Genomic DNA, 72,089 nt, shown 5'->3' on the forward strand with positions numbered 1-72,089 from the left:
TCTCAGTCACCTTCAAGCACCTCTTAACAGCTCATCAAGGGTGGAAGGTGTGAGGGTTGCCATCCCGCTGTGCCTCTCCAATGCTGCTGGGTATCTGAGCTTTGGTACTGCATCGGAGTCTGTTACACCCGACCTCAACAGCATCGGAGTCAAGCAGGGAGGTGGGTGGAAGCTGTGCCGGCTTTAGGGTGGTGCGATCGGTGCCTGGTTAAAATTATGGACAAATGGTGTCCGTTAAAGAATCCTTCACGGACAACGGACAGACGGCCGAAATTACGGACTGTCCGTGAAATTTACGGACGGTTGGTCACCCTAGTTCTATCCATGGTGTGACCCCAGCAGGCCCAGCTTCCAAAGCCCCTACCTTGAAGGTGGGACAGAACGGATTGCTCTTTCGCATTGGCCCTGGTGCAGGCCGCACACACTGGGAAGACCAGAGGATGTCCGCCAGAGAGTAGAAATGTGGTGACTTGGCGGAGGACTTACCAGCTGCTCTCTCATACGCAACAGTGGGTCCCGCAATGCCAACACCCTTCACTCCGCCATCTTCATCGGATTCCTGCTTCACAGACCAGGTCTCCTGTTCTATTTTATCCACCCACCAGGTTACACCACAGATAAGGCAGCACAGAACAAGCACAACACACTCTTATAGTGTGTAAAAGATTGCTTTAATGAGAATTGGCCGCAACCCTATACACTAACCTGGCATAATGCCTCACACATCAATGAACCAAGTCTTGCTAATACAATCACTACCCCCCCACCCTTAAACCTCCCTTTTTCCCACACGTCATGCCACTGTCCAACCTACGTTGTCTCTGCCTGCCGCTAAGCTTTCCATATAACCTTTGCCTTTTTTTTGTTATTGGAGATTTATATAGCGCGAACTCGAGCCGAAGGTATTGGAGCGCTTTACATGAGCACCAGCTACCTTACGCAAGGACACATTCATTTTTTGGTAGGCAAGGGGAGATTAAGTGATCTGTCCAGAATCACAGGAAGCTGAGCCTCAAACCCAGTTCCACAGGTCCAAAGTCGGCAGCTCTGGCCGCAAGGCCACAACCGCTTTGCCTTCCTCAACTTTTCGAGCCTCACAGCCCAATATTGTCCCATCCCTCCCAGAGCTGGCTCATCAGTCCGGAATCCTAGTCAACCCTTCTTTCCCCCCTACCAGCGCCCAACAATTTTACTCCTTTTCTCTCAAAGGAACTGGACCTGTTCCAACCAGCGACAACAATGTCTCCTTATCCTCTCCAAAGCAGTTGTAAAGGTATCAACAAACTTACCTCCCCTACTCCACCAATCTCTAATCCCCTCAATTAGAGGGAGGGTGGATACAGAGGCCGCAACAACTGACTAGTTGCACAGGGGAAGGCAAGACAGAAGAAGGCCTGCTCTGCGCCCCTACCCAAGACACATCTAAACCCCATCACTACCCTCCACCACCCAACCAGCTCCCTAGCCTCCATCAGCTCGCATCAAAAACACCCAGAGTGCCTTGGGGGAAAACGGGGCGACCTAATGTCTTCTGAAGGCACCCCACTGGCCTCAACTGACGCTTTTTGAATGGGTCACCGGCCTCAGGGAACCAATATCCAATCACAGAACTCCAGCAAGAGCAGCCATCTTCTCACCATCCAGTTCTTTCCACCTCAAAACCATTTTTTAAAGAGCAGTTTTTCAAATTCCTTAATGCAGAAATATTTTCTTTGGTCCTTCTGCACATCATACCTCTATTTCACAGTGAATATGTGTTTAGAATGGCAAATAAACACTTCCTGACCAAACCCTCGTAAAGACAGATGTGGGCAGATGCCCTGTGCTGCAGAAGAAAAGCCAGATATGTGCCACAGAATATGTAATTAAATGTGGCACTGAATATACTATGCGTGTAACAAGAGGGAGAGAGAGGACTAGTTAGCTAGTCCGAGTCCCCGAGGGTTTATATGTGATTAAACAAAGAGGACTAGCTTAAGTTGACCAAAGTGTTACAGTACTCAAATTAATTCTGTCACGGGCACCTTGTTGGTGTATTCATGAAGCCCTCACCCACCAACCTAGTTGGTGGCATGCTTCATCATCGGGCCCACCCAGTGACACCTAGTATGTCCCGGGTGTGCTAAGACGCCTGATTACAGCGGAGCTGGTATATTGCTGAGAGTGCAGTGAGGTTGGGTGAGTTGTGATTTAAAACGGCTTGGTGGTGGTCCCAGTACCCGAGGGTAAATTAAATTTTAATAACTGGGCCGTCACCAGCGGTTAAAAGTAAGGCTACAGGACGCGTGAGGGTGGCGAGTTACTGCCCCCTGCGTCCTTCAGATGGTCGACATGTTTCAGCCAGTGCCTTAGAGTATTCTGGCTTTCCTCAGGACCGTTTTTTGAATGTACTAAACCTTGTAAAGTGTACAGACCTTGGGCAACTCACATATATTCATAATTAACATGATACGACTTACATAGATATATGAGTACAAAAACCTTAAGATTGAAAAACTGGTACAAAAATGTAAACAAATTTTATTTAAAATCAAAACAGTACAATAAAGTGTGTGGCAAAGTGATTTACAACCACACTCCAGTCATGTCTACATTCACACAAAATTCTACCACTATAAAAACACGTTACAAGGTCAGACAACATTTTAAGCACGAAATATCAGCGACTTTTTCTAATACTGTTGTCTAAGTCCTTGTAAATGACTCAATAAATAAAAGTCACAAAAACGAGATTATAAATAGACCCTGATACATTACAATTGAGGCCCCCAGTTTTCTGTTTTTACAGATTTTTATAGATAAATACAGACAGAAAACAATGTGTTTAAAAGCTGAAATATACTGAAAATTGAGCTTCTTGTGAGAGACTTTCCATGCTGTCTGTCATGAACTCCAGTCAAAAGCTGAGCAGATAGACAGCATGGTAAGTCAAAAAACAGGATGAGATGTCCTTAAATACAAACATCTGGTAACATATATTTGAAGAGTAATGCTAATATATACTGTGGGTGTAGTGTTTAGTTATATGAGGCTGCTTAATTTCCTAAAACACGACAGACATCCACATATGAGTGCAGGTCTTAGAGTTAAATAAAGTGATAATATATCATTTTACGACTACATTTATTCTCAAAACACAAAATAAGTATGGATAGATACCAATAAGAAGGCCAAAAAATAAATATGGACAAATACAGACGGAAATGTTAAATAAATAAATACCATAAAACTGGGAGTCCTAATTACAATACAAAGCCTCCATGGGTGGCAGAATGAGACAGCAACCAGCCATTAGCATACAGTAAGATAGAAATTCTTTTCTGGAAGGAGTGAAAGCCCACTTTAAGTTTATTGAGAAGTATTGATCACAATAGTTTGGCAGAGAGTTGTGCTGTCAAGAAAGACCTAACACAGCCTTTCTGCGTTTTAGACCTGAGCGGCGGGGGCAATTACTGAGATTGTCCTGTGAGGACCTGGGGGATAAGAAGCCACCCCTTTCCCAATATACCATCGCCTCGTCCCTGTGGCTGGATTGAGCGGTGGGGAGACCTGAGCCACTGCGCAGGACTCGCGTTATGGGAGAGATACCTTTGGATGTGCACTCGGTGCGGCCTGAGGCTGGAAGGACTCTGTCTACGCCCTACTCAGCCGGGAGCAACTGAGTCGGATTACGGGATTGCACTGAGACCTGAGTGTGCGATGGAGCTAAAAGGTACTGGACTTGGTTTTGCAGCTAGTGCATCAGGCCCTGGGCGGGGGGTTCTATCTCATTCATACATACAGACACTGTAACCCAGTGTTGCAATGACGAGGGATAAGTTGACGAGCAGTGCGGCCAAACAAAGCACTCTGGATCGTTTTGCTGGGTCGGGGGGGCCCCGCAACCGATTAGGGTGGTGCCCACACAGGCGTCCCAGACAATGCAGCCCTGATGGCGGCAATCACCCAATCCAGGACCACCCTAGAAACAAAAATCGGCGAAGTGGGATCCGAAGTGCTACTTCTTCGGCAGGACCTGTGCAAAGGAACGGAATGAATAACTGAGGCCGAGACTCGGGTCTCTGAGGTGGAGACTCAGTTAGCATTCTAAAGAAGAAGGTGGCGACATTAGAAATTATAACAAGGGGTCTTGCCTCACGAGTGGAAGAAGCAGAGGGTCGGGCTTGTCAGAAGTAACCTTAGATTCGTGGGATTTCTGAAGGGTGTGAAGGGGGAGACATGGAACGGTTCTTGACCATGTGGCTCATTGGTTGGCTGCCCTCAGAGTTGCTGTTCCACTGCTTCTTAATTGAACGGGCACACAGGGTCCTATTGCAGAAGCCCCCCCCGGAAGCACGACCAAGACCTATCATAGCCAAGATCCTAAATTTTCATGACAGAGACATCATTTTGAAACAAGCCCGACTTAAAGAACCCCTGCTGTTTGTCCTCATATTCCCGGACTACACCAGACTTGTTCAACAGCGGCAGGCAGCCAAGGCCCGCCTTCGAGAACTGAAGCTGTCATATGCACTCACTGTACCCAGCCAAATTGCGTGTGGTGTACCAGTCGCACACAGTGTTCTTTGATTCACCAGAAGAATTTTTCATTGGACGGATGAAACGGTCAAAGCCCGGCAGCACATGCCCCCAAGACACGACTCAGATTCATCGGCAAGTGAAAGGGGCAGTAAACCGCCCAAACGTACAGGGAACAGACGATCGAGATCCAAGCGCCGCTCCGGGTCCCGCAGTGGCATGGGCAGACCTGCTTCAGTGCCTTGTCAAGGACACCCAGCCCCCTGATACCGGATGGTGTCGTCGTAAAGGGGGGCATCTGAAAATATTCGCATGGACCGACAAGGACATAGTGGGGGCTAATACCCTCATTTGACTTTTAGTGGTTTTGAGGGTTGGTCTGTAGACCATGGGTAGAATTCAGGGGATCCATTGGAGAAGGCGGGGGGCTCCCGTTGGAGTCTGCAAGACACCTTCAGTGCGACAGATACTTCAGTGGTTTGGAGGTAGTGGGAGGAGGGTAGTTGGGTTGTTTATGTTGATCACGTGCACTGGATTATTGTTAGGTAGAGATACTATGTGCGTCCGAAAGGTAGCTCACATTATGTCCCCGGCAGGGAGGAGCAGGTATGGTCTCACTGCACTGTGCCCATGTATTTCTAAGTCATATAGTATGGGATGGTGGAGTCTCGTACTGGGGGTTAGGATCACCAACATTTCCAATGACAATTCCCACAGCTAGACTGCAAGCCCTTAAGGGGGACCTCCGCATTGTGAGTTGGAATGTGAGGGGTACGCTTGATAAGATAAAGAGGGGGGCCATACTCCGACAGGCCAAACAATATAGGCCCGATATCCTGTTGCTGCAAGAGACCCACATGCTGGGAACGAAGGCCCTGTGCTTCCATAGATTTGGGAATCTGCAGGTGTTTCACGCTGGGTTCACCAGGGGCGCCAGGGGGGTAGCTACACTTGTCCACCATAGAATCCCATATAAGCACTCCAGGACGTGGGTGGACACACAGGGAAGATATGTCCTCACCATGGGTACAATTTATGAGGAGCAGGGGATACTGGGCAGCATATACGCACCCCCGCACCTGACCTGGGCACTGGTCGAGCGCCTTACGAATATATATATCCCTTTTTGGGGAAGGATCCATTATGTTGGCCTTGGAGTCTCAGAGACCCCTCTGAGAGAGTCAACTGCGTATAGGGAGCCTCTCGCAACAGAAATGGGGAAATAATACCACTTCCCCTGGGATCACAGCTTACTGGACTTTTTACGTAGCTCTGACTCGTCTACCGGTTTGTGTCCCCATCCCCCTCCCCCTCCTCTTTCCATGCTGTGTCTCTCACCCGCCGCTTCTCTTTCCCTCCTCCATTCTCTGTCTACTTCCCCTGCTCTTACCCCCCTCCCCTTAATCTCTCCCCTTGCCTGCTTTTTCCCTTACATATATTTCCTTTTTGTTTGTCTCGACCTTATTGTCACTAAGTTTCCAGGCTCTAATAACTGTGTAACCTTTGTAACGATGTAACCTGCAATTATGGTCTGATACTCATGTAAAGCGCTCTGATACCTCCGGGTCTAGCCTGCGCTTTATAAAACCTTTAAAAAAAAATAAAAAATATACCAGACGGGCTAGCCATTATAGGGGGGGGACTGGAATGATGTAACAGATCTATCAAGGGATAGGTGGAAGCAGGGAGGTCACTCTAGAGGGGAACACTCCACAAAACTATGTTCCTTGGTGTCGAGTCTGGGCTGGATGGACCCCTGGCGTAGAATACATAGGGAAGAACAGGGATTCACATATTTCTCATCAGTGCATGATTCATTCTCCAGACTGGACTCTATATTTGTACCATCGAGTGTGGCAGGTAGGGTGAAGGAGGCAGAGATTCGGCCTAGAGGGCTTTCCGATCATTCCCCGGTAGCGCTGGAAATACATCTGGGCCCTGCAAAACCGCCCGTTCGTTGGCAGCTCTCCCCCTGGAATCTGCAGAACGAGGAATATAGGGAAAGCATAGGCCAGGCTATTGATCAATACCTGGAGCTGAATGTGGGCTTGGTGGAGACAGCCGAACCCATATGGGAGGCCTTAAAGTCAACTATAAGGTGGGTGGATATATCGTATTGTGCCGCTGCGCATCGCACTCGGAGGGAAGCACTGTTGGAATCAGAGGCCAATCTTGTAAATCTCGAGTGAGATAGAAGAGACGAGGAGGGTGGGCTAGCACGACGCCAGCTGCTGTTGGCAAGACAGGCACATGCGGCCCTGTTGATGGATGAGGCTCGCTTGGCATGGCTGGCATCCCGTAGCAGGATTCACCAGTAGGGGGACAAATCTAGCAAGCTTATACACCGTCTGTGCCAGGGAGCCTCGTGCCCCCTGGTTCTCCCTGAGGTGCCAGGACCGGACAGGAGGGTGCCCGGAGATCCTTTTTTGGTAGCGGAGAGTTTTGCAAACTACTTCATGAACTCTATGCAGCAAAGGAATCCCTATCAGGGGAGGTAGTGCATCGTTTTATGAGTGATCTCCTGCCTCAGACCCTTTCTGATACAGCCCGGGTGGATCTGGACCTCCCACTCACAGAGGAGGAATTGTCTAAAGCGCTGGGGGACTTAAACTCGGAAAAGGCCCCGGGCCCCAATGGATACTCTCCAAATGTTTTAAGAGGTATTCCACGAAGCTGGGACCCCATTTGCTTAGAGTGGTGGAGGAGGCACGAACACGTGGTGGCCTCCCGCGGGATTGGCGGTACGCCGAGATAGTAGTGTTTCATAAACCGGGTCGGCTTCCAGATCGGCATGACTCATATCGCCCTATCTCATTGTTAAATATCGAGGCCAAGATCCTCACCAAGGCCCTGGCCAATCGTCTTCAGACACATATCACATCCTTAGTCCATCCGGACCAGGCGGGATTCATGCCCAATAGAGCAATACGTCACAATATACGTCGGGCACACGTAGCCGTGGCCGCCATTCGGGATTTGGAGCAGCCGGCAGCACTTCTCTTAGCATACATGGATAGAGCATTCAACTCTCTCAGCTGGACATACCTGTTCGCCCTGCTGGACCACCTGAATATCAGACCCCAATTTTTTATCATACCGTAAACTATTATACAAAGACCTAACGGCATCGGTCCGTGTTGTGGGCTCTGTTTCCTTCACCTTTCCTATCAGTCGGGGCACCCGTCAAGGCTGCCCACTGTCGCCATACTTATTTGCTTTGGCGATGGAACCCTTGCCGGCATGGGTGCGGATGGACGCACAAGTGACAGGGTTTGAGTGGACCCGGGGACTGTCAGACCGCATCGCACTGTATGTGGATGACGTCCTATTCTTCTTGACTGATATCAATAAAACGGGACCGAGAATATTGCGCATTATGCGGATATTTGGGGAATCGTCCGATCTGTTTATGAATCCCAGTAAATCTACCCTCTGGGTGCTGGGGAAACATGAGGGACTGGGCGCCTGGGCCTTGTCAGTGAGGATAATAGGAGTAAAATATCTGGGAGTCTTTTGATCAGATTCGGCGGGGGTTTCCTGGGACAGAAATATTGTACCGGTGTGGACAAGGGTCCGCGAGGAACTAAAGACGTGGTCTCATATGCCACTCTCCCTCCCGGGTTGATCGGCAAACTTCAAAAGGGTATCGTTACCACGATTGTTATATCAATTGCAAAACCACCCCTACCCGGTCCCTGCGGCATTGTTTCGGCAGGTGAATTTGGTTCTAAGACAGTTCTTATGGGCAGGTAAGGCATCCAGAGTGGCGTTGAAAACGTGTTTCCAATCAACGTACTGCGGGGGGCTAGCCACCTCAGATATACAATCATACTACATGGCCTCGCATCTCTCGATTTTGAATGACTGGTGGTACGGGGACAGAAGTGATCCCGCGTATGCGGTGGAACGACAGTACATGGGAGAGGCCACCCTTCATACTCTTCTGTATTCTGCATCCCGCCGTAAAGCCCTACCGTCGGCTACGTCTTTCAGGTGTGGCGGCAGGCGTTAAGAAAACTGGGTTGGTGGGGCAGGTTAACGGAGGAAACACCATTGTGGTCCAATTGGGGCCTACCTCAGGTGGCGGCCTTCTCTGGATTCCAAGGTTGGGACAACATAGGGATATCCTCCTTGGGAGATGTGATGTGGGGCACAGTTCTGAAGTCTTTTCTAGATCTCCAGCAAGAATACCAGATGCCAAAGACCCAGTTTTTTAGATACCTTCAACTCCGGCATGGAGTACCAGGGGTCTCCAACTGGTTGATCGCGAGCTACTGGTAGCTCGCCGACCCCCCGGGAGTAGCTCGCGCCTGGAATCCAATACTTATTGCTTCTTTCTGAGCTCCGGTATCTATTTATTATCCCTCTGTTATTTTCTTTAGGCGTGTTTTGAGCGCTTGCCCGCCCTCACCCAAACCAGCTGCTCAGATTGGCTGACCTGAGCTTAGTTGGGGCGGGTGGAAGAACATGACGTTCTTCCTGAACTCCAGCACAAGCAGGAACCGCGCCACTGGCCTTTTCCAGACTGGCATTGCGCTTTATATCCTGTGTGATGTGTGCGCAAAGCAGCAGGACGGAAAGCCTGATAGCTTTAGTGCAGGTGGCACAAGCACGGTTGAGCTATCTACCCTACAGGAAACCGCGCCACGTGCCTTTTGATCCTGCGAAGACTGGAGCACATTAGCAGATTGGTAATTGAGCCCCTGGCCCAGTAGCTTCATATTAAGTGAAAGCAGCTCAGTGCGTGTAAGACTCTTTGATTTGAACGTGTGTGCCCGTATATGCAATACTGCCCCCGCCCCAAATAAAAATAGGAGTGAAACGTTGCCTAATTTGAATGATTCTACTAAAATGGCTTATCAGCATACTGATAATAGCAAGACCAAACATGCACCGCGGGGAGCACCGTCCTCCTCTTCATTTTAAAAATGAGTGCAGCTGGAAAACATTCACTATTCACTTTATTGATAACATTTCAGTAAATGTGCTGTTTTATGTTCAATAACACTGCCGCCTATCTCAGCAAAGGCCCACTTGCAAGTGCTGCAGATTATCAGATTCAAAGATGTATATTTGGAATTCAAGAAACAAGCCCGCAGGAAAAAAAGTACTATGAATGCAAGTCAAAACGCCCTTACGGATACCTATTCCCCTTCCTGTCTACTAGCTGAAATACAATTGCTGAGTAGTCAGTTGGCTCTTCAAATATGGGAATTTATTAGGGGAAAATCAGTTAATAAATAAAGTCATGCATTTTATTTTCCCTTTTCTGGTTACTGTGCTGAGTCAGACGATAGACAGCCACTGGCAGGCCAGCCCCAGCGACAAGCTGTCTATGAGTGCATGCGAAGCAGAAGGTAAGATATGCATTCTCAGAGTTGGCAGTTAAACTGCTTTCTCTGTCAGCAAACAGATTAGTGAAAATATGATCAGCCCCTACACGGAGAGATAGGCATAGAGGAGGCAGGAAGTGGGGGCAGTCACTTGTAAACTGTGACCTCCAGTGCTTTGCAACAGGTGCATTAACCCCCTGATCTATCCTACTTTCATTGGAACCAATGAGACATAGGTGAATGCAGATGAGTGAAGGCGGTGCATTGACCTCCGATGTACATTCTAGAACTGGAAACGTTATCTGTAGGGAGATGTCCTGCGTTAACCTATTCAACTATCATACTGGGGCAAGAATTAGTAACCTGCGGGTTACATCTGGAGCTCTGCATCAATCACAATAACCTCCTGAGCTTTCGTAGTGGGTTTGAATCTGCGACCTTCAGTTTGCATGGCGCATTAACACATATACACATTTCTGCAGCAGGTACATTAATCCACTGAGTTCGCTACTATGGAACCATAATTTGACCAGCATGGAAAACGTGGCTCTCATTAAAAAGATACTAGTCTGCATTTCTTTCCTTTGACAGAAGCTGAAAGAGATACTTGGCTAAGTAACCAGATGGCCAGCTAAAGTTGTGTTTGAAACCTCTTACATTAATAATTAATCTTTAGGTGCAGCTAAAATATCTCAGAACCAGGTGCCAAATTCAAGGTGGGGGACGTGAGAACATTACTCTGTTACTTTATGGGGGTTTATGTAAAGCAGGAGGGACGAAAGACAATGTTTATATAGGTACACACCCTGGCGCTGAGAATAATCACGGGGCATGCAACTGTTTTAACAGTGTTGTTGACTTCTGTCAATTTTAAAACTTTTTTTGAAAACCAACATTTCTATTTTGTGAATAGGTTTGTACAGGGTTTTCAGATTTTCCACATGCTGCTTAAAATTAATACATTGTAAAATAAAGCCACCCTCCATTGTCCTACCTTCTAAAGAAGTGGGTAGGCAGGTCTGTGGCAGATGTATTAAACCGAGTGCCTCCAAAAACATTTAATATGTAAATGGTTCAAACACAGAAGAATCCAGAAAAATAAAATAAAAAAAACATTTGCTCCTTTTTGCCTACCATGGGCTTTTTGCCCTGGTAAAATAAATGTTTTCCCTAAGAAGCCATTTATCAAATATTGATTTAAGGAAGCAATTTGGCTTATGTTTCTCCCATTTCATAATGATGATAAGGTTATACATCTCCAATGCCATGTGGTGAATCTAGCCTCATTTTGTGTGGTAATCCATACTGTTTTATTTAGTGGGCAGCTGTCTGACTATTATGAAGTTCATATTAAAAACAAGGCCCAGAATACACCATCCCTTAAGGCTTACAATAACAAGTTTCAAGTTGGTACACAGTAGAAAGATTTGTCATGTGATAAAGCAGCGTTTCAGACTTTTTAAATTTACTTTTTAATAAATTGCATCTATCTGAGCTAGCGGCAAGTTCGCAAACCGGAGCCAGCAACTTTCTTTCCATGATTAAATTGTCATTAAATGAAGTTCCTCAATGAAGGCACAGGTTTGTGCCCAGGGACAGCTTTTACCTTCTGTTTTAAAATTGAGATGTTGGTAGAAACACTCATTAATGAGGTTATGGACATGAGCATACATTGTCATTTGAAAATAAAATAATGCACATAGTGAAACTAGAGTTGTCACCTTTCCTCAAATACCGATCATTTGTTGTTGTTTTAATAGTCTGCAAAGGCCCGGACATGAAAGAAAATCATATGTATTCATTTTGTAGCATAACTTTTCTTCCTTTGTTTATTTGATAACGAAGAAAGGAGAGGCATTTTGTTGCAGCATTTTTATAGCGCTTACTACCCCAATGTATGGCACTGAAGTACTTACCTACATGGTGAGCAAGCTATGGCATGTGTAAGGTGGGTGGTTGGAAGTGTTTTCTTTGGTTTTTGATCCTTTGTGGGAAGTGTTTCCATGTCTTGCCTGATGAACACCAAGGTGTGATTATCATGTTATAGGACGCAGCACGTAGCAGTGTGGTGGGTGATGAGGTGTGAGACAGCCTTTAAGTCAATAAAGCTGGGCGTGGAGGACTCCCGTAAAAAAATTGCGAGTTGTTTAACCTTTTAGTAGCTCACTACAGTTTTCACTGATCAGAAGCAGCTCTCACTACAGAAAAGGTTGGAGACCCCTGCCCTACTCCCTAGCATTACGGAGCTGGAATCCCTCCCTGAATTCAGTCCCATTGAAGCAAAAGTGTTCATGGGGGATTTACAAGATCATAAAATTTCCAAAATATATCAGTCATTAGTAACGAATAGCCTCACCAAGCTCAATAAACTCAGGGTGGCGTGGGAGGGAGACCTTGGCCCACTGGACGGAGATGGAATGATGCCTTAGCATCCCCCCGGGGGGCTGCAATTGAAATGCGGCTTCGACTAATACAATTCAACTATTTACATAGGGTATACTCTACCCGAGTACGGTTGTGGAGGCCTGGGCTAGTGGCATCCCCAATGTGTTTGCGATGCGGAAGGGAGGATGGCACCCTACTTCTCACAGTGTGGCAGTGTACAGCGCTTGCTAGGTTTTGGCGGGGGGTCTTGGCCTGTCTGGCAGAGGTGTTGGGGTGGGAGCTTCCTTCCTCACCTAGGCTAGTGCTTCTTCACATCATGGAAGGGATTGGTGGGAACATATATAAACGTCATTTGTTGCTATTGGGCCTAGTGCTAGCAAAACGAGATATTGAGCGAAACTGGAAAGCTGAAGTCCCGCCTTCCCTATTGGCATGGAAAAAAGGTTTGGATTTTAACATGGGGTTGGAGGTACCTATTTTTGAGGCACGGGGCTGCCCACAAAAACACCCAAAGATTTGGAAGCAGTGGGCGGAGTATAGAGGTATATACTTAGAGCCCATTCCACCTAGGAAGGAGGCAGCGCAGTGGAGATAGTATGGGACTAAGATACGTGAGACAAGGAGTTTTAAAGGAACTGCTTCACCGTAAATCAGATCATAAGTGGTGCTGGAGGCGCAGAAATATGATGGTGCAATGGGGGGGGGAGTTAATAGGGGTTCATTTAATTGTCCTCTTATCCAGGTTATGCTAAGGGAAAGCATATATATAAAATGTCAATGCCAATATGTTGTGTTTAAAATGTGGTAGGAGACCTCTGGGTGGAGGGGCACTCCATTATATGTGTTCATTGACGCAATAAAACATGTTTATAAAAAAAAAGAAAGACCTAACAAAAATTACTCACAGGAGATGGCAAAATCCTTACTCTTTGAGGTTAATTTCACTTTCCGCTCCTAACAAACGTAACACCTTACAACTAACATATGATGAAAGTTCCGCCAGACCATAGCTGACCCTGATGACAATATCTATAGTTTGTATATACTTCCTCGGACCGAAATAATGCGCAGCCTGCCGCTATTCTACGTATCGGACCTAGCGAGGCCCCCACTACTTAATATACCCCTTGTTTAAATAAATAAAAATACATCAATTCCTATTTGTAAAGCGCAAACATATCACCCCATTAAGGGTTTCAAGGTGCTGGGGGCATTGGCGAGAGCAAGTGAGCTATTGCCCAGAGTCACATGATGCTAAGCTGAGCTGCCGCCGGTGATCTAACCGTGAGCCCAGCGCTCCAGAGGCAGCTGCTCTGGCCGCTACACCACACCTCTCCCGCTTGTTTCACACTGGATGTATCATCTCAATTGGGAGACAACTGGACGGGGCAAAAGGGAAGTGAGATTAGTATAGTTTCACTTTTCATAAACATTACAATTACTGATGCAGTCACAACATACTGCTGCAGGAACTAATGCGAAACAAGCACTGTTGGGAACATGCGACACCTTGCACAGATTGTAAGCTATACTGTATATGTACATGTGCTATGCTTTTTACCACATTTGCTGAGAATATTCACACTGTATGCGATGGCCCTTGCCATGTTTAATCTTACAATATACACATTCTTTTTTTATCAATAAGTATATAGAAAAAAAATTGATTCGACAATCTTTACATTCCAAAATTCAACAATTCAATACACCACCATTGAGGTTATCATGTGATTGAATGAATTCAAAGACATTCCATTTTCAAAGAAGATTTAATGTTAGGTACTCCAGCACCAAAACAATGAATGGTACAATGCATTTTTAAGTGTCGCACAGCATCAAGCTCATATGAGCTAAGAACCTACTCGAAAGCAACACATTTATCCAAAATAGTGTGGCAATAAAAACAGCAGAACAAACATACAAATTGACCATATATATGACAGATATCTCCATGTTTGTGATGAATCACCTATATGAACTGAAAAAAATCAGTTTGTGTGATATTACTAACAATCCTTCCTATGCAGTGTCTACATTCATCTAGAGTAGTCCTGTACATGAGATATACACAAACACATAGATGTATATTCAAAACTCAGTAGCCAGCGCCAGACTGTAACACTCATTACTTAAAAATGCTTTAAAAAAAAGGAGGCATAACTTCACATGAAAAGAAACTAATCTCTATGTAATACTTAAATTGATGCCACTAAGTAATTCCACTGAGTTAGAAGATTGTGGATGGAAACAGGAATGTAATCCAGAACAACAAGGTCATAACCTTAAGATAATAGGTGCTGTGAAAGGCACTTCAATAAAAACAGAAACCCAGAAGGAATATTGAGGAAATGTAAAAAACATCCAAACAAGTCAACATAAACAAGCCAATTTATTACAGCCTGCACAATTCCCATTGGGAGCTGATAGAAATTTGGAGTTTGGGGTCTCTTTTGGTGAAGTTGATTTTTAAATAGCGTGTTTGAAAATGCCACTTTAAGAAAGTGAAAACAACAAATGACTGACGGAATGCTGAACAAATCAAACATACACCCCAAGTCACAGATCTGGGTTCAATCCATTGTTTGTTTGTCACAACGCTACCCCAGTTCGAACTCAGCCATATTCAAACCAGTCTTTACCCTGCTCCCCATGGGAACAGTCCAGCCCAAACTGCCAGGCCAAGTCCTCCCTGGACTGGAAACAAGCATCCTGGCTGATATGGGGTGACACCCAGAAACTGGTGAAGTTGGAATCATTAGAAAGGCACATTTTCAGTTATCAAATATGCTGCGCTCTTCTAAGTAATCAGTGCGAAATATAATGTCCTTTGTCATGACAATCTTGCTTTTACTGCTAATTGAATTACTCCTTCCCTACTCTAACCACTAGCTTCAGGATTGTATGATCCAGCCACCATTGCTTCAGGTGAATCCTGCTTAAAAAATCAACTCTGTTTTCTGAAACAAGTTTTTATGATACAAACACATTCTTCAAAAATGTGCCCCCTCCACAGTAATTATTTTTCAGACACCAATCAAAATCTGAAAAAGTTTATTATCAAAAAGAAATATTATCAGAATGCAAATCACAGGTTCAGCTGGCCAGAGTGTCCCCAGCAAACTGAATTTAAAGCATGCTTGATAAACAAAGACAAGGCACAAACTTATGTTGTTACATGAACACGTCTGCATTAGAGAACATGTGATAGATTCAAACTAAGGAAGCATAGAGGTGTCTGAAAACTGAGATCACTGGAAAGGATGAACGAGATCTTCAGTTTATAATAAAAATGTAAATATTTCAGCTAATCAGCACTTTTTTCATTTCCCCACACAGGATGTGAACTAGTCACACATCATGATTCATGAGGTGTGGTTCACCAGTACTGCACATGTTTTTTTTAATATACTCATAATGATAGGAATTTATTTGTACGGTTACCAGCCCAGAAGAAGTTGAGGGTTAATACCCGAGCGACGAAACAGGTGTTGGCTGGACCCTGTGTGGTCGTTTGAATAAAGACAAAGATAATATACTTCAAGAGACATTACTTGGCTCTGTCTTTTCACCTACAAACATTCAAACTTTCGCGTTACTCTATTGCGTGTGTATAGGAACTGTACATTTCTCATTACGGACCCTTGGGTCCCAACTTTGAGGGTTTAGTTGTTTCCCCTCACCTGTGGCACCACAAGAACTATATCTGTTTATTTTACATAACGGTACCTGGCGAATGCCATTTTTCCTGTATTAATTGTACCCCCATTTTGTTAAGCACTTTTTTCATCTTAAAACCAAGACTTGAAAGAGAGACTTGAAACTGTCAGAGAAGGGCACTTCTTTTCGGAATTTGTTGGCACGAGCAAAATACATGCCTGAAGCAGGTTACTGTTAAGCTAATGAAAACCTAATTTCACAGAATCTTGTGCAGTACCAATGACATTTCAATAGGTACGAGTCAAATAATTTCCTTCTTGCTCTGCATCAGATTCCTAACATTCCAAAGATCTATAATTTGGTTTACAATTGAGATCATCATTATTCAATATTTCCAAAGGGTAAGATGGGGCACTACGCTTGCTCTTGGCTAAGGTGGTAACCAGGACAATACAGACTTAGGGCCTGGTTTAGATTTCAGGAGACTGGTTACTGCATCACAACGACTGATGGATATAACGTTCGCCGAAATATAAATCTCATAGAATATGTTGGGATTTATATTTCGACAGACAGGATATCCGTCACCCGGATGATGGAGTAACCCGTCCCCTGAGATCTAATTCAGGCTAATCAGACAGGAAAGTAGACCAGTATAGGTGTATTAAAGGTAAGCCAACACAATCTCTAAAATCTTCATTCCCAAACAACCAAAAATGCATTTTAACTATGACCACACACCACTGAATGCAAACCTTGCATCTATTACATGCAATCCTTAAACACCTTCACATATATCATCCATTTGTAGAGATATTTTTTGAATAAATGTATGATATTCTGTATCAGTAATAGCATAAACTACATTTTTGGCAGCCACAATAAAATTGATAACCATACTATTCTGTAAAACCACAGTTTGTTGGGCAACTGATTAATCAAAGATCAACATTAAAGTGATTCCTCCAATACTTTGGCAACTTGACATATCACATGGATGTATAGAGCCACTCTGTAGATTGGGCTCCGGATAGCAAGAATTGGGCAGTTAATGGAATGTCTCGGGGGTTTCTTTCGAGGAATGTCTTATTACAGACACAACATAAGCAGTGCGGCAGGATCCAGACCAGCCTTAGGTAACAACACACATGCTCTGTTCCCACATACATAGGTAAAGAGTATCTCAGCAGCAGCCCTGCTACATACCAGGAGGACACCAGATGAATAGGTTGTTTGCATAAACGTTTTTAGGGAAAAACAGGAAAAGGAATAGGTTCAGCATCCTTGGGTATGTTCAAGATCCATTCACTACGCCCCCTGAAGACACTCTTCTGTTTCAGATTGGGTAGACTAGTCCTTGTGCAGAAGCTACAAGATGAACAGCGAGGGGCATGATGCATTGATTAGGCAAGTGCGTATCCTGATCAGCAAGTGAAAGCCGTCTATACGACGGTTGCACTCGGATAAGCAGGGTATCATACTCATGCAATTTAATGCAGTGTTCAGGCTACTCAAACCGGAACAGGTTCATGGCCAACACTCTTAAAATCCATGGCCGGTAAGTACATTGTCAGTATGGTGAAAGGTTACAATTCATTTATACCACTCATCATTTGCAGGAAAGTATTATACCAACGTTATATGAGAGGCAGATAAAAACAATATTTTGTATCTTCTCAACCTGCATATGAAAACAAGCAGAGTTTTAAGGGGGTCAAAAACAATACAGCTATGGCACATGGTGTGGGAAAGTGAAAGGTGACCCCAAAACAATGTCACCAGCAGCAGCCATTTTGCACAGGCATGGAAGCAGTCCTGCTGCTTTGGCAGGGATGGAAAAGGAATAGTAAGCACTTGGTTTCTTTGGTCTCAATGTTCTTGTGATCTCACACCCAAAGAAAAGCCTCCCCTCTAGAAGCAATTTAACGTGACAGAAATGTCCTAGTGAGACAATCCTTATGCAGGTACAGAGGATGATGTTTACATCAAAAATCCAATCGTTTGTTATGTCTCCGTGGATCAAGGGAAAGGTTTAGGGGGTCTTTCTTAATGTAAACATGTAATGGTTTGGCATCACTGCCATACCCCAAAACCCATTGACTACAACACACGGCCAGCACTGAAAGAGTGCGTTTTAGAGAGCCTGTAACAGCTCTGTGTAGCCTCCGGATAGCTTTGATGTAATCAGCAGACAGGTGCCTCTCCTTCGCCAAGATGATGTGACCTAAAAATAAAACAGAGGGCATACAGAATTATAATTTATCTATAAATGCATTCTGTCCCTTTGTAGCCAATTCAGTCAGCAGATACAGAGAACCAAGCTTGCATTGATCCAATAAGCTTTAAGTAACCAGCAATCCACCAACATCAGCATATTGAACCTTGACCTCAATGAGGGTGTCCAGATGTCCAGAGAAGATAGATGATTACTCTGTACACATTTTGAGGCAATTAAGACTATGTGAGTAAGCCCCCAGAATATGAGAAAGCTAAAGTATATTGACTATATAAAGAATGAGAATTGAGAAGAAGGCGGAGCACAAGTCTACAACAGTGAACAATGCAGCAGCCGCTGGTATGCATGACATAATAGTGACAGAGCTGAGTACAACTGGAAAACTTGGGGTACAACAGTATATATAGAATGTAAATCCTGTGCAGAACAATAGGTTTAATCACTATTCTTCTTGATGGGTAAAATAAAAGAATTTCAAACTCTTACAGTAGGCAACAAAGCTTCTTATTTTAGAAGAGCAGCAGTGACTGGGTAGATCCCCCACCTCCGCCTGTAGATGTTGTCTGTGGCAAACCTTTCTCATAGGACTTACTCAATTTGTTACAGATTCAGCAGTTACAATACAATCTACATCATTAGAAACTTGAGCAAGCATGTCAGGCATTGATTGAGGCGAAGGTTTCGCAGAATCATCAGTTTCACATGAATCATTAATTTCACACGAACCACCAGAATAACAATCTAATTTTTCACAGACACATTAAAATAAGCACCATTCCTATTGCAAAACATAGTCCAATGCGGCTTCAATTAAATATCACTCACTGGGGCAGTGGCAGGTGAAAGCATTTTGGTCCATAATTGCACTCAAAGAAATAGACACATTATCAGTGATGCAGTGAGGAACCACTATGCTAGAAATGCCAAATGCATCAATTGTTTTACCCAAAAGACGAAGTAAGGGAACTCAGAGTTTTTCTAGGCAAACCAACTAGCACCAGTATGATGATTGGCCCTTTAACAAATAGAACATAAAGACCTGGAATACAAAGGAAGCACCACATAATCTAAAATTGCACAAATATTGAAAATGAATTCAGCTGTGATCAACATGGGTAGTGGACACAGTGCCACTCTCGAAAGGTGACTTAAGTTTACCTAAGTGCTACTGGTAAGACTGTGCAATTCTTTGTGCATCCTTTAATTGCCTTGTTATCACATGATATTTCAATCGGAACTATCCAGATTATTTCATTGGTACCATAATATATTGATTAGACAACGTGTCCAGTATCTCTCTCAATTTTTTCCAGTATGAAAAGGCTGCATAACGTTGTGTAGCATTTAATGTTGTCCTCGCACTTAACACAATACAATGTTTGACCCTTCATCAATCTTCCAAGGCAGTAACTAATCACTCCCTTAGTTTTCTCATTCAGCTCGTCCATTGCAAACCCTTCACTATGCCTGTAAATGCCACTCTCACACCTCAATGGATGATTGGTACTCGAGCCTAATTCAATCATCAACCCGGCTTCTTGTGACAATCCCAAAATGGCTCTCCCTCTCCTGCATCATGAAGTCACCACATACATTTTCTCATTCCATTTTTCCGTTTTTTCTTTGGACTCCCCCTCAGCCCACATGTACTCAATCAGCCTACTGTTATGGGCAGACCCTGATTCAAATTCCACTTTGTGTAAAGTAATTAATATCTTGCCAAAATATTTCATGCTAATCTTTGGATACAAATATTTACTAAGCACCTGACTCCACAACTATCTCCACCATTTATCTTTATTTAGTGACCTGGAATCCCTATGTTATCCTAACTCAGCCTTGGAACACATTAAACACAATTCTTAGTTCTATCCGCATTCTCCTTTTTTCCTGGAACACTACACTGTTTGCTTTGTCTTTTATCAGAATCCCAAAAAATAAATGAAACATATCCTGTCACCACAGCCTCAGATGTTTTACATTTCAAGACACAATCACAAGTTCGCTAAATGCAATTAGCTACTGTGTCTGTAGCAGGTATCTTTTTTCTTGTTCCTTGCCTCCTCTTTGGTGTGTTTTTCACCCACACCATCTTAGTGAACAGTGCATACACCAAGTTCACCCATAACAGCCCTTATTTCAGGACTGCTCCTTAATTCGTTGCATGCATTTCTCCGAAGGCTTGTTTGATTCGTCGATAGTAAAAGTTGCTTGTAGTGTGTTTTACATACCTAACCTCATTATGTTATTGACCTGGCCTCCTTGGTGTGGTTTCCCCTGTCTTTTTGCCTCTACCTCCTGTATTTTTGATGCTATGCTGAACTTTGTTTTTGCTGGTTTATGTACTCTGACCACTTTACCGCTGCTGATCAGTGCTGAAGTGAAAGTGCGCTCTGTGTAAAATGTAATTGTGATTGGTTATCCATGATTGCCATATTTGATTCACTAGTAAGTCCTTAGTAAAGTGGACTCTGTGTGCTCAGGGCCTGTAAAACAATGGCTACTAGTGGGCCTGCACCACTGGTTGTCCCACTCACATGAGTAGCCCTGTAAACTGGTCTCTGACCTGCCATTGCAGTGCCTGTGAGTGCAGTTGTAAACTGCCATGTCAAGTGCAACCACTTGCCAGGCCCGACCCTTCTCTTTTAATACATGTATGGCACCCCTAAGGTATGCCCAAGGTACCCCCATGGGCAGGGTGCGGTGCATGTGAAAGGTAGGACATGTACTAGTTTGATTTACAAGTCCCGGTAGTGAAATACTGCCAATTTAGTTTTTCATTATTGCAAAGGCTATCTTTCTTTCATAGGTTATCATTGGAGCTGCCTTGTAACATCTGACAAGTGTAACTTTTAATTGGGAAGAAATGGAGAATTGGAGTTTGGGCTCCTTGAGCTCAAAATTCAAAAATACATCTTTTAGTGAAGTTGGTTTTTAAATTGTGTGTTTGAAAATACCACTTTTAGAAAATTGGCATTTTCTTACTGTACCATCCTGTGCCTCTGCCTGCTTGTGGAAACAAAGTCTGGTTTAGACTGACAGCTGGACAATGTTTGTGCATTCACTCTAGACAATGACACAATGGGAGCTGAGGTGTCCTGCATATCCTGATGGCCCATCACTAGGCTGATGGACCTTCCTGAGCTAGAGTGATGGGAGGAGTTGTCACTGACACCTGAATAGTGCTGTGCCTGGCCTCTCAAAATGCTGCCCCCTCAACCCCCTGGAGTGTGTCTGGAGCCAAGACAGGGCAAGGCAGAACTTGTGCACTACAAACACTATCATTTGAAGTATGCCTACTTCAAAGGTCAAAAGGGGTATTGGACCTAAAACCTCAGACTTTTAGAACACCTCTGGACTGAGGACTCTGCCAAGCAGAAGTGCTGAAGAGCTGTCAGGGGGAGTACTGCCTCTTTGTTGTGTGTTTCTTTGCTGCATTGGCCTGCAGTTGCTGTTTCTTTCTGTATGCAGTGAAAGAATTGGGCCTTGCTTTCTTAACTCCTGCTTCTCCAAGGTTCTCAAAGGACTTGTGTGTACTTGCCTCCTGTTGCAAGTCTCAGGGCCATCTAAGACTTCACCTGCAGCATCTCTGAACTTCAATGCTGAGAGTTCTGACCCTCCAAGTGGTGCCAATCCCAGATCTGAGGCCTTGGAGATTGTTCCTGCTGCAAAAGACTACAAAATCAAAGCACCACCCTTCCAGCACCTGTGTGTTTGCCACAGCACCACTGTGCAGGAGAGGTTTCCATGCACTGCTGCCATGCTGCCGAAGAAATCAACACAGCACCTGTTCGTGGCCCGAAGAACAGCTGAAGCCCGAGTCCAGCGCACTGTGTCTCCAATGTCTGAGGTCAACCCACTGACTTTGAGCAGGCCCTGCTTTGCAGCTGAAAGAAACAACGCATCACTTGTCTGCACCTGTTTGCCACCGCCATATCGACCTCCAGCGGTCCAGATTTCCACACATCACAACTGTGCACTAAGGCTTCCCCCGCATCACCCACAGACAAGAACTGTATTCAGATTTCGAAGCATCGCTTCTCCTTACAGACTGGAATCGACGGAATACTTCTCCTGAATGCAGCAGAACTGAGGCATCGCTTCCCCAGGGACTAAAAAACCAACACATCGCTGTTTTTCCGATTCTTACCTCCGCTGCTGCTGTTTTTCTTTGTGGAGTTTGATGCACCAAAGGTACTTTGTGCTAAAATCACTGCATCCATAGAGTTCTATGGACAGAATTGCTTAAACCTTTAAAAAGTGATATTCTGAGTTATGTACATAGGATTTTTGTCATTTTGTTCTTGTTTGGTTTAGGAAAAAATTGGTTATTTTTCTAAACTGGTGTGGTGAGGATTTGTAGTGTTTTCCTTGTATTACTGTGTGTGTTTTGCACAAATGCTTTACACATTGCCTCTGAGATAGGCCTGATTGCTCGTGCCAAGCTACCAAAGGGGGGAACGAGGTTATTTTGGGTGTGTAACTCCCTTACCCTGACTAGATGGAAGGGTCCCTACTTGGACAGACTGCAAGCAACTGCGAAACTAGAGACAGCGATGTTATTATTCCAAATCAAGTAGTGCAGCCATCATCCACTGAACAACCATGTACTGATAAACACATTCTGCTTCAGCTTGCCCTTGTAAATAGACATTATATCTTTGTAATTCAATATTGATTTTCTTCCCATATCTTTCGATGACGACGCCGTGTCTTGCTGAATAACACGATTTTAATTGTCAGCTGCTGGACGCGTTTCGCCTGACCTGCAGGCTTGTTCACCAACAGTCTACAATAAAGTTCATCACCATTTTGAACACAGAAGGGTCCTGTCACATGATTGAAACTACCACAATAGTGTATTAGAAAACAGACTCGTAGTTTTCACACATTCAATGCTTAAATGCATCAATATAACCGATTTCAAAAATACAAATTAATTAACAAATGCATTATACAGGTTATACGTGTTATTGTCCTCGTTTATATTAAGTAATATAATTTTATACTCATGTGAATGTCACAAGTAACAACGAGCAAATAATTTTGTAAATTGTCAATGCCTTCACCCATTCATAAATGTTTAAAGTTATAAACTTTGTTTAGCAAATCGGTAAGTGACGTGTGGTATAAAGCCCAAGTGGGCTTGATCGTAAAGGTAGTTAAATGAACAATTTATATGACCCTTCTAGTGTGTTCCACCCTGTGTAAAAAACAATCTGTTATAAATAAACATAATATTCATGTCATGCTATCGCACACATAAATAAACAAAATGGATAAAAACCGTAAAGGGAAAGAAGCTCTCATACTCTACATAATCTACAAATGTGTATGGAAATCCTCCTCCATATTTAAACCTGATGGTACTTTGCAGTTTAATTTAATTATATATGAGGATTCCAATTTTCTCAATGTTTTCTCCCGATTTCCTCCTCTAATGCTGCATTTCACAGAGTCAATTACAAAATACGACAGACCAGTTATATTTTTCTGATGGAATTGCTCGAAGTGTCGAGCTACTGGGTAGGCTTTGTCGCCATTTTTAATGGCTCTCAGATGTTGAAGTATCCGTTTGTGAACAGGTAAGATCGTACTGCCCACATATCTTAGTCCAAAAGGACATTGTAACACATATACAGCATGATCAGTCTTGCATGTATAGTGTCCTCTGATCTTGAACGCCTTGTCAGACAATCCAGTTGTGTAATTGGCAGTATTGGTGCCATGTACACAAGCTTTACATTTCATGCATTTAACAAAACCTTCTCTTTTTGATAGCCACATAGTAGCTGCCGTTTTAGTAGGGGGAGTTTTTAAAACATTGCTAACAAGCATTTGTTTGAAACTAGTAGCTCGTCTAAAAGTCAGCTGTGGTCTTTTTTGGACAATTTTGCTCGATCTCTTTTTTGCTTTCAACATTGCTGCTTTAATGCAATGTTCTGAGTATCCTCTTGCCTTAAAGCGAGTCTGTAGTCTTAAAAGTTCTTCATCACAACTTTCTTGATTACTGCAGTTGCGAATTGTCCTCAGACTCTCACCATAGGGGATACTTCTTATTAAGTTCTCAGGATGAAAGCTTTTGGCATGCAACAACGTGTTACCTGCTGTTGGTTTGCGGTATAAAGATGAGGAATTGGCATTTTTGAAAATCAGTAATCCGGTCACTCCTGTTTTATATCTAATTCCTAAAATTCATAAGGACCAAGTTAATCCTCCAGGGAGACCAATAATTTTGGCTATTAATAGTGCTTTAGCCAATACATCTAAATTTGTTGACTCCTTCTTGTGTCCTTTAGCCAAATGTCTTCCATCTTATATACAAGATACGGGAGATCGAGGGAGGAAATCCTTTTTAACAAAAGCAACACCAAAAAGAAAAAAGAAATTTCTAACAGCAGTGAGTGCAGAATGATAACCACCTATAATGCCCAACATAAAAAAGTGAGAAGCATCATGTCTAAACATTGGCATCTAGTACGTAGTGACCCAATTCTGAGCAAAATAGTCCAAAAAAGACCACAGCTGACTCTTAGACGAGCTACTAGTTTCAAACAAATGCTTGTTAGCAATGTTTTAAAAACTCCCCCTACTAAAACGGCAGCTACTATGTGGCTATCAAAAAGAGAAGGTTTTGTTAAATGCATGAAATGTAAAGCTTGTGTACATGGCACCAATACTGCCAATTACACAACTGGATTGTCTGACAAGGCGTTCAAGATCAGAGGACACTATACATGCAAGACTGATCATGCTGTATATGTGTTACAATGTCCTTGTGGACTAAGATATGTGGGCAGTACGATCTTACCTGTTCACAAACGGATACTTCAACATCTGAGAGCCATTAAAAATGGCGACAAAGCCTACCCAGTAGCTCGACACTTCAAGCAATTCCATCAGAAAAATATAACTGGTCTGTCGTATTTTGTAATCGACTCTGTGAAATGCAGCATTAGAGGAGGAAATCGTGAGAAAACATTGAGAAAATTGGAATCCTCATATATAATTAAATTAAACTGCAAAGTACCATCAGGTTTAAATATGGAGGAGGATCTCCATACACATTTGTAGATTATGTAGAGTATGAGAGCTTCTTTCCCTTTACGGTTTTTATCCATTTTGTTTATTTATGTGTGCGATAGCATGACATGAATATTATGTTTATTTATAACAGATTGTTTTTTACACAGGGTGGAACTCACTAGAAGTGTCATATAAATTGTTCATTTAACTACCTTTACGATCAAGCCCACTTGGGCTTTATACCACACGTCACTTACCGATTTGCTAAACAAAGTTTATAACTTTAAACATTTGTGAATGGGTGAAGGCATTGACAATTTACAAAATGATTTGTTCGTTGTTACTTGTGACATTCACATGAGTATAAAATTATATTACTTAATATAAACGAGGACAATAACACGTATAACCTGTATAATGCATTTGTTAATTAATTTGTATTTTTGAAATCGGTTATATTGATGCATTTAAGCATTGAATGTGTGAAAACTACGAGTCTGTTTTCTAATACACTATTGTGGTAGTTTCAATCATGTGACAGGACCCTTCTGTGTTCAAAATGGTGATGAACTTTATTGTAGACTGTTGGTGAACAAGCCTGCAGGTCAGGCAAAACGCGTCCAGCAGCTGACAATTAAAATCGTGTTATTCAGCAAGACACGGCGTCGTCATCTTTTCACTTGGATGAATTGAACTTTTGAGATATTAACGGATTTTGCCTGGTTTATCCGTACGGACGACGCGCCCTTCGTTCAGGAGCCGCGGCGGTTGAAGCTAGGCATTCAAAAATGTGCTTATATATATATATATATATATATATATATATATATATATTCACTTAAAAAACCATAGGTTTCACACATGTTATAGTTAGGTGGACATTTCACTAAAAAACCAATGAAATTCCACCGTTATAGTTAGTTCAGATAACTATAACTCGCGCGCCCGCAATCCAGTGCTCATGACGTCACATATTTATTCACTCATGACATGGTCAGTGGCATCACTCATGATATCACTGATGACATCATCCTTGTGATAGAGTGGCGGTCGCGCGAGTTATAGTTATCTGAACTAACTATAACGGTGGAATTTCATTGGTTTTTTTACGAGTGAAATGTCCACCTAACTATAACATGTGTGAAACCTATGGTTTTTAAGTGAATTTGCTAGGTTTTTTAAATGCTAATTCCTAACTATAACGTGCCTGAAACCTATGGTTTTTTTAAGTGAATTTGTACGGTTTTTTAAATGCTAATTTTTTAAAAAATGTTTTTGTTTTTTAAATGTTTTTTCACCGTGCGCGCACCCTGCGATTTTTTCAAACAAAAATAAAATGTTTTTTCACCCTTCGGGGTCCTTTAGGGACCCCCCGACAAAGGCTAGGGGGTCAGGAACTCTCTACCCTGCCCCCTTTTCACGTTCGCCACCTCTTTTTCACTCTCGCATCCACAACAAACAAAATGGTAGCCGACACTTCCTGATTTCGACCGTTTCGAACGTTGACTGACATGTAACCACCAATCAGAATTACGCTCGCGCACGTTGGGGTGCGCGCATGGTGCGCGGCTATAGATATGTATGTGCTTTTAAATGCAATTTTCTCAGGAACTACTGAACAGATTGACTCCATATATGCAAAAGGCACTTCCCTGACCTGAGGACTACCTCTCTGCCAAATTTCAAGTAATTCTGTTCAGCCGTTCGGGCTGTACCTTCAACTAAAGGCCCTATGGGAAAATGCATGGGGAAAACGCGTTTTGGGACCCCCCTTTTTTCTCGGCCCCCGCTTGACGAATCACCCCGAGACTTTCAGGGTAGGAGCTGAGCGGAGCGCCCCATTAGTTTTGAAAATTTTGCGAGGATTCGTCAACCGGCGCCAAAGTTATTCAAAATAGAATTTTCAGATTTCCTATGGAAACACCGTCCTAACTATAACTATCTACTGGCGACCGCCAGTAGATAATATACGTATATGTGCGTGTGTGTATATATATATGTATATTTGTACTTAAATATATTCAAATAAGCAGGCTCCTTCACTGCTTCTCGGATGTGTTTAAAACTTTCTCTACTGCCCCCCTCCCCAAACTCTGTTGTAGTAAGTTAAAATTACATTGGAAAGAATTGTTACTCCCACCAAAGCATCAATATACACCTCAAATAAAGTACATTCTTTTGACCGTCCTATGGGCAGTTTGCCTAGTACTGCCTAAAAGTGGTGAAGGAAGTTGAGTATGCTGCTAAAGGTATTCTTTGTCCTTCTCTGATTCAGACTACATGTACTTTTTATTAGTCTTCTCCACATCACATCGATACTCCACAATCAACCTTGAACTCATCAAACATCCTTTAATGAGAATCAGCAAACTGCCTTCTCTGCCGACTTGCACACTGAGCATCAGCTCCCTCCCAATTCTTTCCACCATTTGCTATACATTTCATGCTTCTATTTTCCATCATGCCATATAATTCTAATTTCAAACATTAATCACATCTCTAATACGATTCAACTTCTATTCATTGTTTCTGGTAAGCAGTTTAAATCCTTTTCTCCCAATTTTTCCTCCATTCTGTTCTTTTAACCTATGGCTTCACCAACTATTTCCCTATTAGATTTGATCTGCTGTGGTCAGGTCCCTCCACACCAACGTTGTGTCTTCTGGGAATATTAAAATATTGTATAATGAAATACGAAATATTTTATTTTTAGTTATTTAACAATGAGTTATATGTATTTATACTTTACATTTTTGAAGCAATTTAATTTAACATTATTTCCTATGATGTTTTATTGAAAGTGTTTCACGCCGTTATTGTCAATGTTGCTGGACTTACTCCAGCTCTGAGCTGGAGTCATTTACTATTTTGGGCCTCTTTTTGACTGCAGTAACTTTAAAAGTGCAGTTTGTGGATAACAATGGGCATAATCTCTTTGTGGATGGGTACAAGTTCCTCCCTAAACTGCTCCCTGACCTGCTCTAAAGCCCTCCTTACTCCTTCCTGATCCCCTCCCCTTTAGTCGTGAGTATTACCCATTTTCAAGCCACTTCTCTCTGTCCGTCGCCCATTTACTACTAAAACGTATACTTAGGTGTGTGGAAACTCAACAGTCGGGGCCAAGATCTCTGCACAGAAATAGATAGGAGAGGCGGAGGCATTCCACGTGTAAGCTTGTGAATAACATTTTGTAGTACTTTAGTAGTAATATTTTACTAACATACTACCAAATGCATTTTGTGAGTAGGCCCCTTTCGGATTACCCAGTTTTGGCAGGCACGGTCTGCTGCTATGTAATGCAGGCTATATATCTGCCATACAGAGGTAGAAGAGCAGGGGTGACGAGACACACCCCTTTTTCTAACACTTATGTTATGTTATGTTATGTTAGTACTTTTTATATAGCGCGCAGCAGCCTCAGCGAAGAGGGTCCCGGCGCTGGTATATGAATCTGTTTTGAAGTAATGTTATTGTCCTCTAGCTTTAACAGTATTTATGTACCATAAAAAATAATTAACACTCCTAATGATTTTGCCAGGATGCCCCAATAGCTAGTTTATTCAATACAAGTAATGTCTACCCCATGGAAAGATGTCTTCAAATCAGTGTTTAACACATACAGCAGCTCTGCAGGTTGCAATGACTGGTCTCTAAATGAGCAGACTTTTTCTGCAATGGGTGTAACACTGATCCCGTCTACGTCCTGCAATTGTTTTCCATCAATAGCTGTCATTATATAAACAACATAATCATAATTAGAGACACATTTGTCTCTGTTTGGTCCTGGGGTACCATCTGTGCACCGTTATGATGACTTTCTCCGCCATTTTTATTGAATGGATGGAAAGAAGAGAACTCACATCTTTCTCGATTACAAACTCTCCATGAATCTGAAAGGCTTATTTCAATATTCATATTTTCAAAGCTTTCTGCTTTTTATTGGGAATATTCCTTAAAAAGAGTTTCTATCTACAGAGGAGAAAATCCTGGTTAAAATCCCGTCTATAATCATAGTCTCTGCATAATTAGATAGTGTCTTCAGAGGTTTTCCCCCCAAATAATATCAGAACCATTTGAAGCATAAAACTTCATTCAAGGTAAGGTAAATCCATCCATAAACATTCTAAAAATGCTACCGTCGGCATCACAATTCTGGGAAAGTACTTGAATGTTCAGGGATTTAGGGCAAAGAATGATAAACCCCATTTCTCTTACCGGGTGCAGAGGAGAAAAAAATCTCTTACCCACCCAGATCTTCCTATTTCAGCAGCTTCTGTATCTGAAATATGGGTTTCCTGAAGGAAATCAAACTAAGCAGCTGAGCCTTACAAATGAGAAAGGATCATTTGGCTTTCTCTATGATTATTGATCTCCTTAATGTTCTAAGTAACATTCATAAGTATTTAACAATGTAGAAAAAAATCCGGGTGAATTCCTTGACAATAATAAATGCAATTGTAAAATACATTTCATGAAAAAAGAGCAATGAAAACGAGCAACAGTGACACCTGAATTGAAAATGTACTACAAAATAATTTTTAAAAAACGAAGATGGGGAATGGTGAAAGCCTTTAGAAGAGGGAGACGCCCAGCTCTTGCTGATCCAGCTGAAGAAACAGCCCTTTACACATGACAGCATGAAACACACCTCAACAATAACATACCTGAGAATTAAAAAAGAAAACAAATTATATAGGAACAATCAATATAAGTAGAAACAAGCAGACACAAATTGAAATTTAGCCAAAAATCTGATTTAAAAAACATTAGCATGTCATACGAGCAAAACAATTCTCCCAGACTAGCCCTTTCATGCTTCCATTTAAGACGTTAACTAAACACCATCACCCTACGTAATGGTCGAGTCTTAATTAGTAACTCTGAATACACAGTTATGTGTAACACCATGTCTAGCACACAAAAGGTGATAATGCTTCAAAATAGTCTAAACTACAGGCAATCACTCTGGATATCATTCCACCCATTTGTATTTCACTCACTGTGCCTCTCTAGACAGAGATTCACCTTAAGCAAATCAATTCTGGACCGGCTCGACATGGGAACAGTCCACCCTGAACTACCACACGAGGTACCCTCTAGAAGGGAGTCAACCACAGAATGGTTTCGACCTTGTTAGGACTCTTCATTGAGGTATGGACCCTGGGGTACAGTGAGCAAGGGACCCACATCTGGGCATCCCCTTAACCATTTAGGGCGTTACATCCAACACACAAGTAGTGATGGGATGAAAGTTTGCAAATTGTCTAGCCCACTAGCAATCGCTCTGAGTAACATCCCAACCAATCGTTTTTCACCCACTGTGCCTCTCTAGACAGAGACCCAGCATATGCAAATCAGTACTCACACTGGTCTACATGGAAACAGTCTCTCCCTAACTGCCAGGTGAGGTCCCAGGCACACAAGCATCCTCAGATTGGTTTTGGCCTTGTTGGGCCTTGCCAGTGAGGTATAGCTTTAATCCTGTGGCACAGTGAGCAAGGAACTGACGTTTGGGCATACCCTTTGCCACTTAGAGCATTACATCAAACACACAAAAGGGATGGGAGAAATGTTTATGAATAAACAGTAAATTCTTTATTGGACTGTAAATAGGCAACAAAAGACTCAGATAGTGACATAAATAGCCCAAATAATGTTAACCACTGGCAATCGCTCTGGGGCAGGGGCAGTATGGATTTTCTTATGGTGGGCCTCTCCATAGCAAACCAAGGCGGAGGTGCGAAAATGGGCAATGATGATTCACAAGTGCTCTTCACCCTACTAAGTTCATAACCTTCCCCACTCCTCCACTTCAGTCTAATCATGAGCAGAAAATCTAGCACAAGATAAAAAAATAGTCACGCTGGAACAGTGGCCAACATTATGTAGGCATACTCTTTAAAGAGACCCTTAAAACTCATCTTTATTGATCCTCCTCATCACACTTACAGGGATATTCAATGAAAATATGCATCCTTTGGGAGTAGAGATACACATGAAGGACCTACAGATGGGCGTTCATTGACACGAGGTGTGTAACTCAAGAGAGTTGCACCTAATAGGTTCCAATTGGGTGGGCCAGAGCTGGGCTAGTCTTACTATTTCTTTGTTACTTTCATTTTACAAATATGTGCATACAATGAATGTGCTGGAGGGTGTGGGCCTGTGATATCACAGTAGAATGTCCAGGTTGGAGGACATAAAGAGGGTTAGCTCGGGTTTGGAGGGCAATGAAGGAGGAAGCCAGGACACATTGTCCTACAGGAGGATCATTGAAGGATTGCATTTTTTCAGAATGAAAGGGCTTGCATTGAAGCACAACCTGGGCACCTGTACTATTTGATGTGGGAGTGGTCCATCGCTCCATAAGTAATCCTAGGCCCAGGTATGTCACCCCTTAGAGGTGGACACTGGAAGCACAGGCTTCAGATTGGGCTGCCAGGATTCTTCCAGCTATTGCTCAAAGGGACCACTGTAGCAAAAATGGGTCCTTCCCATTTAATCCCCTTGAATTTTTCACTTTTAGATGACCTGGTTTTGGACTTTTAACTGTGAGTGAGCCTCATGACTGGTGACTCACCCATGATAAACACACGGTAAATGGACGGCGCATGTTTACCGCCAGTGTCTGCCTTTTAAGATAAGGCCACTGCGACGCAGCAAGGGTAAGGGGCACTTGACTGGTAAAACATGAACACATGTGCATCGACTTGTGCACATGTGAGAAAGCTGCACGTGTGAGACTTTCATCATGCACAGCCCAGTAACTGTGTGCAGGTAGCCTGGTGCAGAGGGTACTCTGCAGAGGTAAATATTGACCTGGGTAGGCCTTTTAATATTAGTGGACAATCATAGGGAAGGTCAATGTGTTTTACTGTTTTGTCTGCAGTGACATTTTACTATACACATAAGGGAATCTGCCTTTAAGTATAGTTTCACTTCCCTTTGGCCTACAATGTCCAGCAAGATATCACACTGGGATCGAGAAGTATGCACCAAGATCAGATATGCATGCCCCAGGCAGATATATGTTCACCTTATGGGTCATCCAGAATTGATATATTTCTCTGGATCAGCTCAGGATCAGATCCCGTGCCTTTTATCATCCTGCTGGGCCATGGTAATTGCATTGCTCTCCAGCAGGAGCAACAAAGGCATCCCCACAGAAAGGGCGCAATTAACAGTGCTTCTCTCAGCTCCTGAGGAGGAAGGGGTAGGGTAGAAAATCAGCATCCTTTGATTATCTGTCACACTGTACCAGGGTTGGGACAGCCCAGACCGACTGAACATAGGTGGTAACCCAGTCCTCTGGAACCAACACAGGAGGGGGCTCCTCTTTGAAGTTTTGGTTGGAAAAGCCCTGGAAGTTATGTCAGTAAGGGACGGAGCTGAGGCCTCCAGAGGAGATGTGACCAGTGACCTGGATAACATCATCTTAAATAGGCCAAGCATGCTGTGCAGGAGGGTTGGGACAGGGATGGTGCAGTGATGTGGCACCCTATGATTGGCCAGGGGCGCCTGGCTTCTAGAATTTTCCACTCCCACTTAAAATCTCTTGTACAAGGGAGAGAGTGTGGTTTTTGTTGGAGCTGGACATTGGGACTGGATGATGGCAGCCATGGACAACTGGAAGGAGAAACACCCTGATGCCCCCATGGACTAAGAACTCTGCCTAGAGTTGACCCCAGGACCGGTGGGTCAGATGGGGAAGAACACTACTTCTGCACCCACACAGAAGAGAAGCTCCAGAGGCCATACAAAAAGAAAAAGGCTGGCTCAGGGAGTCAATGGAACCAGCTCCCTGCAAAGTGTGCCACCTTAGAAGTCAGAAGGCCTGAGAAAAAGGCTTCAGGTGGCTAGGGCTCACCAGTCTGGTCTTCATCTTGGTGGCCTTCTTTACTGGGTCCTCCTCTACCCCCAGTTACTAGGGTTAGGAATCTAGGCATCATATATGACGATAGATTGACTTTTGTGTCTCATGCCAACTCGGTGGTTTCAGCTTCATTTTACAAACTACGTATGATAAAAAAGATTTTACCATTTCTTCCTTTGACTGCAGGAAAAACTCTGGTTAGTACACTAGTCATGTCTACCATTGACTATTGTAATGGGCTTCTTGTGAATGCCCAAAACAAGGTCATCTACAAACTACAATCTATTTAGAACGTAGCCGCCAGGATGCTGTCAGGAACCCCTAAGTACAAGCCAATCTCTCACGTAATCCAGAAGTATCACTGGCTCCCTGTGAAGAATCGTATAAAGTTCAAGGCTTTGTGCATTGCTTACAAGGCTTCTCGCAAAACTGGACCTCAGTTTCTAATCAGAGAGCTAGCGACTTATATTCCAGCACGAGCTCTTCGCTCATCCACTGCATTTTTGCTCAGAGTGCCACGCACCAAAACGGCTTTATGGGGCGATAAGCGTTTTATTGTCGCCACTGCGAAACTTTGTAACTCGCTCCCATTAAAGATCAGAGCATGCCAGACTTTACTAACTTTCAGGAAAATTATGAAAACCTGGCTGTTTAATCAATAAGTCCTTCGATATATGGTACATGCTGGCTGTCCTCAGCGCCGAGACACCCATGGGTAGTTGAGCGCTTTATAAATCTCATAAACATAAACACCAGAAGCACCTTGAGACCAAGATTGCAAGAAGCATGGCACGCACCCCAACTCCCTGGGCCACTTCTGCCCCCTTGGAACCCATACCCCGGTGCACAACCAAATACAAGACGGGTAGGGGGACCGCTCTGCCCAATCCCGGACCATTTTTGGTCCTGGAGAGCCCTTTCCCCCAGGCTGGAACTTTCAAATAATTGTGAGGGGCACACAGCAGCCCTCCCGGGCCGATTACGGCGCCGGAGACTGCCACCCCCCAGGGCTCGGCCAAAATAATGAAGGGCAAATGGAGGCCACAGCATGGCTGTGCAGCGGGCACATGCAGCGGGCATACCGTCAACACATCGCCAGTTGGACAAAGCCCAGCATCAGGACCCTTGGCCCTCCCACAACCCAACGGTACACCACCAAGGAACTCTTGGACCTGGACTCCGAAACAACAGCTGCGTCTCCTCCTCTCCACGATCCACCGAATGACCCTTCACCTGAAGACACTGCCACTTCTCCTGCAATACAACCTATGAAAAATCCTGCCCCACTCCTGTCCACAAGACCAAGAAAATCCACAACCACTCCATTGTATCCTGCTCAGTGCCCACTCCCTCAACAAACAAGCCATGGAAATCTGGGACACTATCACCACCCTCTCCACGGATGTTGCCTTCATCACCGAAACATGGCTTAACCCCTCCTCGAATACCAACATCACCACTTCCACTCCCGAAGGCTACAAGATGATACACGAGACCGCACCAACAAACAAGGGGAGGCATCGCCATCATATTCAAGGAAACCATCAGATACACCATCACCAACAACGACCCCACACCTCTCATGGGACACCTCAACTTCCTAATGCAAACTGACACGAAGACCACAACAAGAGGCACCCTCGCCTACAGCCCCCCAGGACCCAGAGCAGCATTCTGCGACACCATCACCAACCTCATCGCCCCCCCTAGCAATTGACTCTCACCAATATGTCCTACTAGACGACCTCAACTTCCACATCAATGATCCCAACGACGCCAACTCCATCGTCCTCCTGGAGAACCTGAACAACATCAGCCTCACCCAACTGGTCGCCAAACCCACGCACAAAGCCAGACACACACTCGACTCTATTTTCACTTCCAGCGACTGAATCAAATTCAGCCACACCACAGAACTCACCTGGACTGACTACACATTCATACACTTCACCATCACCGACACAGAGCACACCATCACCAGGTGTCAGAACCCCCCACCACAGCTGGATCAAGGTTACCAAAACCCAATGGTCACAGGTCCTCACCACCTCCCAATCCGGGGCCTCAACAGACCTAGACCAGGCCATCCAGAACGTTGCAGCTTGGATCGCCGACAAAGTCGCCCTAATAAAACCTACACAATCCAACAAGACCTCCAAACATGCCAGCTGGTACACCCCAGAACTCGGGACTATCAAGTGCAACTGCAACCAACTGGAGAAACGATGGTGCGCCACTAAGAACCCCACCAAGAAATCAGCTCACAAAACAGCCCTCAGAAAATATCGCTGGCACATCAAGGAAGCCAAGAAAGCAGCCATCATGACCTGCATCTACTCCAAGTCCAACCACACAAAGAAACTCTTCAAAATAGTCAAAGAATTCCCCAAACCCAACAGCCATAGAGAACACCATCCCCCCTTCCAAGAACTCTGCGACACCCTCTCATGCTACTACCACAGCAAGATCACCAACATCTACAACAATTTCACCCACCAACCCACCATCCTCAACCCCATCGACCTCAATCAACCAGCGAACATCAGCCAAACCATCACCACCTGGTCTCCGCTCTCCATCCTGGCCACCTCAGCCATCATATCTTCCATCCACTCCAGGACACCAACCTATCCCTGCCCCCACCACCTCTACAAACATGCAACAAACCCAATCACCACACAACTCAACAGCATCATCAAAACCTCCAGCTCCACAGCAACCTACCTACCCAGACAAATGGAAACACGCAGATGTCAGACCCCTCATAAAGAAAGCCTCTGCCGACCCCAGTTATCTAAAACATTATCGTCTAATGTCCCTGCTCCCCTACCCGGCCAAAGTGCTCAAGAAAGCCATCAACCAGCAGTTCAAAGAATTGCTGGAATAAAACCACCTACTGAACAACTTACAATCAGGATTCTGTGTCAACCACAGCACTGAGACCACTCTGATTGTTGCCACTGACATTAAAACACTACTCGTCCACAGAGAAACTGTGGCCCTGATCCTCTTTAACCTCTCTGTCATGTTCAACATCTTCTCCCACAACACCCTCATCAACAGACTCTACAGCATAGGCATATAGCAAGATGCCCTCAAGAGTATCGCCTCCTTCCTTATAGGACACACACACAGAGCATCTGACTGCCTCCCTTCATCTCTGTCCTTTAAAAACATCATATGCAGCGTACCACAAGGTTCATACCTCAGCCCCACCCTGTTCTACATCACCCCCCTCGCAGATGTCATCATATCCCACGGACTCAACATAATCTCCTATGCAGACGACACTCAACTGATTCTCTCGCTCACGGAGGACCCCTCCAACGCCAAAACCAACTTTTGCAACACCATGACCAACTTAGACAAATGGATGAGAAGCAACTGCTTCCAATTAAACTCCCACAATCTGAGATACTAATCTTCAGGAAGACCACCTCTGCATGGGATCATAGCTGGTGCCTGCAGAACTCGGGCCTACACCAACACGGACCGACCTTACGCGCAACCTCAGCATCATCCTCAACAGCCAACTGCCTATAAAACGACAAGTCAACACAGTCTCCTCCTCCTGCTTCCACACACTTCACATGCCCTGCAGGATCTTCAGATGGATCCCAACCAACACCAGAAAGACTGTTACTCAGGCCCTCATCACCTGCCGCCTCAGCTACAGCAATGCCCTCTATGCCGGCATCTCCGCCCAACTCGTCAGAAGACTGCAGGCCATAAAAAAAATAGTAGCAGCCAGGCTCATCCTGGACCTCCCCAAACAAATCCACATGGTCCCCCCTGAGAGACCTCCACTGACTCCCCATTGAGAAGAGATGCCAATTCAAGATCCTCACATCTGCCTAAATCAACCATCTACATCAACCAATGACAACTTCCACCAACCCTCTAGACACTGAAGCTCCTCCTCACTTGCCCTCGCACACACACCCACATCTGTTGCAGCCGCAGCAGTGGCTGCCCCTTCTCCCACATCACTGCCAAGATCTAGAACAACCTTCCCCTCAATCTCCTGATAGCCCCCTCACTGGCAGACCTCAGAAAGAGACTCAAGACCTGACTCTTCGACAGAGACACAACACCCAGATACCCCTAGGGGTGACAGTGTTGTGCTTTACAAATGCTGTTGATTGATTGATTGATTGATTGATAACCCTATAGAAGTCAAGTGTAATATTATCGAATGAACTTCCACCAGTCTTATAGTTGTAAATTACTGCTTAGCATTGAGTAGTATGTGTGTCATAAATGTACTTTTCATTTTCCAAAGAAAAAACACATACGGGAAAATAATTTATTGAGTGTTATTACTGTGTGTCAGCAAATGGTGATTCCAGCCACTTCAACTCCCCCGAGTAGACCTTGAACTGCTCTGGTTCACTACCCTGAGATAGTCAAGTGCTACAATGAGGTGTTTGGTTCCCAGTGAGGGGGGATTGTAGACCCATTACTTTAGCTGCTTTCCTCCGCCCGAAAAAGGGTGAATCCTGAGTTTGGAAGCAGCAGAGGACAAAACAATCCCAAAGAAACACTCACCAGCTGCTCAGGATGATCCTGGTGTTGAGCTGTACTTTTTCAGGGCAGAACCCCCCGCCCCCGCCCCCCAAAGTGAAATAACCTGAAGGGCATTGTGCCACAGCCTCTCTGGAAGTTTCTACTACCTCAGGCACTCTAAACTGAACTTACCGCCAACTGACTCATGCCCAGGAAACCATTGCAGACCAGGCTGACAGCAGGGCACAGATTTATCATTATTTGATGCAGCACAACTCAGCAAGGCAACTTGCTACACTTGAGTCTAATGGAAAGGGCAGGAATGTACCATATTTATCAAGATATGGCACATTCCTGCTCTCTCCCTGCACTGGTACACTGTGTGCTGCCTATCGCCAAAGCAGGCACCCATGCACCATGTTGCGAGGGTGCCTGTGTGGTATGCAGGATTGTTTTGTGCAGGAAGGGACACCTCCGTGCACAAAAAAACAATCCTCAGAGGTGCTTTATCTTTCAAAGTGTGAATGCAGCACACATAGAAAGAGGAAACAACGAGAACAAATAAAGATATTTCTCCTCGTTGCTCCTCTATTGGAAAGGCGTAATATTTTGATGCATTTGCAGGTTTACCAGTCTTGGTAAATCTAGGAATGCGCTGAAAAGCATGGGTGGATGCGTGGGAACACCCATGGTCCACCCATGTAATGCCTTCCCAGCACAGAGTAACATGAGGTAGTGACTTGCACTACCTTGCGTTATTTCAGGTTTACCAAACCACGCATGGTGACCTTGCGTGGTTTGGTGAATCTGACTTAAAGATTGCATTGCTCTTGCGTCATCTTGCATGGCGCAAGGACAACGCAATACTTTGATAAATCTGGGGTCAGGTGTAACACTAACGCTCACCTCCATGCGCAGTAGCAGCCACGGCCTACTAATGTCGTCCATTAAGCCAGCCTGATGTTTGAGGTAACCTGCACTTATACCCCCTAACTGAGCCAAACTAAGCACGCATTGAGCAATCGCCCTCCTAATAAGGTAAACCATCAAGTGATCTAATCGATGACTTCACTAGTTCACCCCTAGGTACGGAGACGTCACAAAAGATTCACTTGGAATCACATTTATTGACTTTCACCCCCTGTTTGAAATGTTAGCTGCTGGGGTGTGCTCAAGTGCCTATATTATTTGATTGTTTGTTTGTAGTACCAGGAGACCAGAGCTCTGACATCCTCAGCAACCACCACCAGCCCTTTACTTTACATACATTAACGTCACAATTATATTGCATTCCATTGCAATCTCCACTTCACAGTGGACCCCATTACAAGTCAAGGGGCGAGGTATCCTCGGGGAAAGCAGGAAAAAATCTGCAGAAATGGGCCCTGAATTGTGGAAAACATGGAGAATTATTCTCGGAAGTGGCGGGTCCCTCGTGTTTTCCCAGATTCCGTGCCCGGTGACCTGTGACGCCCAGCAATTCGAGGGAGGGAGGGAGAGAGGTAGTGGCCGTGGGTGTAGGGGCAGGAGGGGATGGTTTAAGGGAGGTAGGAGCAGGATTCCTTATAGGAGTCCCTATAGCCCCAGTATCTCCTTCTTCAATCACTGGACTCTCCATGATGATGGGTGTTTCGTCTTGGACAAATCGCTTTACCCCTGTGCTACCGGTCAGTTTTCCGGATCTCCCACAGTTGAGAGTCGTAGAAGCAGGCTGGACGCTGCCCTCAGTGCTTTTGAGAAAACTGGGCACGTAGCGCTGTCATCCGAAGGCATCACATTTCCAAAGAGAATTGGTTCTCGTGCAATAACAGAGATAACAGTCAGGGCATATTATTTTTGGGACACAACAACTATACTGCACTGCTCTGAAACTTGGAAAGGCCGCAGACTGTAATTTCGGATAACAGGTTGAAACCTGGCCTCTGTTTAATTTACACTAGAAAGAACATGTCACTTTAACACTCCATCGCCCCAAGGATTATGAGCTCGAACTTCTCCCTCTTGGAGGATCCAGACCTCTATAAAGAAAGTTGAAAAGCATCGCTTTCATCACATAGTCCTAGGCATACCAGGCATTATGGTTTGTGATCTCTCAACCCAAATTCGGAAACTTTCTGCGCTTGAGCATATATAGAAGGAAAAGTGTGGTCTACGTTAAAAATGTCAAGACCCAGAGTGCCCTGGAATACAGTACATGTGTTTAAAAATTAAAAACAATTCTAAATTCAGCTGTTCGAAGTTATCTGGGAAAAGAGTGGTTTAAAGAAGTACATTATTCCATGATAATATTAACCATAAAAAATAATATCAAAGCTAATTTACGCAAGAGGAATCACATCAAAGGAAAATGGGGTAACAGATTTTGACATACCTGGAAAAAGGGGCAGATTGTGTGTAAACATTAACCTGTTTACAGATACTGTAGTGATAACCCCGGTCCTCCAGATCTTCCAGGATGGAAAGGTTTTTCTGAGACTCAGAAGTTGTTGGATTCCACCAAGCTAAATGAACATTTATATGTAGAACCTCATTATGCGTGGCCTCACTACTGGTGAATTATCATATGAAGCAATGCTGCACCCAGAATTATTAAGATTGGAGGTTTAGATAATAGTGTCTTTTAGTATCAGCAGGGGATTAAAAATAATCCCCAATATGGGCCATGGAATGGGCATAACATGTGGAAATGGGTGTTACAGTACAGATTGCCGCACATGAACCAGGAATTCTGTCTTTTTCAGAGGCAAAGTCCTTCAGGTTTGAGGTGACGGATATGGCACCTGAAAACAATACACCACTAGCAAAAACAGTAATACCGGGAAATTGTGACACCATTTTGGGAAGAAACACGGGTTTATGTCCAAAATCGTAGTAAGAGGACAGTCTTAAAAAGGACCTTAATATGTTTCACACAAAATTGGATGCCGAAAACTTTGTGTCGTATGAAAAGTTAGGCTGACAAGTGGTAGAGTGGTCAAGTAGTCGAAACTTAACTCAAAGATCGTGGTTTGAAGGTTGAGACAAGTACATTGTAATCCAATCATAAAACTCACAATAAATCTGAATGTCCACTGAGGGTTATTATTTAATAATACATAACACTTCAAATAGGACCCTCTTCTGAAGTTTAAATTCTCCTTGTGCAGTTCGTTTGGAAGGAGCCCCTGTCAGAGGAAACAATTTGCCAATAGTAAGAGAATTCTGCAACATCAGTAACTCTGGAGCTGTCCATAGTGCTGAACAATTGTAAAATTAAAGTCTATTTCCGAGCATTGGTTAAAGTAGCTCAAAGTCACAGGCAGCAACATGTGATATTCTCACTATTAAGCATCTCTGAAAATCTAAACTTTATATTAAAATTTTTCATAAAATAATCCAAAATTAAAGTAGTATTAAAGATGGATAATAAAATCCAATTAACACAATTCCTACCGGTCTTCACTGCAGGACAACAGTATGGTTTCTCGGTACCTCTGGGTAGGGGTCTTGATGGGTCGCCAGGATCTTTATCTTGGTTGCTGTTGCTTGGAATATTCTGGTGCCCTCGGGATACTGGGGCATTGAGGTGGTCTCCAGCTAGGAGTAGTCGGTGAGCCTACAACTGAAAATGCTGATATCTTTGGAAGCGCTTGTTGTAGTTTTAATTTCAGCGATGTTCTTCAGTCCTACCACTGGCACATTATGTTATCGGCACACTCTCACAGTCTGCATCAGGTGTACCCCTATAATGTGCATCCCTAAGTAGAACAAGAAAGTGCACAGATTGAGAAGAAATGTGCAGTCTACAGACAGAAACTAGCCTTTGCAGCCAAGAGTCACCCGTAAAAGATGGAGCATCTGCTTCCAGCGACCACTCGGTCTTTCACTGCCAGCAGTGGACAGGTCTGACTGTAAAGAGCTTGCATGAACCCCAGCAGGTACAGTGGTGAAAGCAAACACCAGAAGGTGTTTCTAAGATGTCCCCAGGATCCCGTTGTCCCCTTCTCAAAAGGAGCCCTCATATAGAGGAGGACTAGGCCACTATCTACGCAGGACCTTTTTTTAAGGTAGTGTGCTGTTAGTGCGTCTCCCAAGAGCGTGTTTGCCCCCTGCGCCCTCATCGGTGATATGGTACAGGTGTTCAGTTGTTCCATCATGCGTATGGGGCTCGGTCCCCATGAGCATGATTACATTCGCCCTGCCCTTGATATTGCGCTGTCGCAAACTGTGGCCCTCTAAATGGGTATTAGAGAATCGGCCAAGCAAGCATCTGTGGCTCCTTCTGTAATACAGAAGTGCCAAGAGGTGCCGGGATTGGCTGGCAGTGCTTGCTGTACCCCGGGGGCACTTCTGTAATTGAGTCCACAGCATTCTGCGACTGTTTGGGGGTCCTTAAACCTAAGGTTCGAGTATCTCAAGCAGTTCAGCTAATAGTCACAGAACACGCTCTCTAGGGAGTCTGCCTTGAGGAATTTGTGTGTTGTATGTTATGTGTTTTATAATGCATTGTGCTGAGATATGTTGACTGTATTATGCCTTGTTCCAAGCTTTGTTATGTGTTTCATGTGTTATGTTACATATGGTATGCGATATATGTTACATATGTATGCTACATATGTCATATGCAAGACATTTGGGTCGGAGTTTTCCGGGGCAGGCAGAAGGTACCGGAGCCCAGCTGTAACAACAGTTCCAAACACTTATACAAATACAAGCAGGAAACAAAAGTAGTGCACTTTTACAGTGCGGAGAGTGGTTCATTTTTTATAATAATAAAATGTGTTCCTTCTATAACGCTTTTACCGAGTGTTTCACCTAGAACATGTATGCGTGCAATCCTTCCTCGAGGTTACCAAACAATGGTTTGTTTTCAGTTCACACTGAGTTCAGCAGTGAGCGATCAACACACTGCGCATCATTAAAACGCATCACAGAGTTTCATTGAAGTGTTCTGAAAAATAGGAGAAACGATGAAAAAACAGTACATGGTATAGAGATGAATAAACAGGACCATTTCTGGGCTGCTAGCTCGGAGCTCCTTAGGTCAATACACGGTAGAATATGCCCATCCTCAATTATGTAATGTGCCTGATTGGGTTGTGGCGTCATTTCCTGTATAGTTGCTGAGAATGGTTTCTGCCCTGCGTGCTGCGTCATTTTTTACGTGTGCCTCAGAGGGGATACTCACAAATACGCTCCATTTTGACTACAGTTTGCAGCTCTCCGAGTCCTTTATTTTGAATATGCTGTAGCTTGACTGTGCATGCAGTTTACTAAGATATGTATAGGGAGAGAGGCGCAGAGGCTCTGAAAGGCAGGCGTAAATACTGTGGACACCAGTAAGACAAGGGCAATGTTCCAAAATGGCTACGCGTTCCCGTGGCTTTGGAGAGCTGATGTAAGACGTACGCGGAAGCTAATTCCTCCTGGAAGACGCAACGTTTGGCTGAAAAGCACCCTTTATGGGGCCGCCATGTAATCATGCAGCGCTGCTAAAGTATCAATGCGCCATCTGTTTTAGCCGCGTCCGAGCCATTAGGCCTTCCTGCCACATTAGGCATCTAATGGGAACTGGATTCAAGAAAGAAACGGCCTGTGACAAATTAAAGCTGACGCTCTATTTTCAAAAGGGCCGCTCAGAGATTTACCGGGGCCTGATCGCTTTCTGAGCCCCCACCGCCCCCGTTCTGCAGCGTAGGTATGTGGGGCAAAATGTACACTCGGATGTGGCAGGATGCCTCCAAATATCCTTTACATCCCAAAAGCAAGACCAGAGGTGTCAGGCGGTACATTTGAGGACATACAGTAAGAGGGCATTGTATGCTACTTGTTCTCGAAGCATTGCCATCGACAATATTTCATTTCTGTGTATAAGTTTGAGTGGTTTGTGTCGTTCTGTTTTCATGGAAGGCCTAGAGGAAAAGAGCATTAGAACATAAACGTTTTATTAAATTTCGCTCACAATTAGTGAGTGCGGGAAAGACGTGGGCAAGTGCGAATTCGGAGCCTCATTTATCAACGTTGCGCTGCGTGAACGGGCAGGAATACGCCATATTTAACATAGTAGCTGCATCCCTGCCCTTTCCTTGCTCTGGTGGCCATTTGGCTGCCTGGCGCCCGGGTACAAGGGTGTCTGCACTGGAGTCAGAATTGTAGTTGTGCAGGAAGGGGCACTGTCCTGCACAAAAAGAATCCGAAAGAGGAAAAAACGAGTAGAAACAAAGATATTCCTCTTCGTTACGCCTCACCTAGGGATGCACGGCATGTTGGCACATTCCCAGGTCTACCAGTAATAGTAACTCTGGGAATGCACCATAATCCTTGGAGCCACGCAATTATTTGATAAATCTGGCCCTCAATTTTCACAGCAGCGAGGACTAGGCCAGTAAAATGCTTCCCTTGCACTACTCTGTGCCTGAACTGGCGGCTGCAAAAGAGAGAATATGTAATTTCAACTGATTTAGCCCCTTATAAGACATCTTTTCTTCTACACACTGAATTAACAAATGGAAATATTGTCAACATAGTAATTTACATGTTTGATGTACAGCACATTCACATTCATATATATTCATTCTCTCTCTCTCTCTCTGTCTCTCCTCACCGGGCTTCAGCACCCCCTCCCCCCGTCATCGTCGGCATCTTCTTCTTCAGCCCGGGCTAAGATGACACGCACTGAAATGATGAAAGAAGGCTGCGCATGGGATCCAAGAATGTGATTTTTATGATCCTTTAGTGAGAGGCCCAGCAGCCCCAGCCGCCCAGCTTCTGAACAGTTTCAGTGAACCCCCCCTGCCCCCACCTCTTGTTTTCCTTTAGACTGGCGTCACCAGTGCAGGTGACGCTTTTCCTTTGTAAAGGAATTTCTGCTGGTGTCATAGCCCAGGGTGTGCTTTCTGTGCACTTGTATGAATGTGTATTCCATACGAGTGCACAGACAGCAAACCCTGGGCTATGACGCCAGCAGGAATTAATTTACAAAGGAAAAGAGTCACTTGCACTGCCTTCCCTTTGCCCCTGCTGTCTGTGCACTTGTATGGAATTCACATCCACGGCGCTGCTCACCAGATGAATGGTGAACAGGGCCATGGATCTTTCTCTTTTTGCATCCAAGGGTACCAAGGAAGAAGCAGAGGAGGCCCAGGCAAGGAGAAACCAGGAGACATTTGACCCACATCTATCTACACTGTGAGACCTTCGGGAGGAGCTGGATGCCAGGACGCAGTGCTGCTGATCAGCCCGCCTCCACAGAATAGTATCAGAAGAGCAGGCAGCAGTTTTTTTATGTAAGTTCCAGTAACTTTAATGCATTCTTCAGCACAGCATTACCTACTGCCTGCATATCTAGGTTACTGTAAGTGAATGTTGTTCTTGACTTACATACATGGAAACGTCAAAGAGGACAGTCCCCTCCGAATATGCAAATGTAGTGTAAGTTTGTAGTGTTCATTTGTTGGGGTGCTAGTGGGTAACTTTAGAGTTCCAAGTGGGTAAGGGTTTTGGGGTTCCAGGGGGGTAATTTTAGGGATCAGGGTGGGTATGGGTTTTGGGGTGCCAGGGGTCATTTTAGGGTTCAGGGTGGGTACGGGTTTTGGGGTGCCGGGGGTAATTTTAGGGTTCAGGGTGGTAATGGGTTTTGGTGTGCCAGGGGGTAATTTTAGGGTTCAGGACAGGTATGGGTTTTGGGGGGCCAGGCGGGTAATTTAGGGGTTCAGGTTGGGTGTGGGTTTTGGGGTGCCAGGGGTAATTTTAGGGTGGGTGTGGGTTTTGGGGGGCCAGGGGTACTTTTAGGGTTAAGGGTGGCAATGGGTTTTGGTGTGCCAGGGGCTAATTTTAGGGTTCAGGACAGGTATGGGTTTTGGGGGGCCAGGCGGGTAATTTAGGGGTTCAGGTTGGGTGTGGGTTTTGGGGTGCCAGGGGTAATTTAAGGGTTCAGGGTGGGAATGGGTTTTGGGGTGCCAGGGGTAATTTTAGGGTTCAGGGTGGGTATGGGTTTTGGGGACAAGGGTGTAATTTTAGGGTTCAGGGGGTAATTTTGGGGTTCAGAGTGGTAATGGGTTTTGGGGTGCCAGAGGGATAATTTTAGGGTTCAGGGCATGTATGGGATATAAGGTGCAAGGGGGGGGGTTTTAGGGTTCAGAGCAGGTGTGGGTTTTGGGGTGCCAGGAGTGTAATGTTAGGGTTCAGGGTGGGTATGGGGTGCCAGGGGTAATAATAGGGTTCAGGGTGGGTATGGGTTTTGAGGTGCTAGGGGGTAATTTTAGGTTTCAGGGTGGTAAAGGATTTTGCAGAGCAAGGGTGTAATTTTAGGGATCAGTACGGGTATGGGTTTAGGGGTTCCAGGGGGGGATAATTTTAGGGATCAGGGCGGGTATGGGTTTTGGGGTGCCAGGGGTAATTTTATTGTTCAGGGAGGGCATGGGTTTGGAGGTTCCAGGGGTAATTTTAGGGTCATGGTTGGATGTGGGTTTTGGGGTGCTAGGGAGGTAATTTTGGGGTTCAGGGTGGTAATGGATTTTGGGGGCAAGGGTGTAATTTTAGGGTTCAGGGTGGATATGGGTTTTGGGGGCAAGGGTGTAATTTTAGGGATCAGCGCGGGTATGGGTGTTGGGGTTCTAGGGGAATGATTTTAGGGTTCAGGGTGGTAATGGGTTTTGGGGTGCAAGAGGGTAATTTTAGGGTTTGGGGTGGGTATGGGTTTTGGGGTGCCAGGGGTGTAATTTGGGGGTTCAGATTGGTAATGGATTTTGGGGGGCAAGGGTGTAATTTTAGGGATCAGTGCAGGTATGTGTTTTGGGGTTCCAGAGGGAGTTATGTTAGGGATCGAGATGGGTTTTGGGGTGCCAGGGGTAATTTTAGGGTTCAGGGCGGGTATGGATTTTGGGGTGCCAGGGGTAATATTAGGGTTCAGCGTGGGTAGTGGTTTTGGGGTGCCAGGGGGGTAATTTTGGGGTTCAGGGTGGGTATGGGTTTTGGGGTGCCAGCGGTAATTTTAGGGTTCAGGGTGGTAATGGGTTTTAGGGTCCCGGGGGTAATTTATAGGGTTCGGTGTGGGTATGGATTTTGGGTTAATTTTAGGGTTCAGGGTGGGTACGGGCTTTGGGGTGCCAGGGGCGCAATTTTACGGTTGGTATGGGTTGAAGGGTTGTTGGGTTTTAAGGAAATGTGGATGTGTGTGTATATATATATATATATATATATATATATATATATATATATATATACACACTTTACTAAAAAAATAAGCCATTTACAACGAAATATAAATCTATATATATATATATATGTGTGTGTGTGTATATGTATGTGGGTATATATTATATATATATAATGCACACAGAATGAGGGTAGAGGCTATAGATACCGCACTATGACAAATGAAGAGTGTTTTCTTTAAGTAGAGCTATTACAGTGCAAAGAACCAAGGAACACTGCCCTCTACGTTCCTTATCAGGACAAAGGCCCTGTTACAAAATTTTATTCAAAAGGGTTCAGCACCGTTTCGATAGTAGTCAATAAATGTTCAAAGAAATGTTCAAGACGTCAGTCATTTTCTTGAGAAGATTCTCTTTTTTTATTATTGTGCAGTCACATGGAAATGAAGAGTCATATTCACAATTGACATGAAGGATCTTAGCCGACGCGTTTCGTCTCTTACAAGGAGACTTCTTCAGGGCTAATAGAAAAACATATATAACATACAGTTATCACCATGAAAAGAAGAGCAATATGTGCAAAATTACAATTATCACAATACACACACCTAGAGTTCGTAAACCAAAATTACAATTGCATAATAAAGAAATACAGTAAAAAAGCAAAACCACAAATGTATCCACGTCATGTAGCATGTCTTGTGAAATAACAAACCCAAATTAGAAGTGAGCATCTTTCAAGTGCAAGTGCTCAGTTCAACCCGTTTTTAACAAGCATAATCGGAGATGTAAATCAATTTCCATATTAAGACATTTATCATCCTTCTTGTGAATATATAGTTTCATACCTTTCTTTTAATAATGAGCTGATGCAGACTGTGAGTTGTTTGCAAAATAGACCCAGTAAAGCAGGTTTTCCACACTGGTAAAAGGAATTTCAAGGATGAACATTAGTCTATGTAAGTCCGTGTTTGAAACAAGTCAGACATCATAGGTTATGCACAGAAACAACATTAAATTATATACAACCTGTATTTTTAGTTGTCATGGGTTTGTTCAAATCAAACAGGTTATAGTAAACCAACCAGAGTCAACTCAAAAAACTGTGAATAACTCGCGACAGTCTGGGTTAACATTAGCACAATTAGGGGATCATTGTTGATAATCAAAAGAACTTATTATAAGAGAAATTGTCAATCAAATGAGAGCAAGACCTAAAAAATCACATCATTGATGGTAGTTTAAATAGGGTTAATAGCGTGGCAACTGTGACCTCATGCTACCAATGGAGCAGCAGTTGCTTGCATCCTATTCAAGTACACAAATAGAAATATTATATACAATTCACAAAAAACTCCCTGTAACAATAAGTTATACACTTCCAATAATAAAAATATAAGCGATTTATCAATACACTCATACATACCAATTCAAGGATAATCCAACAAGTAAGTATCTACAAACAAATTAACAAAAGGTGCAAGATTACAATTTGATTATATAACTTTCCTAAATTATTTAAAAAAACATCAAGCAAAATCCGGAATAGTGAATGTCCTAAACGCCTTTTATTCGCATAAAGGTTTAGTTTGTGCCCGCCGTCCTTAATGGAGGACGCTATCAAGAAATGAGAGATCACTCGTTCCCTCCACGATCGCGCGTGATTTCTGACTTCTATTGGTACAAAAGTGTGGCCAAACAAAGATAAATGAGCTGTCCCTAGTGGATTCATGCATGGGCTCAGTACGAAGAAGATGATATATTGTCTAAGCTTGAAAGCGGTTAAATTAATTCTATTAAACCGGCAAGTCTGCGCAAGGGGTACTTAGGTTACATACAAATCAATGCGCCTTAGTGCGTAAAGGTCCTTACAACATAGTTAAAGAAAGTTTTAGAAGAAGTGACGCTCGATTGTTAACTTACTCCTAATAAGGAGATGCATATCAAAATCTTAAAGGAGGTGACCTATTATCAGCTTGCTAGCGCTTACCTGGTAGGGTATGATAGCCCGTATCTACTGCTCTCGATCTTTTCAGTGGATGAACAGAGTTGCCAAAGATGGGCGCTTTTAAATCATCCGCTCTAAAGCCCATACACCTGTGTGTATTTAGACATTAACGACGGGCCCAGTCTCTATAATTTTATGGTTTACGTGTCGGCCATTTTTAAAAGGTAAAATTCGATGTCGCTATAGTAAATAAGGAGAGGTTTCTATTGGAAGCCCGGGAATTTACACAAGTTGAGACCCGTCTAAGTTCGTAAATTAATTAATTAACCAGAGTGTTATTTTAATCTTCGATTGGTAGCCTTATGACGAAATGTTATGTTAAGGCGTAATTAATTCTGTCACTATTTCAAGCGCGATAAAGTATCGGCTCTAGCAGGGCAGCCATCTTGAAAGGGTAATCCTATTCCCTCAATGCAGTACTAAATGTGAACAAGGGCAACAAAGAACACCCCAAATACAGAAATTACGAGCATATTTTATATCACGCAAGAAGTATAAATGGAAAGAACAGTATTTATCAGATATCAAATACATTCAAACAGATTGTCACGAACGAAACAATTTTGTTCGTGTGATATATTTAAGTGAGTCTTGATGACAAACGTTGTTTATTTCAGAGTTTCAAACTTGTTTAACTTTTAAAAAGGCATATGTGTGCTGTCATAGATAGACTTTGTTAGTTCTTATAGCGATGTGTCAGATGTATGAGTATTACCTGGTAGATAAATCTTGTGATGACGGCGGACATCTTAACACAGTGTACTTCAACCTGGCAATCCCTGATAACTAACGAAATATCGTTAAAGGCAGCACTGGGTTCATCGCTATATTATATGTTTAGTAAATCGTTAAAAAATGTGTCCCAAATGTTAAAATGTGGTGCTAGTTGGATCTCAAAAAAATATAAAAGAAAATAAATGAATAATGTGTCAGCACCAATACAAAGGAAAATAAAATTACATGTAGGTGAAATAGTAGCGCAGTGAACGAAGACGAGATCAAGCGCTAAGACATGTAAAGAATACAATTGGATGTCATAGGTTCAGTAATAGGCATATTTACATAAATGTTTCTATTTGAGACTATGACAACAGTTGAATGATACGGAATGAGTATCTCTTATCAAGGCTAATGAGATTTTTGACCATGAACACATGACATGCAGCTGGCCTATAGAAAGTAATGTAATTCATCATTAAAGTTTAGACCAAACTTATTTGTTCTCAAGCGGCATATCCAGCTCGCCTCCCGCTGTCTAAGCAATAATTCTCTGTTCCCTCCTCTCCTGGGCATTTTAACATGGTCAATCCCACAAAACGAGATATTTCTATCTCCCGGGTGTTCCTGATGTATGTGCTGGGCCATGGGGTATTTTGGATCACAATTTCTGATTGCTCGCACATGCTCCTGAATTCGCAGTTTCAAACTGCGAATACTGCTACCAATATATATTTTATTACAGGAGCATGTGATCATATAAACTGTAAAGATGGTATTGCAGTTGATAAAACAGTTTATGGTAAACTCCCTTGACTGATTGCTCTTAAACTTCTTAAGCTTGTTTAACCCCAGTTTGCACACACAACAATCATTGCATGTGTAGAACCCTGAAGGTTTTACTGGCAACCATGTTTTGGTGGAAGTTTTGTTGTTTGTGACATAACTAGGACTAAGTATGTCCTTGAGGGTTTTGCTCTTAGAATATACCACCCTGGGTTTTTTTGAGATAATATTGCGCATGTGATCTTCTTTCTCTAATAAGTGCCAGTTCTTTCTTAAAATGTTGTAAATGTGGTTGCTGAATACATTGTACTCTGTAATGAATAGCACATCAGAATTGTGTTTGGTAACAGGTCGCTTATTGAGTATTGTGGGAGTCAGTGCTTCCTTTCTATTTAGAGAGAGAGCTCTTTTCTCTGCATTATCCAAATAAGTTTGGTTGTATCCTCTCTTTGAGAAATTTGATTTAATGTGATGTATATTCTTGATGAAGTCCTTCTCCATGCTACAATTTCTTCTAGCTCGTACCATTTCACCATATGGTATGGCTCTAATGGTAGATTGAGGATGGGCACTGGTGGCATGCAAGTAGCTGTTACACGAAGTTTTTTTCCTGTATATATCACTTTCTATTCTAGTTCCATTTATGAAGAGTCTTAAGTCAAGAAACTCCATGTGGGTACTAGAATATTGAATGGTCAACTTGACATTAAAATTGTTGAGATTCAAATAGTCATAATATGTATTTAGACTCTCGACAGTGCCATTCCAGATCATGATAATATCGTCTATGTAACGTCCATAGAAGATAATGTTGTTGTTCCAATTCTGTGCACCAGTGCCCCAGACATGCTCCAGCTCATACAGCCCCATAAAGAGGTTGGCGTATGAGGGAGCAAATCTGGAGCCCATGGCTGTCCCTTGTACCTGAAGAAACCAGTCATCATTATGCATAAAAGCATTTTTCGTCAGAATGACCTCTGTCATGTCAAGCAGCATGTTGGTGTGCTCAAGATGTTGAGCACCACGTTTGTATAAAAAGTGTCTGAGACCTCTCATTCCTTCGCTCATTCGAATGCAGGTGTAGAGACTTTCTACGTCCATAGACACAAAAAGTAGATTGTTCATGTCCCATTGGAAATCTTCAAGTTTGCACAGGAGATCAGAGCTATCTCTAAGATAAGATGGTAGATTCTTTACAATTGGTTGCAGGAAGTGGTCAACATACTGGGCAATGTGTTCTGTCGGTCCCCCATTCCCAGAGATAATTGGTCTGCCTGGGGGAAAAGAACCACCCTTATGTATTTTGGGTAGAACATATATGCACGGTAGTCTAGAGTGATGAGGCTGTAAAAACTTGTATTCCTGGTCTGATATCAGACCCGATTCATGCCAATCCCAAAGTTTAGAGTTGATGTCATTCTCTATATGTAAAATGGGATTAGTGACCAACTTCTCATAGCATGAGGTGTCACTCAGCTGTCTATCTATTTCTTTCAAGTAGTCGATGGTATTCATAAGAACTATGTTGCCACCCTTGTCCGCTTCTCTGATAATCAAATCCTTATCCTCCCTGAGACTCTGTAGAAGTTTTTGCTCTTCGGAATTCAGATTATCAGGATGCATGCAGCCTCTTTTTTTATAGTGTGAGTCTTCTAGTTCATAAAGGTCACTAGTGACTTGTTTATGAAAACTATCAATGGCTGAGTTATGTGTTTGAGGTGGTATAAACTTAGAATTGGGACGTAGTCCACTGTCTATGGAGTAGTCCTGTACCACACCTAAATTGTTTGCTACCTGCATAACATTGCCAACATCTTCCTCATCATACAGTGATGCCAACAAATGTGTGTTGTGTATGTCAGAAATGGAAAATTCACAAGGGACATTGCTATTCACAGAGGGAACACATTGAACAATGGGTCTGTCTTCAAAAAAAAATTTTATTTTCAATTTGCGAGTGAATTTAAATAAGTCAGCATGTACATTTACAAAGTCACATTTATTCGTGGGGCAGAAGTTAAGGCCTTTGCTAAGAACAGACTCCTCCTGAGGGGACAAACATTTAGATGACAAATTTACAATAGTCAATACATTACAAGAGGGGAGAGTGTCCAAGTCTGAGGTTTCATTCAGTATTAAACAATTTATTTCTTGTTTCCCATGTTCTGTTCCCTTGCCCTCATGCCTGATCTTGTGTTTTTTGCCACCCCTCCGCCTGCCTCTTCGTTGTAAGTTTTTGTACGGTTTCCCAAGCGGTACCGCCGTACTTCTTGTAAAAAAACAGAGGGGGGATCTGTGGATGGAGCACAACTCGTTCCTTCACCAGGATCACTTCCTAAGGAAGAGATGGAGGTGTTACTTGAGGAAATGCTGACAGGTTTCTCACATGTTTTTTCTTTTTCTTGAGGTTTGGGAACAAAGTCATCAAACTTTCTAGCGAAAGTAAAAATGCGTCCCCTCTTATAGACTCCCTCGTCTCTCAGTATTTTTTTCTGTTTTTTATCTTTGAGATAGAGTTGGTAGCTATTCAATTCCTTTTTTAAGATTTCCATATTTCTTACAATGACATCCTTTAGGCCACTCTCATTGATCTCAATTTCCAAGATCTTAATTTCTTCCTTAATTTTCACAACTCTCCTTTCTGAGTTAACAATTAGTGTGCCCATCATTTTGTATGATGCTTCATAAAGACCATCTTCCCATTCCTTTAAGAGATCCGAATCTAGATCCTCAAAGTTTGGGAAGATGAGAATCCTAAGACCTCTAGGGATGCGTCTATTTTCAATGTATTTCTTAAGAGTCGCTCCATCCCACCATTTGCTTAGTTCGGATTTTTTTAGTTTTTCCAAACGCATGAATTTGCTTTTCAAACCCTCGTTCCTATTCAGAGTCGGGTTGGGATGTGTTTCATTAGATTGTGTTTTATCATTAAAAAGGTCACCCAACATTTCCTCACGTTTATCGTCATAATCCATAATTTCACTCGAATGTATATAGAAATGTAAAATGTATACAAGAAAAAATAATTCTCTAGGTAAGTAATGTAAAAACCTCAAATGACAGTGCTGGTAGCCCACACAATTAATGCACACAGAATGAGGGTAGAGGCTATAGATACCGCACTATGACAAATGAAGAGCGTTTTCTTTAAGTAGAGCTATTACAGTGCAAAGAACCAAGGAACACTGCCCTCTACGTTCCTTATCAGGACAAAGGCCCTGTTACAAAATTTTATTCAAAAGGGTTCAGCACCGTTTCGATAGTAGTCAATAAATGTTCAAAGAAATGTTCAAGACGTCAGTCATTTTCTTGAGAAGATTCTCTTTTTTTATTATTGTGCAGTCACATGGAAATGAAGAGTCATATTCACAATTGACATGAAGGATCTTAGCCGACGCGTTGCGTCTCTTACAAGGAGACTTCTTCAGGGCTAATAGAAAAACATATATAACATACAGTTATCACCATGAAAAGAAGAGCAATATGTGCAAAATTACAATTATCACAATACACACACCTAGAGTTCGTAAACCAAAATTACAATTGCATAATAAAGAAATACAGTAAAAAAGCAAAACCACAAATGTATCCACGTCATGTAGCATGTCTTGTGAGATAACAAACCCAAATTAGAAGTGAGCATCTTTCAAGTGCAAGTGCTCAGTTCAACCCGTTTTTAACAAGCATAATCGGAGATGTAAATCAATTTCCATATTAAGACATTTATCATCCTTCTTGTGAATATATAGTTTCATACCTTTCTTTTAATAATGAGCTGATGCAGACTGTGAGTTGTTTGCAAAATAGACCCAGTAAAGCAGGTTTTCCACACTGGTAAAAGGAATTTCAAGGATGAACATTAGTCTATGTAAGTCCGTGTTTGAAACAAGTCAGACATCATAGGTTATGCACAGAAACAACATTAAATTATATACAACCTGTATTTTTAGTTGTCATGGGTTTGTTCAAATCAAACAGGTTATAGTAAACCAACCAGAGTCAACTCGAAAAACTGTGAATAACTCGCGACAGTCTGGGTTAACATTAGCACAATTAGGGGATCATTGTTGATAATCAAAAGAACTTATTATAAGAGAAATTGTCAATCAAATGAGAGCAAGACCTAAAAAATCACATCATTGATGGTAGTTCAAATAGGGTTAATAGCGTGGCAACTGTGACCTCATGCTACCAATGGATTATGCTTGTTAAAAACGGGTTGAACTGAGCACTTGCACTTGAAAGATGCTCACTTCTAATTTGGGTTTGTTATTTCACAAGACATGCTACATGACGTGGATACATTTGTGGTTTTGCTTTTTTACTGTATTTCTTTATTATGCAATTGTAATTTTGGTTTACGAACTCTAGGTGTGTGTATTGTGATAATTGTAATTTTGCACATATTGCTCTTCTTTTCATGGTGATAACTGTATGTTATATATGTTTTTCTATTAGCCCTGAAGAAGTCTCCTTGTAAGAGACGAAACGCATCGGCTAAGATCCTTCATGTCAATTGTGAATATGACTCTTCATTTCCATGTGACTGCACAATAATAAAAAAAGAGTATCTTCTCAAGAAAATGACTGACGTCTTGAACATTTCTTTGAACATTTATTGACTACTATCGAAACGGTGCTGAACCCTTTTGAATAAAATTTTGTAACAGGGCCTTTGTCCTGATAAGGAACGTAGAGGGCAGTGTTCCTTGGTTCTTTGCACTGTAATAGCTCTACTTAAAGAAAACACTCTTCATTTGTCATAGTGCGGTATCTATAGCCTCTACCCTCATTCTGTGTGCATTAATTGTGTGGGCTACCAGCACTGTCATTTGAGGTTTTTACATTACTTACCTAGAGAATTATTTTTTCTTGTATACATTTTACATTTCTATATACATTCGAGTGAAATTATGGATTATGACGATAAACGTGAGGAAATGTTGGGTGACCTTTTTAATGATAAAACACAATCTAATGAAACACATCCCAACCCGACTCTGAATAGGAACGAGGGTTTGAAAAGCAAATTCATGCGTTTGGAAAAACTAAAAAAATCCGAACTAAGCAAATGGTGGGATGGAGCGACTCTTAAGAAATACATTGAAAATAGACGCATCCCTAGAGGTCTTAGGATTCTCATCTTCCCAAACTTTGAGGATCTAGATTCGGATCTCTTAAAGGAATGGGAAGATGGTCTTTATGAAGCATCATACAAAATGATGGGCACACTAATTGTTAACTCAGAAAGGAAAGTTGTGAAAATTAAGGAAGAAATTCAGATCTTGGAAATTGAGATCAATGAGAGTGGCCTAAAGGATGTCAGTGTAAGAAATATGATAATCTTAAAAAAGGAATTGAATAGCTACCAACTCTATCTCAAAGATAAAAAACAGAAAAAAATACTGAGAGACGAGGGAGACTATAAGAGGGGACGCATTTTTACTTTCGCTAGAAAGTTTGATGACTTTGTTCCCAAACCTCAAGAAAAAGAAAAAACATGTGAGAAACCTGTCAGCATTTCCTCAAGTAACACCTCCATCTCTTCCTTAGGAAGTGATCCTGGTGAAGGAACGAGTTGTGCTCCATCCACAGATCCCCCCTCTGTTTTTTTACAAGAAGTACGGCGGTACCGCTTGGGAAACCGTACAAAAACTTACAACGAAGAGGCAGGCGGAGGGGTGGCAAAAAACACAAGATCAGGCATGAGGGCAAGGGAACAGAACATGGGAAACAAGAAATAAATTGTTTAATACTGAATGAAACCTCAGACTTGGACACTCTCCCCTCTTGTAATGTATTGACTATTGTAAATTTGTCATCTAAATGTTTGTCCCCTCAGGAGGAGTCTGTTCTTAGCAAAGGCCTTAACTTCTGCCCCACGAATAAATGTGACTTTGTAAATGTACATGCTGACTTATTTAAATTCACTCGCAAATTGAAAATAAAATTTTTTTTTGAAGACAGACCCATTGTTCAATGTGTTCCCTCTGTGAATAGCAATGTCCCTTGTGAATTTTCCATTTCTGACATACACAACACACATTTGTTGGCATCACTGTATGATGAGGAAGATGTTGGCAATGTTATGCAGGTAGCAAACAATTTAGGTGTGGTACAGGACTACTCCATAGACAGTGGACTACGTCCCAATTCTAAGTTTATACCACCTCAAACACATAACTCAGCCATTGATAGTTTTCATAAACAAGTCACTAGTGACCTTTATGAACTAGAAGACTCACACTATAAAAAAAGAGGCTGCATGCATCCTGATAATCTGAATTCCGAAGAGCAAAAACTTCTACAGAGTCTCAGGGAGGATAAGGATTTGATTATCAGAGAAGCGGACAAGGGTGGCAACATAGTTCTTATGAATACCATCGACTACTTGAAAGAAATAGATAGACAGCTGAGTGACACCTCATGCTATGAGAAGTTGGTCACTAATCCCATTTTACATATAGAGAATGACATCAACTCTAAACTTTGGGATTGGCATGAATCGGGTCTGATATCAGACCAGGAATACAAGTTTTTACAGCCTCATCACTCTAGACTACCGTGCATATATGTTCTACCCAAAATACATAAGGGTGGTTCTTTTCCCCCAGGCAGACCAATTATCTCTGGGAATGGGGGACCGACAGAACACATTGCCCAGTATGTTGACCACTTCCTGCAACCAATTGTAAAGAATCTACCATCTTATCTTAGAGATAGCTCTGATCTCCTGTGCAAACTTGAAGATTTCCAATGGGACATGAACAATCTACTTTTTGTGTCTATGGACGTAGAAAGTCTCTACACCTGCATTCGAATGAGCGAAGGAATGAGAGGTCTCAGACACTTTTTATACAAACGTGGTGCTCAACATCTTGAGCACACCAACATGCTGCTTGACATGACAGAGGTCATTCTGACGAAAAATGCTTTTATGCATAATGATGACTGGTTTCTTCAGGTACAAGGGACAGCCATGGGCTCCAGATTTGCTCCCTCATACGCCAACCTCTTTATGGGGCTGTATGAGCTGGAGCATGTCTGGGGCACTGGTGCACAGAATTGGAACAACAACATTATCTTCTATGGACGTTACATAGACGATATTATCATGATCTGGAATGGCACTGTCGAGAGTCTAAATACATATTATGACTATTTGAATCTCAACAATTTTAATGTCAAGTTGACCATTCAATATTCTAGTACCCACATGGAGTTTCTTGACTTAAGACTCTTCATAAATGGAACTAGAATAGAAAGTGATATATACAGGAAAAAAACTTCGTGTAACAGCTACTTGCATGCCACCAGTGCCCATCCTCAATCTACCATTAGAGCCATACCATATGGTGAAATGGTACGAGCTAGAAGAAATTGTAGCATGGAGAAGGACTTCATCAAGAATATACATCACATTAAATCAAATTTCTCAAAGAGAGGATACAACCAAACTTATTTGGATAATGCAGAGAAAAGAGCTCTCTCTCTAAATAGAAAGGAAGCACTGACTCCCACAATACTCAATAAGCGACCTGTTACCAAACACAATTCTGATGTGCTATTCATTACAGAGTACAATGTATTCAGCAACCACATTTACAACATTTTAAGAAAGAACTGGCACTTATTAGAGAAAGAAGATCACATGCGCAATATTATCTAAAAAAAAACCAGGGTGGTATATTCTAAGAGCAAAACCCTCAAGGACATACTTAGTCCTAGTTATGTCACAAACAACAAAACTTCCACCAAAACATGGTTGCCAGTAAAACCTTCAGGGTTCTACACATGCAATGATTGTTGTGTGTGCAAACTGGGGTTAAACAAGCTTAAGAAGTTTAAGAGCAATCAGTCAAGGGAGTTTACCATAAACTGTTTTATCAACTGCAATACCATCTTTACAGTTTATATGATCACATGCTCCTGTAATAAAATATATATTGGTAGCAGTATTCGCAGTTTGAAACTGCGAATTCAGGAGCATGTGCGAGCAATCAGAAATTGTGATCCAAAATACCCCATGGCCCAGCACATACATCAGGAACACCCGGGAGATAGAAATATCTCGTTTTGTGGGATTGACCATGTTAAAATGCCCAGGAGAGGAGGGAACAGAGAACTATTGCTTAGACAGCGGGAGGCGAGCTGGATATGCCGCTTGAGAACAAATAAGTTTGGTCTAAACTTTAATGATGAATTACATTACTTTCTATAGGCCAGCTGCATGTCATGTGTTCATGGTCAAAAATCTCCTTAGCCTTGATAAGAGATACTCATTCCGTATCATTAAACTGTTGTCATAGTCTCAAATAGAAACATTTATGTAAATATGCCTATTACTGAACCTATGACATCCAATTGTATTCTTTACATGTCTTAGCGCTTGATCTCGTCTTCGTTCACTGCGCTACTATTTCACCTACATGTAATTTTATTTTCCTTTGTATTGGTGCTGACACATTATTCATTTATTTTCTTTTATATTTTTTTGAGATCCAACTAGCACCACATTTTAACATTTGGGACACATTTTTTAACGATTTACTAAACATATAATATAGCGATGAACCCAGTGCTGCCTTTAACGATATTTCGTTAGTTATCAGGGATTGCCAGGTTGAAGTACACTGTGTTAAGATGTCCGCCGTCATCACAAGATTTATCTACCAGGTAATACTCATACATCTGACACATCGCTAGAAGAACTAACAAAGTCTATCTATGACAGCACACATATGCCTTTTTAAAAGTTAAACAAGTTTGAAACTCTGAAATAAACAACGTTTGTCATCAAGACTCACTTAAATATATCACACGAACAAAATTGTTTCGTTCGTGACAATCTGTTTGAATGTATTTGATATCTGATAAATACTGTTCTTTCCATTTATACTTCTTGCGTGATATAAAATATGCTCGTAATTTCTGTATTTGGGGTGTTCTTTGTTGCCCTTGTTCACATTTAGTACTGCATTGAGGGAATAGGATTACCCTTTCAAGATGGCTGCCCTGCTAGAGCCGATACTTTATCGCGCTTGAAATAGTGACAGAATTAATTACGCCTTAACATAACATTTTGTCATAAGGCTACCAATCGAAGATTAAAATAACACTCTGGTTAATGAATTAATTTACGAACTTAGACGGGTCTCAACTTGTGTAAATTCCCGGGCTTACAATAGAAACCTCTCCTTATTTACTATAGCGACATCGAATTTTACCTTTTAAAAATGGCCGACACGTAAACCATAAAATTATAGAGACTGGGCCCGTCGTTGATGTCTAAATACACACAGGTGTATGGGCTTTAGAGCGGATGATTTAAAAGCGCCCATCTTTGGCAACTCTGTTCATCCACTGAAAAGATCGAGAGCAGTAGATACGGGCTATCATACCCTACCAGGTAAGCGCTAGCAAGCTGATAATAGGTCACCTCATTTAAGATTTTGATATGCATCTCCTTATTAGGAGTAAGTTAACAATCGAGCGTCACTTCTTCTAAAACTTTCTTTAACTATGTTGTAAGGACCTTTACGCACTAAGGCGCATTGATTTGTATGTAACCTAAGTACCCCTTGCGCAGACTTGCCGGTTTAATAGAATTAATTTAACCGCTTTCAAGCTTAGACAATATATCATCTTCTTCGTACTGAGCCCATGCATGAATCCACTAGGGACAGCTCATTTATCTTTGTTTGGCCACACTTTTGTACCAATAGAAGTCAGAAATCACGCGCGATCGTGGAGGGAACGAGTGATCTCTCATTTCTTGATAGCGTCCTCCATTAAGGACGGCGGGCACAAACTAAACCTTTATGCGAATAAAAGGCGTTTAGGACATTCACTATTCGGGATTTTGCTTGATGTTTTTTTAAATAATTTAGGAAAGTTATAAAATCAAATTGTAATCTTGCACCTTTTGTTAATTTGTTTGTAGATACTTACTTGTTGGATTATCCTTGAATTGGTATGTATGAGTGTATTGATAAATCGCTTATATTTTTATTATTGGAAGTGTATAACTTATTGTTACAGGGAGTTTTTTGTGAATTGTATATAATATTTCTATTTGTGTACTTGAATAGGATGCAAGCAACTGCTGCTCCATTGGTAGCATGAGGTCACAGTTGCCACGCTATTAACCCTATTTGAACTACCATCAATGATGTGATTTTTTAGGTCTTGCTCTCATTTGATTGACAATTTCTCTTATAATAAGTTCTTTTGATTATCAACAATGATCCCCTAATTGTGCTAATGTTAACCCAGACTGTCGCGAGTTATTCACAGTTTTTTGAGTTGACTCTGGTTGGTTTACTATAACCTGTTTGATTTGAACAAACCCATGACAACTAAAAATACAGGTTGTATATAATTTAATGTTGTTTCTGTGCATAACCTATGATGTCTGACTTGTTTCAAACACGGACTTACATAGACTAATGTTCATCCTTGAAATTCCTTTTACCAGTGTGGAAAACCTGCTTTACTGGGTCTATTTTGCAAACAACTCACAGTCTGCATCAGCTCATTATTAAAAGAAAGGTATGAAACTATATATTCACAAGAAGGATGATAAATGTCTTAATATGGAAATTGATTTACATCTCCGATTATGCTTGTTAAAAACGGGTTGAACTGAGCACTTGCACTTGAAAGATGCTCACTTCTAATTTGGGTTTGTTATTTCACAAGACATGCTACATGACGTGGATACATTTGTGGTTTTGCTTTTTTACTGTATTTCTTTATTATGCAATTGTAATTTTGGTTTACGAACTGTAGGTGTGTGTATTGTGATAATTGTAATTTTGCACATATTGCTCTTCTTTTCATGGTGATAACTGTATGTTATATATGTTTTTCTATTAGCCCTGAAGAAGTCTCCTTGTAAGAGACGAAACGCGTCGGCTAAGATCCTTCATGTCAATTGTGAATATGACTCTTCATTTCCATGTGACTGCACAATAATAAAAAAAGAGAATCTTCTCAAGAAAATGACTGACGTCTTGAACATTTCTTTGAACATTTATTGACTACTATCGAAACGGTGCTGAACCCTTTTGAATAAAATATATATATATAAATATATATATATAGCGTTTATACTTACTTGTTAGTACGCACCTTACAACAACATCGCGTATGTACGCACCGTACATACACACTGTTGGTACGCACCGTACATACGCACTGTTGGTACGCACCATACACACGCACTGGGGGTATGCACCGTACATGCGCACTGGGGGTACGCACCGTACATATGCACTGGGGGTACGCACCATACATACGCACTGGGGGTACGCACCGTACATTCACAACGCACGGGGGTGTATGCCTGAACGACTCATACCCCTGGGGACTCTGCTTTTACGGCTGTTTTTGGCTCCCGTAAGAAAAGAGCTGTACGGAGTGCCGTAGGGACGAATCGTACTTGCTGGGCTGGAAACCGCTGCTTACATACGTACGGACGTCGCGTACAGGCTGTTCCGGATACGATTTGTAGTTTTTTTTACCCGTATGGTCTTTTGTACGATTCGTACGGAAATAGGCTTTCTGTACAAATCGTACTTCATAGGTTGTACGGAAAGTTTACCGGGTACGAGTCGTACCGAGAAAATGCTCCGTACAACGATTCATACAGCCTTTTTCCAGGATTGGAATCGGCCCCTTTGTGTGGTTTTGCGTGGTTTGTAACTCCAGAGTAATGAGAGGCAGAGCATTGAGCTGCCTTGAGTTACCTTGCGTTGGGAAGTCGTTCCATGGGTGGAGCTAGGGCATTCCCACACATCCGTCTATGGATTATGACACAACCCCACAGTTACTTCGGCCAGTAAACCTCGGAATGCTTCCAAATGGTGCACCTCCCAGGCCCAGGCGTTACAAGGAGAATTATCTTTATTTATCCTTGTTGCTTCCTTTTTCCATGTGAGCTGCATTCCGGTATCCCTTCCTTCACAGAAAGAATCTTGCTCATAACGCAGGCACCGTTGCACCATGATGTCTGCATTGGCACTATGCAGCACCAGTTGAGGGAGACAGCAGAAATGTGTCATATTTTTGTAAATATGGCACATTTCTGCTCTCTGCCTTTGATGCAACACAGCGCAGCATGTTCCCTTGCCAAGTTGTGGTGCATGAAAGTTTAGTAAATCTGGGCCTAAATATTTTTGAGGCCTGTTCTATCTGTAGGTAAGCGTACATTGAGTGCATAGAGGGCAGAAGTCTTTGCGTCAAACATTAGAAACTGTAATCTTCTAATTATATACTCAGATGGTTTTGCACAATTGTTTGGGGCTGATTTGCATTGAACATTTTCATATTATAAGAAATTACAGCCATTTCATTGAAGTTTAGACGTGTGGTAAGTGTGTGGTATCCTAATTGTACAGAAAATCAGGCTACTTCTAGTTTGCTTCTTTAAAGAGTTTAGGGTAATTTAGAGAGGTACTGGATGTTTAACTTGTATTTCTTGGCTTTTTAATGTTGGTTTATTGTACAAAATTACAGTATTCTTTCCCTCCGTAGTTTTGCAATAATTAAGTAATTGACCTGAGGGCCTTTTTTATATTTCACTAGACATCGCTATCCGCATACAGCAGGATGCCAAACACCAGAGGCTTTGGACCACAAAATGTTAAGCAGCGAAAGATAGAGGATTTTTTCACTCGTCGGCCAGCCACTCAAGACCCTTTGACAGCATGTTCTGTTTCAGGTGAAGAACCTGCCCTGCCAGCTTCCGGCTATACTCCAGAAGAACATTTAGCATTACTTCATTCTGAGTCTCCTGCATATACAACCACTGGTATGCCAGCGACTAGTAGTCCATGTTTCGAAAAGTCAGAGTTCATACATCTTAGATATAGGAGTATATATAGATGTCTCAAGACTCAGCACAGTTTCATCGTTATTCCCAGATGATTTACGCTACCAACTTTTGCACTCTTCCTAGACTCAACAGAGACATCATACAAGTTTCCAGTCGTTTAGCAGGGAATTAAGGCACGTCGCTTTCAACATGAATGGTTGAAAACCTATCGTCCATGGCTTGCCTACAGTGCTAAACTTGAGTGGGCCTTATGCAAGATGAGTGTACTCTTTGCCCGTAAAGAAGTTGGAAGAGGTTCTCAAGCTGTGGGGAAATTAGTGCTTCAGCCCATAACAAAATGGAAACATGCACAAAGTGATTTTCGTTTCCATACTTCTTCTTTGTATCACAAAGAGAGTATGACAGCGGCAGCTAACTTCTCATCTGTTTTTGAAGGGAAGCCTGTTGCTGTTACAACTATGATTGAGAGCAACTCGAAGAAAACTATTTTGGAAAACAGAAAACGACTTGTGCCAATAGTGGAATCAGTACTCCATTGTGCCAAACAAGGTATAGCTCTTCGAGGACACAGAGACAGTGGACAACCTATTCCTTCAAAGGAACCCGAAGAGAATGATGGCAATTTCCGTGCTGCTCTGCGCCTACGACTTCGAGCTGGTGATGAAGTTCTGGCATGGCATATGGCAACGTGTCCCTCTAATGCAACTTACACAAGTTGGAAGATTCAGAATGATATCATCTCTGCTTGCAACATTTTAATGAGAAATAGAGTGGTGGAGCGCGCACAAAATGCAAGATTTTTTGCCATTTTAGCAGATGGAACAACTGACAGTGCCACTATCGAGCAACTTGCTCTAGTAATTCGTTTTATAGAAGGTACATCTGTGTATGAAGAATTCCTTGGCTTCGAAGAGCTTCAGGATGGAACAGGGGTTGAAATTGGAAAGAAAATTCTCACTTCTTTAGAAACATATGGCCTGAATGTAGATCGTATACGTGGGCAAACATACGATGGTTGTGCTACAATGAAAAGTTCTGTTAAAGGTGCACAGGCGCTAGTTTCAGAGCGTGTGGCAAAGGCATTTTATGTACATTGTGGAAGTCATTCACTGAACCTTGTGATTGGACATTCATGTGATATACGTCAAATCCGTAATTATCTTTCAACACTTAAAGAAGTGTCTAATTTTGTAAGAGGCTCTGCAAAAAGGATGGCAGTCCTAAAGGCGAAATTTGCTACTTTGCCAGATACAAAAAAGAAACTGTTAAGTGGTTTATGTGAGACACGGTGGGTTGAAAGGAATGCATCGGTTGTTCGTTTTGTTGATATGTACCCAGCTGTGGTTGACTCTTTGCTTGAGATCTCGGACTAGCAAGATCACAATGCCTCTTCCACGGCTGAGCAATTTCTCGCAGCTGTTCAGTCCCATAACTTCATTGTTGCATTACACATCCTGGCATGATTTTCTGGGCTACTGCTTCAGTTTCAGCTGCACTCCAAAATCCTAATACAGATATGTTGGAGTGCATAGGACAGATTGAAAAAGTCAAGCAGGTGATTGAAGAAAGCAGAGACAAAGCTGAAGATGCATTTAATGAGATTTTCGTTAAAGCCCAAACAACAGCAGTGGAACCTCTGACAATGCCACGCCTTACTGGCAGGCAGACACAGCGGGCCAATTACAAGACTAGTGATCCTGAAGCTTACTATAGGATTTCAATATTTTTACCATTTATAGACAATTTATTGTATGAATTGTCAGAAAGATTCAGTCAGCATGTGAAAAAGGCCTGTACAATGCAGTATCTGGTACCAAGATTTGTCACCCAAGAGTCTTTTAAAAATTTGAAGGATGCTCTTGACATATATGAGGATGATTTACCTAGTACACGCGAGGGTCTCAAAAATGAATATGACATATGGATAATGACATGGCTGAAGGTACCTATTGAAGAAAGGCCAGGGAATATAATGGACACCTTAACTCATGCTCACATTGACTTCTATCCCAACATATACTGCCTGCTAAAATTATTTGCCACTTTGCCAGTGACAACCGCATCCCCAGAAAGGTGCTTCAGTTGTCTTCGCAGACTGAAAACCTATCTTCGGTCAACAATGGGGCAAGAACGACTCTCTGGACTTGCAATGATAAACATTTCACGAGCACATTGTCCTCCTATAGAAGCAATTGTTGATGAACTGGCGAAAAAGGGTCGTCGCCTTGAAATGGCATTGTGAAAATTGGTTATATTGTGTTCCTAAAGTGCTTTGTAGTAAAATATGTTAAATTGGCCTTTTAATTCAGTACATTCTGTTCCTTTTTCATAAGACAATAGCATATAAATGCATCAAATTAACAAAAATGTGTGCTCTAATTGTTGTCCAGTTTCAAATGCAGAATTCACCACATTTTTTCTCAGCATGACCTGAGCATTAACCGATCCTGATTATCTGCCATTTTAGCCCCGCCCCTATTGATTAACATTAGCCATGCCCCTTCATTTGCCATGTTAGCCCCCCCAAAATTAAGACCTAGTTGCGCCCCTTCTCTCTCTCTCTCTCTCTCTCTCTCTCTCTCTCTCTCTCTCTCTCTCTCTCTCTCTCGCTCTCTCTCTCTCTCTCTCTCTCTCTCACACTCCCTCTCTCCCTCCCTCCCTAACTCCCTCCCGCCCGCCCACTGAAGGAATGTCATCATAAACCTAGTACTGGCATCAGTACAGATTCATTAAGACAAGGTGTTTGACACCAAACACAATTGGTCTCAGTGCAGCCATTATGTAGCTCGGTGTCTCGTAATGACCAGTGTCCAGTACATGTCCTTAAGATGGCTGCCTGATAATCTACCAACGGAACTAGGCATCACATATATTATATGCAGTGTACCTTTGCATGGCACACTGGGAGTGTGCCAAGTTGTGTTTTCATAATGGTTTGCACCATTTTATGTATCCTGCAATGGCAGTCTCCATGCAGTTTTTGTGTGGGTCCCTTTTAGTGGCATAATAATTGCTGCAGCTCATAGGGACCCACTTTACTACCCATGCCCTGGGTACCAGGGGTATCATTTACTAGGGACTTACAGGGGTGCTAAAGTCCTTGCCAATTGGGTTACAATGAGACATTTACCTTGTTTTAAGGGAAAGAGCCTTGCACTGGGGGCCTGGTTAGCAGGGACCCGATGCACTTTCAGTCAAAAAGTATCAGTACTAGGGCAAAAAGTGGAAGAGACTATATCAAAAAAGGGCATTTTCCAACACCGCGCACTTCTGAGGTATTTTTTTTTTTACTTCTTCCCCGCACACCAAACGAGCGCATGTGTTTGTCGTCTTCCTGCACTTCATTGCATTTTAACATTTAGTCACCATTCAGGGGCTTTTATTTTTATTTATTAATTTTGTTGACAAATTTATGCAGCGCAAAAAAGACCTGAAGGTATTGGAGTGCTTTACATAAGCACCACTTACATTTCACAAGGCCACTTAGTGAGCATTCTATAAGAGTGCATCTGCAGCTATCTTCTCTCTGCCCCGTCATGTAAACCCACCATCCTGCCTTGCCATTGTTTTGAACGACCCTCCCACTTTTAACCAACCACAACCTATGCCCTGCTATTTGCTTTTTTACCCACTAGCCCTGCTTCAACCACCTCCTGCGACCTCCGTCGTGTCCACTACCTTCGTCCCTCGTGTCCTGCACCCCCTCCTTCATGTCCTCTTTATTTACATTCAGCGACTTTCATTTTTATTTAATTACGTTTTTGGGCTCTTTTATGCAGCACAAACTCACCCGGAAGGTATTTGAGTGCTTTACATGAGCACCACTTACATTTCACCGCGGGACTTTCATTTTTAAATCATGTTGCACAGCTTAAAGTTAAAAAAAAGCGATATGACACAGCCAGCACTGTCCATGTCATACAGCTTTTTAAAAACTTTAAACCATGCTGCACAGCCGCTCACGCTGCTGTGAGTCAGTGTCGCACATTTGTACTTTTAATCCATATGTTGTATGTTAGAGTGAATGATTGGTATGATTTGAAGTGTGTATGCTTTTGTGTATAAGTTTGTTGGGGTAGGGAAGTGATAAAGAATTGACATGTTTCTGATCCCAAATGTTTGTATTTTTGTTAATTTTGTCAGAATAACTTCATGATGCAATTTAGTGATTTGTGAATTTAGCACTTTTATTAATGAATTTTCACTTTTTGAAAAGTAAAATCAAAAAAATAAAAACAATGTCTTTCAATAAAAATTGCTATTATTAAATGAATCTTTGGAGAAGGAAAAAGTGATTCTCTTGGGGGGTGTATAAGCCACAGGTTATTGCTAAAAGAAATATAGGTCTTGCTAGAGGTCTTTCATAGGTTTTGGGTGTTTCTCCCCCTCCTCTTGGACCTAAAATTAAATTAGGGGGTACCTTTCTGTTATATTCTACCTTTCTTACTAGCAATGTTGTCAATAACAAGGAAGACAGGTCAAGACTAGAAAGGAGGGGCTTGTTTGGTAGCATTGTTCCGTTACTTTTGTAACCAGTTGTTGAGCCTTAAAAAATAAAAAATCTCATTAGATTGATTGAATCTCAAGATAGGCATCCCACTTGCTTCCTAGTTAATTCATAATTATAATCTACCAGTGATCAACTGGCTTTGATGCGTGAACAGTGCATGGGTATGTGGAGGATTCAGCTTTTCCTTCTCTTAATCGTCCAAGGTTTTTTTTTCTCTGAATCTTCTATAAAAACATATTTATGGTTTGTTACATTAATGTTAGAATAACATAGTGTCCTAACATCAGAACAGTTATCTCAACAATTTTTACATTTCTCTTCTCACTTACAATAGATAGTTTTGAGGGGTTTCCTCTCCTGAATGTACTCAATGGACTTGAGTCACACTCCAAGGTTTGCCTCTCTTGAATTTCCTTGATGGTGTTAAGTTACATCCAAAGTTGACACAAGGGGCCAGATTTATCAATATTTGATGCAACGCAGCAAGACAACTTAATGTGATATGTCAAATGGATAGGGCAGAAATGCACCATTTCTAGTTAGATATGGTGCATTCCTGCTTTCCCTCTGCACTGGCCCACTTGTGGCTGCCAAGGGTCAACGTAGCCACCCTTGCACCATTGTGTAAGGGTGCTTGCATTACAGCCAGGACTGTATTTGTGCAAGAAGAGACAATCCTCTGAGGCTTTTTGAGTAGATGTGTGGGAACACCCATGCTCCACCCATGCAATGCCTTCGCAGGGCAGAGTAATGCAAGGCAGCTAATTGCTCTGCCATGTGTTAATCTATATTTACTATGGCACGCAAGGTGGCTCTGCATGGCATAGTACATTTCACTTAAGGACTTGTATAGCCCTTGTGTGATGCGAGGGCAATGCAAGCCTTTGATAAATCTGGCCCAAGTCTATTAAGACTGATTTCAGTTCAGTTTCTCATTTATTGTCCGATCAACATTAATCTTGTTTTTTTTAAACTGTGAATCAAATAAAGTTAGCACCTTGAGTTTCTTGCTTCTTGTTTGGTGGAAGCGCTCCTTTCTGATTGCTCTTTTCTTTTCTTTCACATGGTTCCTGTCAGGAGCGAAGTCCAAAGGTTAGAAGCTGAAGGATGATGACTGAACGGAGAGACACTGTGTGGCGTGGACTCCAGGGTGAATAACAGAACAGAGAACCTCTTCCTTCAGGGATCTTGAGGTAAAGCATGTGCATAAGCTTGGGAGTGGTTTAAATACAAACCACTCCCAAGATAATCACTGAGATTTGCTGAATTCTCACAAGGTTTTGGCAACTCTCACGGTAAGATTAACAATGAGTGTGCAGCATTTAAAAAGGACAGTGCAACTAACAAGCATCATCCTGCAACACAATGCCATGGCATTCATGCTTTAGCAACACTTTATACAATTTTGAGCACAAAACGTACTGTAACGTACATGATACAACAATACAAATACAATAGTGTTCCCCAAGCATTCTGGCATAAAGGGCTGACATACTGTCAAATGGTCTGAAGTTGAAAAACACTTATCAAGAGGTCAGGGTTGGGGTGGGGTCTGAATGAGTGTGGTCTGGCAATGGGAAGGCATGAGAGTGTGGTCTGACGACTTCTGACAGTAGGATGCCCTTATTTGGGGCGGCAATGTGCTGTCTCAGCAACAATGTAGCAGAGCATTACCACCATCCAGATGCAAGCTCATGAGCGCTTTAACAGCACTTCTGAAGTCACTTTTCATTTTTTAGCAGAGAGAGCTGGTACCAGGCCATCTATGCACTGTTGGACAATGTGTTCCTTGACAGTGAAGTTGTGTCCAGAGTCAATCCATGTGACTTGGCATTTGGTAAATGCTGGGGTTTGAAGATGTCAAGAACCAGATTTGCACTATTTCGCGGTTGTTGTTCTTGGAAAATAACAAGAAATTTGTCTTGTTGAGATGGAGCTTCCGGTAGGCAGTGAACATCCAGGTGAGGATGGGGTGCAGTCAGTATTTCAGGTTTTGAATGTCTGGTGCAGAGAAGACTTTCAAGTAGAGTTGTGTATCCCGGCATATTGGTGAATTTTGATGTTGCTATCTGTGAATAGAGTTCAATGGACTGCATGTTGGGTTTGAAGATGACAGATGACAGGGGACAGTATGCAACCCTGGAGGACTCCACAGGTGATAAGGCTCTGTTGGTAGCCTTTATGTGCCCATGTGAACGAATTGGTGTAAGTTTGAAAGGTAAGAGGAGAACCGATCAAGGGCATTGTCTACAAATCCTATTTGAGACTCCAGGGTGTGGATGAGGGTGGGATGGTCAACATTGTTGAAGGCAGATGAGAGGTCCAGCAATATTAGGTGGCAGGGGTCATCTTCATCTGTGGTCAGGAGGGCATTGTCAATGATGTGTAGGGTAGCGGTCTTCGTGCTGTAGAATGATCTGAAGCCAAATTGGTAGTTGTGGAGATGGTTGTCAGTTTCTTTAGGAGTGGGACGATCAGTCCTTTCTTGAGAGATTCTGGGAAGATTTCTTGAGTGAAGAATGCATTGACAATGAGCAGAGGGGTGAGGGAGCTTCCCCAGAGAGAGCTTTGATTAAGGACAGGGGTAAGAATTCATCTTCATAGGATGTGGCTTTAAGGAAGTTGATTAGGTCATCAAAATATGGAAGAAACAGACATTGCACCCGCTCCTGATGAAAAGATTCCACATACATAAGGAGGGGGCCGTATCTTGAAGCATGCCACCTTTGGGTGAAATAGGGCCCATCATCTTAAAAACCGAAGAGCCACAGATGGTGGCAATTATTTTATCCAATATGGACCACAAAGGACAGTATTAGAGCACATTAATCTCCTAGCAAATATAGAGAGGTCTTTCTTTAGTACACTTTGTTCATGTAGTACAAGCCAAGAGGATGCACTCCAGATGGGGTTTCCCTCTCCTCGCTGCCTTAGGTCATATTATAGCCCATTACAATGGCCAGCCATAGGATTAAGCAAGGATGCAGTACTGTGGCCCATAAGGAGATATTATGTTCTGATCCGGACCACTGTGTAATGTTACGAGATGACTCAATGTCATCAGGGCCACTATGTTCCAGTCCTGATCTTTCAGTTAACCATCCAATTAATTCTGGAAGCTGTGCTCCTGTTCCCTGTGAAGTGAGATATATGGGATAAAAGTAAGTTAAAGAGGTCTATGTATGATAATGGCATGCAGGTATCTGGTAGCAGAGATGGGTTAAGAAAGAAGGGGAGTCTTTTAGGAAGGTTTGCTGCAGCCTCTAGAAAAAAGGAACAGGAGGAATGTTTGTTCTACGTCTGAGAACTAATCGCCAATAGAAAATGACAGAAAGCTCAAACAAACATTAAAAACAAATATTGGAGCTTCTGCTGACATTCAGTACTCTGCATGTATCCAAAATCAAAATCCTTTTTTGGGAGAAAGTCTGGCAAGACCAGACAAGACCTTTGGCATTTTCCATTAGGCTGCAACTGCGTTTAGCGGGGGAAGGGCTGCCATGAACCAGCCCTAAAAGTCCCTCTGGCTCCATTCTAGACAACACCCAGTGTGACAGCCTGTGTGCTTACCTAACTCGAAGCAGCACCTTTTTAGTGGGTTGCCCATTATTTCAGGCTAGTGAGAGAAGCCATCTGTAAAACCGTGCTATAGAGTATATGCACGCACGTGCCCATAGAGGGTTTCATCAGAGGACCAGATTGCCCTCTCTGCTTCGTTGCTGGAGTGAAACTTCCATCTATTGCTGCAGTGGCATCCAAAGCAAATGGCACATGGGTCAAATCTGGAGAGTATAGCACATGCAGTTTAATGCAGGTGCAGTCCAGGGCAAGCAGCCAAACGTACTGATAGCAACCCTGTTCCTTGTGGGTAAGAAGATGAAGATAGGAAGGGAAAAGGGGAGCTGGAATTCGGAGTGCTCATCATTTTTGACGGTGTTTAAATTGTAAAAAAAGAAATAAGTGCCAGGGCCCTCGTTAGAAGGTCACTGCAGCTTGCACCACACATTGCCCCTGCCAGCGCTGCCAATGGCAGTACCAACACAATTACTAATCATCACACTCTTGCAAGGTTCTTTATTTTATAGAGTTTTATATAGCGCGAACTTGACCCGAATCAGGTATCAGAGCGCTTTACACAGTAACAGTTGTATTACATGAGGACACAATAATTTTTGTAAGGCACGGGGAGATTAAGTGATTTGCCCAGAATCACAGGATGTTCAGCGTCATTACCGAGACTCGAACCCAGTTCCCCAGATTCGAGGTCGACCGCCCTAGCCGTTAGGCCAACTCCTCTCCCCAAGTGTGAGGATTCCCCGCCAACTCTAGGCCCCCAAAGCAATAAGAATCGCTTGGGCAGCAGTCAGTAGTCATTTTTTGAGGCGCCACAAGCCCTGGTATTGACAATTAAGTCACGGTGCTGAGCACCGGAAACCACCGGCTCAAATTAGCACTGTTGGACATGTTGCTTGATCTGATATAGAGCTTCACTGAGACAGCTGTTTGGTTTCTGGAATGCCAGTGCTACTGTTCCCAGTTTTGCGAAGCGGATTCAGACATGA

The sequence above is a fragment of the Triturus cristatus genome, chromosome 3_2, assembly GCF_964204655.1.
Source record: "Triturus cristatus chromosome 3_2, aTriCri1.1, whole genome shotgun sequence".
NCBI classification, from domain to species: Eukaryota; Metazoa; Chordata; class Amphibia; order Caudata; family Salamandridae; genus Triturus; species Triturus cristatus.